Source organism: Mixophyes fleayi, chromosome 5 (genome assembly GCF_038048845.1).
Source record: "Mixophyes fleayi isolate aMixFle1 chromosome 5, aMixFle1.hap1, whole genome shotgun sequence".
Taxonomy (NCBI): domain Eukaryota; kingdom Metazoa; phylum Chordata; class Amphibia; order Anura; family Limnodynastidae; genus Mixophyes; species Mixophyes fleayi.
The window spans coordinates 239064265-239130817 of NC_134406.1; the positions used below are offsets into that span (position 1 = coordinate 239064265).

The 66553-nt window shown below is 42.0% G+C and overlaps 1 protein-coding gene across 1 annotated transcript; it reads right to left on the reverse strand.

Moving 5' to 3' along the window:
- Positions 1 to 10662: 10662 nt before the first annotated feature.
- On the reverse strand, positions 10663 to 55953 carry LOC142159103 (uncharacterized). The gene is made up of 11 exons (XM_075213700.1): positions 55872 to 55953; positions 47759 to 47822; positions 47556 to 47646; positions 44539 to 44616; positions 31060 to 31174; positions 26754 to 26938; positions 25448 to 25602; positions 24160 to 24322; positions 20196 to 20354; positions 18174 to 18341; positions 10663 to 11743 (listed from the first exon to the last, which is right to left on the reverse strand). Exons 1-11 carry the CDS (start codon positions 55951 to 55953, stop codon positions 11561 to 11563), a joined length of 1443 nt encoding a protein of 480 aa, XP_075069801.1. The 3' UTR covers positions 10663 to 11560.
- Between the last annotated feature and the right edge of the window lie 10600 nt (positions 55954 to 66553).

Genomic DNA, 66553 nt, shown 5'->3' on the forward strand with positions numbered 1-66553 from the left:
GGGAGAGTGCAGCAGGGGAAGCAGTATCAGAGGGGGAGATCCACGTTTCTGTAAGGGCCAGGAGACCAAAGGATTGGGAGAGGAAGAGGTCATGATGGGGAATGAGTTTGTTGCAGACAGATCTTGCATTCTAGACAAGGTAAGGTAAGAGGAAGGATGAGAATAAGGTTGGTGGGATTGGATGTGGATATGTGGTGGAGGGGGAAGCGACAGTGGATAGAAGAGATAGGCTTGGTTCTGTAGTATGGAGTAGTGATGTGGGAAGCCATGAGGGGGAGTGGGTGGAGTGTTAAATGGAGAGTAATAAGGTACAGGAGATGTAGTAAGTGATACCTATTTATTTATTTCATTTATTCAATTATTGTATTTGGCTATCAAATTTATCATCTTGCAGTTACATTACTCTATACCTTTTTAATCACATAAAGATTAAACTTTTTGTACACTGCCCACTTCTTATCAGGTTTGAGTATGGATACTATGAGGATTCCGGGGCCCTGGTATAGCAAATTCATGGGGCCCTTCCATGGCTGATGAGGATGGAACTTGTGTGTCGCTGCTTTGTGGTAGCTTCCCTGAAGTGGGTGTAGCCACACTGTGTTGGGGGTGTGACCATGGTGGAGCGTGTCGGCATCTATCTGAGTCACGTGTCTAGCGCATGATAAGTGCTAGGCTGCCCCTTATCCCATGGGGATGTCCAGTGTTTGCCGCAATACCTGTTCTGTTAGATTAGTGTCATTTAAAAAAATGCTTTACTATTTGAATAAAGCATTTTTCAACAAATGGAGGTTTTAAAATACTTTTAAAATAAGTTTGAATCTATTTTATTACATTTAAAATACCATGTTTTCCCAACACACAAACACATAGGGAGACATTGAGAGGTGAATATATAACATTGAAGAAAGAAACAGAAAGCGGAAACAGAGATAGGGGGAGATGATACAGATGTAGACAGACACACGAGGGACATGGGGGGGTGCAGACACAGACCAGACAGACAAACACAGGGTGGAAAAAAAGGGTCAGGGGACATGTGATACTCACCTGAGTAGAGGTGGGGGTGAAAATGGGATATGCGCTGCCTTCTTTATGGCATTCCTGAAATGAGCTGGTGTATGTGGGCCAGGTGGGGACTGGCTGCAGCCAGCGAGTCATCACAGAGGGGGTTCTACAGGCGCCGGAATCTCCAAACAATAGGACCTAAGAGAGGCAGTGACTTCAGGAGGGCACCTTAATGTGGACAGTGAGAGATCGGCACCCCTACTGCTACCCCCAAGAATCCAACATACCTCAACATGCAAAACCCATTTACTTCAGATCTCACAAATCAGTGTGCATAGTTTGAGAAAAATGCAAGGTAGTTGCTACAATCTACAATAAAACATGTAATTAGTTTGTAAAAGGTTGTATCATATGTGGGTTCCTGTTTATAAAGCCAGGAAAAGAGTGTGTCAGCTGTTTTCTATGTTTATATACCATTATTTATAGTTATACTTCTTTAACTCCTTCACCATGGCACAGGGCCATGATTTTTTTTTTTAACAAGTCCTCTGCCAAAAGGATATGGTCAGCAAACTGTAGGATAGATGTCAGAGAAATAAAAAAAAATGTCCTCTCCCGTCTCTGTCTCCAAAGTTCCATCCCTTCTCTAGGAGGAGGGCAGGATGTGGGAGAAAGGTCTGGGAGACCTGTCCGGAATTCAGGAGTCTCCCAGACATTGTGGGAGAGTGGGCAAATATGATCTAAAGACACGTGTAACCAGGGCCGGACTGGGACTAAAAATCAGCCCTGGCATTTAAAGCACACAGGCCCACGTGTTGTGGGCTCCATGCACTATATTGTTGCACACTGATGCTGGCGCAGTACAACATGATGTAGTATGAGTGTGTGTGTGTGGGGGGGGGTATTTATTTCTCCTAATGACCCTCAACATTACATTATTAGCACCCCAATTACATCAATAAACACCATGACAATACATTATTAGTACCCAAATTACAGCAATAAATAACCCCCCACACACACTCATACTACATCAATCACCCCCACATTACAGCAACCGGCATCACCCCCCACATTACAGCATCCAGCATCACCCCCACATTACAGCAACCGGCATCACCCCCCACATTACAGCATCCAGCATCACCCCCCACATTACAGCGTCCAGCATGACCGCCCACATTACAGCATCCAGCATCACCCCCCACATTACAGCAACCGGCATCACCCCCCACATTACAGCAACCGGCATCACCCCCCACATTACAGCGTCCAGCATCACCCCCCACATTATAGCAATACCCTCTCCTACTTATTAGCAATACTAAGCACCAAACACACTACAACATTGCCACCAGCACGCCACCCCATACTACAGCAATACCACCAATTATACAGACGCCACTGTAGGAAACAATGTTTTGCTTTTTTCAAATCTCCCACAAAATAGCAACAACGAACAGAGTACTTACACACACATATAGGTAACAGGTTCCCTATTCCCTTAATTAAATAGTAATGGCAGAATTTTCATGAATCATTCCACATGAAATAAAACTAACATATATCTAAAAAAAAACATAACTATTGAATGATCAGTTAAACCCACACGGCCGCATTAAAAGTATTTCCATCTACAGCAAAATGTCTCAGAAAAATATTTTTGTTTTACTACAGTAATTGGATATGCGTCTTTTCTATTCATTTTAAATAACACAGTATATAAATTAAGGGGGATAGAGGAGGTGGGTGAGAAATAATTGGATGTGATCCATCAGTTTGATTAGATAGGAAACATCTAGATTATTTACCTGGAGGCGTCTAACCCCTTGACTCATAGGCAGGGCTGACAAGAGGAATTTTGGGCCCCGATACAGCAACTTCTTTGGGCTCCCGTCATATTCAACAATGAAAGACTTGCCTTTGGCAGAAGTTCATATGATGCCACACCGTAGTGTGCCCAGTTCATATTATGCCACATCGTAGTGCCCCACGGTCATATTATGCCACATAGTAGTACCCTCAATACATATTCGGTCATGCAGAAGTGCCCACAAATCATATTATGGCATAGTAGTGCCCCCAAATCATTAGTAAAGCTCAGATAAAAACTCATTCACAAATAAAAATTGGTACAGCATATCAGATACTGAGTGTGAGTCTCCCAATAGCAGCTTAATACATCATTTACAATGCAAACAAAAATAGATATATTGACACAATTACAGATAAAATTTATGACAAGCAATGTTTTTTCCTCTTAATGAAAAATCTCTGTACAGATAAATATGCAAAAAACTTTACAGCGCAATAATGAGCAATACATAGTGTTAAACATTATTGGATACGCTGTAGTGTCCCCAGTTCAAGAAAGGATGGTTAAAAACATATTGCACACGAGAAAATATATGAACTTACCTGATTATGGCATCCTGTGTTCTGTTCCTAGAGGGCGCGCTGGGCGAGGAGGGATCAGCAGCTGTCAGCTCACACAGGCAGTCGGGAGCAGGAATAGAGGGCAGTGGTCGAAGCAGAAATTTAGGAGTGGGGGTATAGAAAATGTAGGTGAATGGAGTATGAAGGCTTGTTTTTTTTTGTTTTTTTAACACTTGTCCCCTCTGTGCATTTCCATTCTTCATTACTACTTGTGTTTTATGATGGCTGCATCCCTGACATTCCCATTCTTAAGATGTCTCTCCCTTTACACTTTCTTTTACCTATGCCCCTGCACCATCTTCTCCTTTGTCCCTCTCACTTAACCCCCTGCACCACCTTCTCCGCTGGCTCTCACACATCTTCCTGTACCACCTACTCCCCTGGCTCTCTCACACGTCTTCCTGCACCCTCTACCCCCCGGCTCTCTCACTCCTCTTCCTGCACCCCCTACCACCCTGGCTCTCTCACCCCCTCTCCCAGAACCCCCTTCCCCTTTGGCTCTCTCACCCCCTCTCCCAGAACCCCCTTCCCCTTTGGCTCTCTCACCCCCTCTCCCAGCACCCCCTGGCTCTCACCCCCTTTCCCAGCACCCCCTTTGGCTCTCTCACCTCCTTTCCCAGCACCCCCTTCGGCTCTCTCATCCCCTTTCCCAGCACTCCCTTCCGCTCTCTCACCCCCTCTCCTAGCACCCCCTGGCTCTCACCCCCTTTGGCTCTCTCACCTCCTTTCCCAGCACCCCCTTCGGCTCTCTCACCCCCTCTCCCAGCACCCCCTTCTGCTCTCTCACCCCCTCTCCCAGCACCATCTTCGGCTCTCTCACCCCCTCTCCCAGCACCCCCTGGCTCTCACCCCCTTCGGCTCTCACCTCCTTTCCCAGCACCCCCTTCGGCTCTCTCACCCCCTCTCCCAGCACCCCCTGGCTCTCATCCCCTTTCCCAGCACCCCCTTCGGCTCTCTCACCCCCTCTCCCAGCACCCCCTGGCTCTCACCCACTCTCCTAGCACCCCTTGGCTCTCACCCCCTTTCCCAGCACCCCCTGGCTCTCACCCCCGCGACCCCCCCCCTGAAAATCACGGCACCCCCGCGACCACCCCCTGAAAATCGCGGGCACCCCCTGAAAATCGCGGCACCCCCGCGACCCCCCCCCCCCTCCGAAAATCGCGGCACCCCCGCGACCCCCCCCCCCTCCGAAAATCGCGGGCACCCCCCGAAAATCGGCACCCCCCCCCCTCTTCAGTAAAAAAAAAAAGCAAATTAGAAAAAAAAACAGGAAACTCACCAGTGTAACTGGCTGCACAGCATAACGGTTGAAGGGAGCTGGGGAGCGCGCAGCAGAGGTGGCTGGTTCCTGGAACCACCAGCCACCAAGAAGACAGGGGGAGTTGGGCCGGCCCATATAGCCATCGGCCCTTCTGGCATTTGCCAGAAGTGCCAGATGGCCAGTCCGGCCCTGCGTGTAACCCAAATGAAAAAGAAAGTAAATAGGAGGCATGTAGAAGAGGCATGTTTACCTTGTGCTTGTATGCCCATACTGTACTACAATTGCACGTGAAAGCAAATTTATGAAGTGCAAATGCACTTGCGTAAATCAGAAATCTTGAAATGAGACCTTATTCTGTAGAAAATACTGCCTGGGCCTTCATTCTATATGTCACCAGGAGCAGGAAACAGACAAGGGATGTGTAAGTATGTGCCCATGTACAATGTACAAGGCTTTGTAAACTACATTGTACATGGGCGCATACTTACATTACCCCCTTAACAGCAGCGATAATGGCGTCGCATTTGTCAGTGACGTCATGAAGTGGCGCCGGCTTCTTCCTTCATCGGGATTGGTTCAAGCCGCTTTGCAGAACACTCATCACCGATACTCATCGGGAAGGAGGCGTTCAGAGTCAAGATGTCGGGGTAATTCCTGTCGGGGTACTCAGCATCGATATGCCGTACCCCACCCACAGCAATCCATTCTAATGAGAACTCACACTTGAATTATTAATTTAGAAAGTATTGATTCAAAATGCCCAGGGTAGCAAAAAATTGTAAATGTGGTCTTGGTTAGCAATGCACTCTAAATATATTGAGGAAATGTTACATATGTAAGGATGTAACTCTGACAAGCAGGGCCCTCTTTCCTTGTGCTCTCCTTCTACTATTCCATAACGCTCAATACCTCTTGGCCTGCTTCCTTGGTCCTGTTTTCTTGAGCTCAGGCCTACTTCACGTTGGACATTACCATCACACTCACTGTCCAATAACTAATTGCATTACCATGCTATGTGTGTATTTTTTTTTTCAGTATGTCTGGTCTTTGTATTTTGATTTTCATGTTTTTTATGCAATGGATCATTGCTGTCTGTCTATGTGGCGCTGTGGACCTTTTGTTGCACCTTATAAATAAAAGATAATTCTAAAATAATAATATAAGTAGCACTCTCTGGTTTTTGTGATCTAATGAAACATGAAGGCCTCTGAATTAATATTTTGTTTTTACCACACCACTGCCTTAACTGGAGATTGTTGCCAACTAGTGCAATGAGCCGGCTATAAAACACGTAGCAGATGGTAAATAGCAGGACTGGGTAGTAGCATGTGATTGGTCATTCTTTATGATTAGAATTGTCTTTGTGTTAGAGAAGATCTTGAACTGCAGCCATAGTCATAAAATACAGATTTTAAACTGCACGTCTTTTAATTCCACCGTAAATACGTCAGATAGGTTGCTGACATAACTTACATTCTGCAGCTTCCTGCTGCAAACACTGCTTCTGTAGTGTTTTATGTTCACTTGGCTGATGAATGGTAAGAACAGATTTAGCAGCATGTTGGTAATGAACTCCCAATGGGAATATATTAGGTCGGAACACACATGGGTCATGAGATATGGAATGAGATATATACGGAATACAGAGAGAAACACACTCACTGTCTCAATTAGACAAGCTGTCAGAGAGTGGGATCACATTATGTGTGACCTGCTCTTTGTAAATACATCTACTAAGGCAGAGCCAGTACCAGAGATAGAAGAGGTAGCTAGATGGGCGAAAGAAGGCTTGGGGGAGGGGGGTCCAGTACAGAACTTATTCAGTTTAGAGCTTGCAGAAGAGATGTTTTTTCTGTCTCTGGTATAATGTCGTTACTTGTATTGCTAGATTAATCTGTTGTCATCAGAACACACAACAGGATCAGATGTAGGCCATAGCATTACCATGCAGGGACCATAAATTTGCCCCAATTGTATATGTGAAGGTGTGGAGTAAGGTTGTAAGGTGGCTTTCCGTTGTGTGTCACTGGCATAACATAGTAGTATAACTAGAAAACATCTTCTACAAATTGTTCAAAGTGTATTATATATGCCAGGATTACAACCAAAGTATACATTGGAATGCATATAGGATAATTAAAGGACCTCTAAGTCTAAAATACTTGTACCATAAATAATAAAAAAAAACAGCATTCACAAATATTTATGCAAACGTTTCCATACCTTGACAGACCTTATATTTGACATTGGCATAAGGCCTTAGTAGACCATGCAACGACTATGGCTCAGTCCATATTAACTTTATCTCATAGTGTCAGGATTCCCAATAGAAGACCACGGAGAGAATGTAAATGAAACAAAGTGATTTATTTTAAACACCGGTCACTCAGGTAAAATTGAGATGCAGTAAATAATAAGGCAATTAATACAAGTCCATAGAAACAGTTGAAACAGGATCCCAGGCTATTTGAGAAACAAGAGTACTGGATACCAGGCACAACAGGATGACTTTGTGTGTGGGTTGTCAGGTTAACCAGGTTTTAGCTGGGAAGCTGGAGAACCAGGTTTTCCCAAGTATGACCAGTGACTGCAGATGCAGGGTATCTGGTTTGCCAGGTTAAGCTGGGAAGTTGTAGACTCTGGTTTTCCAAATTAGACAGATGACTGCAGATATAGGATGTCTGGAGGCACTGGATGATCCACGGGAGAATCAGGCAAAAGGAGGGTCAGGCAAGCCAGGGGTCAGAAGCCGAAGGGCCACAATAATACCAGAGAGTAAGCTGGATCAAGGTCAAACTAAGTCGGGGTCTAGGTCACAGAAGTGCAAAATGTAGAAAAAAGCAGTAGTCTGCCAGCCTGCCAGTTGACCCGGAACCAGTGCCCCTAGGAACTACTTCTGCTTCAGTGATGTGAGTTATTCCAGGTGAACTAATCGGCTGAATTCTCATGAATACAACCCACAAACTGTCTCTTTCACCTGTGTGTAGGGTGAAATGATCCATGGGTACAACGGTTATAACTCAATGCAGCACCTACAACTACACTGTATACAGTGATAACACTTAGAGGCCTAACTAGATATGTCAGGAGCCCTCGAGGCTCCATCATAGTCATTTCCACCACAATGTCTGCTCCATCCTCTGTCATTATCCAATAGGGCAGAGTACTAATTGCATTAGTAGCAATCTGGCACATTAGTCTGAGTTATATATACAATCATTTAACCTCATTATTTTCCAAATCATACAGCTACCTGGATAAATTCCATATAAACATTGAGTTTGGTACATTCTGTCCTCTGGGACAGGAAACCCTGTACTACGGGCCCCATAGTCATTGCATGGTCTGCTATGGCTTCATGTATGTCCTTGCTTAGCAGTATGTACTACCACAATGGAAACATAGCTTTGGTCAACATACAACAAGCAGCTCATTAGCTGAACCCAATATACGCCCCATCCCATCCAGCTCTACTATCCACTTCTGCTTTTTGTTTTCATGTGTATCTAGTTCCAAAATCTAAATCTTATTCACCCTATAATGAAAAAGTTACAGAGAGTTACACAATATAATGTAAATGCATGTACATACATGGGATTACTAAACTGACCTAACTGTGTCCTTAATTTATACTAAAAATAATAACAACTAAGCATATTTATGGTGTAGCAAGAATGAGCCGGGAGTGACAGATGTCTGACCTTATACCCAACTACCTCCTCACCAGTCACAGTCCTGAGTTTTACAATCCATTAACAATCAATAATCACTAAGTAGCTAATTACTGAAATCCTCAATCTTTATCTCTGGCGGGACTATAGCCCTTGGATGATTCCGTTCTGTCCATTATACAGGCCAATCGGTTAAGACAGTGATGGACAACAGGTGGTCCGCGGGTCATATCTTCACCCCCTCCCATTTCAGATTGGCAGCTCAGTTGTTGAAAACTTTACAGACATAGAGAATACGTTCTGCGTTGCCAATAGCTGAGAGGCATGCTGCATGTCTGCAACCATTACCATGCAAATATGCAGCATGCAACTGAGCTAATCACAGTGGAGCTTTGTAATCTCTGAATTCCATATGCAGTCTGGCAAAGCTGTTCCCTGACTAGGAGCAATGTCCTCTCTTTGGTCCTTTTTCACTTGCCTGATGTCATAGGTTGAGCACAGTAGATTCACACATGACTTTTGCTGCTGCTGGTCTGTTTGTTTGTTGAACAACTCCTGTTATTTGAAGACAGGGCTATGCCCAGCTTTTCAAGTTTTTATTTATTGTGAATAGAGTGCATCCTCATGTATATTTTGTGTATATATACACATACAGACACACACACACGTTCGTTTTCAGCTGATTATGTATTAATAAATTAATAAATTATAATAATATATAATATAATTATGAATAATTATAAATAAATGTATTAAATTATTTATACATTTAACTTAAAAGAATGCAGATTCATAATAATGAATCAGCATTCTTTTAAGTTAAATTTGGCTTCAGATTTTGGTTTGTTATTTATATTATAACAAAATGTAATCAAAATCATTCAAGAAGAAAGACCATATACTGTTCGATTATTTGACCTTAGGTATTCTAAATTTAAGGTAAACATAAATGTTAAAATTGGTCTAATAACAGGTATATGAAGTACATGTGGTTATAAAGTGGGTAGAGACCCTAGGAGTAGATAGCCGTAAAACGTAAAAAAATATTGATGTAAAGGATGTATGTGAAATAAACACAAATAAACTATTATTTATTTGAAATCACAGTGAGATAAGTCCATGTATGGTCCTGATATGCTGCCACCTGTTTGTAGGAAAAAGTTATAAACAACACAGAAATGATTCTCTCATGGACAAGAAGTGATGAGACAACCCTTCAAACCCATAGCTGGACAATTTCCAGGACCCTGGTAGGTTAATTGGCTGCAATAAAAAAAAAAAAAAAAAAAAAAAAAAAAATTGACCCTAGTCTCTCTCTCTCTCTCTCTGTCTGTCTGTCTGTGTGTGAGTGCGTGTCTATAGTAGGGAATTTAGACTGTAAGCTCCAATGGGGCAGGGACTGATGTGAATGAGTTCTCTGTACAGCGCTGCGGAATTAGTGGCGCTATATAAATAAATGATGATGATGATGATGATGATGATGATGACCCTTAAATACGCTCTCAACCAGGCACAATATCTAAAGTTGGGCACCTTTGTCATTGGTTAAGACAGTGGATTCCAAACTTTTTCAGTTCAAGGCACCCTTAGGGTCTCCAACATTTTTCAAGGTACCCCTAAGCCAAAATAATTACCAAGTAGTCTCCCGCCTTGCTTACCACTGGCCTGGCCGAGGCACCCCTGTGAGATCTCCACAGCACCCCAGGGAGCCGCGGAACACTGTTTGGGAACCACTGGGTTAAGATGTACTTAGTGTCTTGCAATGTTAGATGAGCATTAGTGAAGCGCAGGTCTCACTATTGCAATAGCAGTAATAAAAGGGTTCAAAGTTCACACGTGTGTGTTGCATGTGTGTTACCTGTGGCCATACGGCATATGAACTTGAGAGGAAATCCAGCAGCCGCAAGTAACATTCTTCCCTATGGTGGACTTTCTATCACATTCACATGTTACAGTGCATTAAAGCTCAATGAGCTGAAAATAATATGTTCTATATTCAGTTCACTGATCTACAATGTCCTTTAAGACATGTACGAGGTAAGTTTTCCACGGCTAACACACTGCAGACAAAAGCACAAATTTGAACATACCCTAAGCCTTCCCTAAAGCTGGGTACACACTGCACAGTTTTCATCCAATAATCGGCTAAATCAGCCGACATACGACCTCTCGTTCAAAAGTCGGGTCAGTGTGTGCAGTGACACGATGGTCAAAAGTCTGCCCAAATGGATGATTGTCGCCTCATTTGGTTGGTCGTACCAATTAATATTTTCGTTCCAATCTCGTTTCCGCTGTGCAGTGTGTATAAACTTCCGACCAATCCACAACAGTGAGTATGAAATTACAGTCATTGCTCACGACAACATGGCTGTAAAAAGTCGCTAAAGGGACGTCCGCTCTTCCCTTTATCGTCCTAAACAAGGCTAGTGTGTATGCAGTCCATGGACCATCGATCGCATGTAAAATCGCTCGGCATAAAAAGTTGGTCAAAATTTCTGTAGTGTGTACCCAGCTTTACGTCTCACATGTCTGTCTACGCTTCCATATAATTAGCACTTACAGGCTTGGCTCTCTCCACCGATATGCTAATTAGTAAATACAGGTCACATGGTATATACAAACCATGTTCTGCTATGTGTGTGATTTGTATATCACTCAGATCTGATAATGTAACAATACTACTAAGTTTAATCACGTTAGAGGACACCTGTAGAGCACCACCATGAATATGTGACATCCATTATTAGGGACGTACTAAGTGCAGGATTCAGCTCAGGACTCTGCAAAGTCCTTTGGGTTTTATGTAAGATCCTATCATTAGGGGCCCTCTTACTTCACGTTTATATGCAAATTATAGCTTGGAATCAAAATTGATCAAAATCCTTTGTTACAGGATTTCATTTACAACAGGATCCTAATTAATGAGTTTGCACATCTGTAATTTGTATAAAGTCAGCATTTCCAAAACATGCAACAAAGCTTACTATACAACAATATTGTTTGTTTATAAAATGACACACATATATCTAAGAAAAATTAAATTGCATTGTATGATATATAATTATTAGAAAAACATGACAAATATTTGTGTCTCAAGTTAGCCTAAAATTCCTTCAATCTGGTTCCAGACATTATTTGTCACAGTAGCCTATAAAAGAAAGCATATTTAAGACGAGCGCTGAAAGAACTAATGCAGGGTGGTATCTGGTACAAGTTTATGTACATTGTGTGTGATATCAGACAGCCGCTGCCAGGTTCCCTTCTCAGAAGAGTCGTCCAGATCTCTGCGAAGCTTCAGGCTATCCATATCGTAGCACAAGCTGTCCACATGACCCTGCATGCGCCGGATTTCATCACTTTTCTCTGCAATCTAGGAAGAAAGAAATCATTTGTTTTCTGGCTCACAGAACTACTGGCGTGTTCCAGAGCTGTGTGATGTGGTTAAGGCAGTTTATTAATGAATGCAGAGAGTTTGATGCCTGGGTGGAAAATGGACACAGATGGGTTTTGTGGGATCCAACTTGCGGAAAGAGTCATTTTAACAAATTTAAAACACATGACAGTTATAAATACAGGTTCTGCTACAGTCACTCAATAATGCATCAGATGGAGCCGTATTAGACAGAATCTTGGTACAGTGTGTGTCAGTTCTAACCTATATATATGTGTTCTATATTAGTCTGCCTGGAAATGGGTTTGTTTAGTGCTAATTAGACGCACCCAGGTGTTACTCCCAACCTGTGACATAAAAAGCTCACACAACATAATACGTACCCGTGGAAGTATCACGCACTGGTCTCTTGTGACTTCTAGATCTGCTCTTCTTGTGGGAGATGTAATTTGATCTTTTTAAGTGGTCTGAGCTGCACAGTATCACTGGTATGTATGCAAATCTCAGTATCTGTTCTGTATAACATTTTTATTTTATATCCTTTATGTCACTCTTAGTATTAATTCCTTCTGTGCTTGTCAATCATTACTCTATAATATTAGGCAGTGGTGGAAGTGGGGGTCAGAAGCAGAACTCCTCCCCGCACCAGGGCTGTGGGCCCCGATGCGGGGAGGAGGGAACTGGGGCCCCCGACCCTCTGCATCTGCAATGAAGCAGGCCCCATTATCTCCATGACCCCCGGTTATGTCATCTGCTGCGCCAATGGTAGTTCCGCCACTGGTGGGGGTGTATACAGTGGTACGCCGTACCGCCCCTTCTCCTATTGCCTTCATTGTAAAACTATCACATTCCAATCACTTACATTACCATTTTTCATACCGCCACTTCTACATTTCCACTTCGACCCCTGATATTAGGATTTGTTTATTTATGTCACAAAGGAGCCTATATATCATTCTGTGGTGATAACAATGATTTGGGCAATAACAGAAAAGTATTGTGGTGATAAGAGTCATGGGGAAGCTATCGCCGTGGATCATACGGCTGCTGGGGGTTCCCGCCAGCAATAGCAATGTTTCCACAGATGGTAATCCATTAGCAAGGAGAATACACCCACTTTCCCCAGCAGTGGGGCTTTTTGGGCTTTATTAAATCGGCCCTAAAGCGGCTTTCTGGATACAACTGCACAGCAGAGCCAAGTCATAACAGAGGGCAGAGAAAATAATCAATGCTGCCCAATACATGGCTAAATAACACAGAATGAAACCAGAAGCAAAGTAAGGCGTTCAGTTAGAGGTGCAGTAGGGCATGTAAATACCAAGTATAAGGTAGAAACCCCTTCTAATGGACAATTAATAGTTTTAAAATATTCTATGAGATTTTGTTAGGTTTTCGGTGAGAGTCGCTTTCCTGGGGCCTCTGTCTTTTGCGCTGTGAGACCCTCAGAGTCGTCTGACCCCTTTCATCCAGGAGTTATTAGTTGGCTTCTGACGTTAGCATTGACTTGTTTCTTTATTTGACCTGAGCGCAATAAATTAGCTGATACAAAACACTTCTTATTAATGAGAGTGGGGTAATTGAGAAAAAGAATCAGGGCTACGTTCGGGAACAGATAAATGTCACCCAGATGGAATGGGTCAGGTTGCCATCTATGGACCCCAGATGAGACACGGAGAAGGTCCGATCTGCACAGTAGGCGGCAGTGTGTCTGGGTCCTCCATAATTTTTAAATGAAAAACTGAGACACCCATGTGACCTGAGGTTGTTTCATGTCAGAAATCCAACCTCATACATCCTATTAGGTCCCAAAAAAGGTGAAACAGTTAGTTTGTCCTTGGGTTAATCAGGAATTAATTTATGGGAAAATAAGTTATATCCTTGGGTGGGGAAAAAGGAGACAACTGAAGTCTAAGCAGCCATGTTATAATTCCCATTCAGCCAGTGACGCAATGACCTGTGAAAGGCCCGGCACCAATGCTAACACTTCTGAAACTTTTATGTGTCATTGTGTCACCCAGCTGTAGTGGAGGAGATGGTGGATGAGTAGACCAAACATGCTATCCTAGGTGGATTTCATCTGGGGTACCACAGCAGCACAAAGGAAGTGGGTGCCCAGGGAGGGAGCAGATCATATAAAGACACATATCAATAATGTGATAAGACCACTACTCTTAATTTTACTTCCATCTCTTTCTTACTCGGTACCTTTTTATTCTGTTCTGTTGGATTCTGCAGATTTTAATTAATATTAACTTTGCAGAGCAAAACATTTGGCAGCCCCAACTCATTAAATACACAATAAAAATGCAAAACAAAGCAAAAGGCTCTAGTCATAAACGAGACATGTTTTTCTATGGGATGTGTAAGATGTTTTCAGATTAGATTCAATAAATTGTGGATAACAAATCATAATAGAAGTGTCTAGAAAACTTTTGCTAAGTGTTGTCAATTAGTGTGTTATCATTACATGTGAGAGGGCTCAAAATAAACCATTCACGTTCCTCCCTACTAGTCCCTTATAAGGACATTAGTGCTTTAATCCTCCATGTCCCGTCCATCTGTTCCCAGGATGAGTTCTGGTGGAAATGTAATAATTGTGACCAGACTTCAATCTATATGATGCAATGCATACTATGACAGTAGACCTATCCCTTTAATAAGTACTGCTTGCTATGTACAAAAGGTCATATCAGTGACTTGTTTTACTGCATATAAAGTAATGGTAATGTAAAGCAAATAGATCATAGAATACAGCATTGTATTCATTTTCTGCTTTTACAAATACACTGATTAGTGCTCAGCTGACAATGCATTAGAATTGCAGGGGAATTAGACTGTGGAAAGAGCCACTCTCTATACTCTCTGTGGTTATATTTGCTTAGTCTTAGTTAATTCATTTTTATTTCAGTGACTATCCGGGGCTAGACTGTAACACGAAATCACCAGGTCCTCTAGTGTTAATGTTTTGTTGTTGTTTTACTACATGGTGTCTTGGCTGTATGCAGTAAGCATACTCAGGAACCTCGTTCTCCCAACATATGTCTCCTGAAAATTGGGAAAAGCAGTGCGCACGGTCGCTGTCAAGTTACACTGGGGCATGGGTGTGCCTCGCCCCCCAGGAGCCATGTGTACCTCCCTTCCCTGAAAACACACATAAATTGCCACACACGTACGTGTTACTGGGACATGCTTCTCAACTTTTTGGGAGTGGGGACCAATGTACCAACTGGTGAGACAACCGGCATAACAGTAGAGCTCCGATATGTAGGGCAAGTCGGCCCGGGAGCACACACTCTAGTCTGACAGCCAAACACAGGCCTTGTAGTTTCTTAGACAACCGTGTATATAACTAGATATACATAATACAGTAAAACTAATAATATTAACTTCTAATTTTACTTTCAGAAGGACAATATACCTTGTGTATAAGTGTTGCTATTCTGCATGGTAACCTTTGTAAATAACAGTGGGAGAAGCCCGATTGCTGGAGATGAATATACAAACTAAAATATGATCTGTGGACATCAGAAGAACAGTGAAACTTTTATCAATACAAGGTCTAATTACTACAGAAATATTCAAACTGACCTGAAACATTTTGCCTGTTTTATAAAAATATTTTCAACACTGTAACCTAAAAGGGATGACTCAGACAGAGGCTGAGGAGGGGGGACTGACATCCCAAAGCTGCTGGTAATCATCCTCCCCCATCTGCCTTGTCCACCAGCTGCCCATGAATAAGCTGGATAGGGAACAAGAAATTCAGGTTTACAGAGCGCACTTTTCCTATGGAATATCTGGATATACCCTGAGGCCACACACTGACATCTGTTACCCAAGTATAACTCGTATACTACATATCCCATGTGTCCATATTGATAGCTGCCACAGATCAGGATCTTTGGATCGCCTTGGTTCTAACATTCACTTCTTTCATTTAAATGGGACATTATAAAGTCTCGTTGTAAAGTGGTTTACAAGCAAAACATTATGCAAATAGAACATTTCTTTGTTGACTTCGAGAGAGAAAATAAATATGGCTGCTCCCACGTGTCTTTACAAAGAGTGTAACTATGCAGGGAAGACTGCACAGTATATAACATTTCAAAATAAATAAATGTAAAATCGTACCCCAACCCTCAACCACACAAGCTATGCCCATGATACACCCAACCACACCCCACATTTATGTTGATCCTCCCCTTTCTGGTAGGCCACAACCCTTCTCCCCATGAGGTCATGATTGTTCTGTCAAAAACCTGGGGTGGAGGAGGGCAGCTATGAATGAACACCTTGTAAAATCTATCCTATTTATAAATAGATTATTTATCCCTTTGGGGAATAGGATAGTATGCAGTGTACATTATTTCAACATTATATAACCTTGATCTGAAAAAGACATTTTTCTTAAAGGGGAAGTCCATCTATAGAGATAAACTCCTACGTTTGCTCAAGGGCAGCAGAACAGTGTGGAGTCTGATCCTACGTCCTTCACAGTCACACGAGGATACCACAGTATACAGGCAACAACGGTCAGCTAAGAATTTGCCCTTGTGTGACCCCCATGTTTTACCTGTTATTCTAATTGTCTGATGAAAATATTTATTAATTAAATTTTTAGAGATGAATGTATAGTAACATGATTATAAGCCTAACATTTTTTATGCAGAGCTCACTTTTCCGTAGACTGTTCATCTCTGTGTCAAACACTCTGCTGACCGTTAAACAGATAATTATCTGATTTTGAGACTCGCTTGGATGACCAAACCAGACAAAAGGCGAACATTGGGCGATTGAGACGACCAGTCAGATGACTTTCAGGACACATTCAGATCTGTACGCCCAGAATTTCTGTATTTGTCTGAGAAGCATGTTGGTGTCAGTAGCTGAGGGGGAGTGCTGGCATTGGATTGCTGTTTGGAGGCTATTGGTGCACCTCTTGGTAAGTTAGCTCTTAATTTAAAAACACATATATGTATGGCCCATAAATAGGGACTCTTTATTTAGAGTTAGGACCACCCTATTAGCAGAAGCGCCGTGAAGTGGCAGGTGGCTTTCCATACATTTGCAAATGTGTGCAACTGATACTTCTGCATTTTTATGTACAAATAGAATGAGCAGCTTCTTTGCTGGATATAGTTGTGTGCTGGGGGAATTTTCTTTGTATTTGTTCCCATAATTTCTGTCACAAGATGACTTGTGTTGGCACATACAAGCCAATATTAGTCATCTTCTGACAGAATTTATGGACATGTCCGGTAATGATCTCATCTATTTATGGGCACCTTTAACTTGAACTGTGTGAAAGTTTTCTCACAATACAATAGATTGGAGCATGGCCTAGTGACAGGAGGTTCATTGGAAGTGAGGTGTGAAGTCAATGGAGGGGAGGCCCCTGTCTATGGAACTGAAATTTGTCAGACAGCAGGCAGAGAGGCTGCGGACATAACTCTCTGAATTTGTTCATAGCTTGCATAGAGGAAAACGTCAAGCTATGTGCAACATATACAACATATACAATCAGCTGTATTAGACACAATTAAGCATTTTAGTAGAGCTTAGAATGCCTTTAATCATCAACATTTATTTATATAGCGCCAGCAAATTCTGTAGCACTTTACCATTAATTGTGCACAAATTTCCAGCTCTGTGTATCCACTACTAGGCCCCTTCCTCTAAGTCCCCGATCTGAAAGCTTCTTACTGGTCTGAATCTCTGACCGAGAGGAGGAGATCTCACATTGGAGAGACAGAGCACTGCCCAGTAAGTCATTTACATACGGTTTGGTATGTTTGGGGCATTATCCAGGCAAATTGCAGATGGGCAGGAAAATAAATAATTGTAATTTACAATACCAGACTGGAAAAAATACATATTTTTACCAACACACTCCCTATATTTTCTTTCTCAAAGTTATCTGAACAAAACAAACATAAAATGACTGAAAACAACCCACCCAATATTCTAGGTGAAGTTAATTAAATGGAACAGCATTAATGTTATTCTTTTAATATTTCTAGAATACTTATTAACTACAATTTCTTGTCAAACTTACGTAGTTATATCTACATAATATTATATATCCTTTATTCTGTAAGGTGAATACTCTGTATTTGCATTTTCGTTCGCTTGTAATTTTTGGACAAATGTAATAAAATTAGCTTAATTAGAAAAAAAAACAACGGAACAGTGGGAATGACTGGAAATGACACTTCTATTCATTTAAAGCAAGCTGCTCTTAGTTTCTTTGACAAGGGGAGTGACATAAACAAAATTCCTACTTTGCCATTGACCCCAAATTTGTCCCAGTTGGCCTTTCCTGACAGGTCACCCCAACTAAGCAACACATCCCCCCTGCCCTGGCTGTGCTTAGTGAACGCCAACAGTTTCTCATGCTTCAGCCACATACCTGGGTGTGCAGCTGAGAGATGTGTTCAACCAAATGGTTCTTCTCTCTGTGCAAGAGGGAGTTTTCCTGCTGAACCTTGGAGTGTTTGCTCTGTAAATCTGTCAACTGCTTGTGCAGTGAACTTCCAGTTATCTCCACAGATTTCCTGCCTTGCTGTAGCTGCAGCACCTATTAATCAAAGCATTGCAAACCAGCTCTTAGAAGTTTCACACAGTGTTCCCTAAACAGCTTCAATGTTACAACAAGGCCAACGAACAACAATTGTCTAACACAAAACAAAATATTTTTGAAGACATTTTTCAAGGCATTACTTCATTTAAATGCAGCTGTCACTAACATATAACACATTCGGAAATGTACGAATCCCAAAACCACTGCATTTATCTGTAGTTTAAAATCACAGTTCAAAGATGTCCCAGTCCCCTGCTTTACAAAAGCAAAGACCCACCTTTCCCCAGCCTGACTTGTTGAATCACCAAGCTTTGTAATAATGAGGCAGAAGCTGGAGATGAATAGACCAGAGAGCTATGGCTGCATCATAATGAAAGCCACAACAGTATAAACATGGAAACATTTAATTGCATTTAGGTAAAAGTTCTTAAGTTTATAAAAATCTAAATCTTCCACCCTCAGCCTGGACAGCGATGTAATCCCATACTGACCACTTTAAGCTGCTATCATTGTTTCAGCTGAAATCTTGTGGTTTAAATGGCTGAGATACTATTGGATGGAAGCATAGTACTGTGGCGGGCATCAGGGGCAGGCTGGGCTTGGGTCAAGGGGGCATCTGCCCCCCGGGTCGGTCCCATAGTGGGCTATCTTGGGCTGGGTCAATGGCCCACCTGCATTCTTTTTCCTTAAAAATGTTCCTAATAGTCTGCTGAGTCGAATTTTGCCCCCCGGGCTAAAATCTGCCATCCCTCCCCTGGATTTCATTAAGCTGATTATAGGCCTATATACCGTTGCCATGGGACTGTAGAAAAACAATCAAATAACAAAACAATCAAAATCAGGTTCTGTACAATGATGACCTCCGTGGTGATTTTTACAATAACAATACATCTCCTGAGTGATAGAATTATGACTCTCACCTTGTAAATATGTAGAATTATAACTACTGTGATTGGTACATTGGTGACGTGAACAAGGTTACAATACGGCAGCCACAGGCTCAGCATAATCCTATGGGGATCATATGCCTAATTTAGAGATTTACCTGTCACATCTATAGAAAATACTGATAAACAGTATATGAATCTGTCATGCAGTCTAGTTTGTCGCATTTTCATACTCATTAAAGAAGGGGGTTGAGGAGAGTCAGGGGAGGGCTGGGGGGCAAGACTGGACTCCGCAGCCTATTAGGAACAATTTAAAGGAAAAAATGCAGGTGGCCCAGTGACCCAGCCCAAGGTAGCCCATTATAGGACCGGCCTGGGGAGTCAGATGCCCCCTGCCCCCCAGCCCAGCCTGCCCCTGGGGAGGGGATATTAAGTCCGCACATCCACATTTTTCAAATGTATGGAAAGGTGCATCACCGCTGTGACTGACTTTACAAGAGATCAGACAAGGATGCAGGAGCGCACTCTAGACACTAAAGACTAAGAACCTCAGGTTTTTTTCAGATATTATATCATCAGTCTAATACACAAATGTTGTTATGATTAATGTGTCTTCAGCATCAAACATGTGCTCCGGGATTCTTGTCCTGTATTCTTGTAGCCAATCCAATAAGAGAAACATTTTCATAGTTTCCATCTTTGTTCCTGGAAATGTCCCAATTCTTGCATATTAGATGCAATTCTAACCATTGATACTTACTCATTGCATTTATAAGTGAATAGATTATTGAAGAGTAGAATTTAAATTCAAAAATGTAACAGTCTATTTCAGTAAACATAGCATTATGGATACTGTTGCGGCTCAAGGTCGCTGAGAGAGAACCGCGTGTGACGTGCAGAACTGCAACGTGTTCTTGGAATCTATTTTAGAATGTTGATAATTCTGCACAATGAATAGTTCTACCTGTTCCTGTGCTGAAACAACTTTCTCCTTCTCGTCCTGTACGAGTCTTCTCCAGTGTGATAATGTCACTTCTAGGTGTCTCTCGTTTTCCTTACCCGATGTTAGCTCAGATATTCTTTTTGCTCGGTTCAAACTTTCATTTTCTCTGAGCTGCTGTTCCTGTAGGATAAAATGCGCTTGTTATAATTTATGTAAAAATTCACAATGTCCTTGAAGGTTTGAGAACACAAAACATAAAATACAAAGGGGTGTATTCAATTGTATGCGATGTGCCGCTGAACATCGTGGCTGCGCACATTTGCGGGTACTATGGCACGCCAACATCGCAGATTTCCCCGTGCACCTCTATGGGATGCGAGGAGAAATCTGTGATGTTACATTGCCAAAGAGTGCCCCCACGACCATTCCAGAAGCGTTGCCCTTAGCAACCAATCAGATTCTAGTTATCATTTATCTAGTAAATGCTAGAACCTGATAGCTAGAATCTGATTGGTTTCTATGGGCAACACCTCCAGATTTCCTTTTTTAGAAGTTTTAGTAAGATTCAAAACAGCCGGCCAGCACTCTCCCTGCCTGTCTCTGCCGAACGGTGTGCTGCCCGGCTGCTCTGATTGTGTTTCAAACACTATCAGAGCAGACGGCCAGCACACTCTCCCTGCCTGTCTCTGTATAAGACGCACCCAGTATTAAGACCCCAAATTTTTTGAAAAAAAGGTGCGTCTTATACATGAGGAAATACTGTAATTGGTTGTTGTGCATGTGTAGCATAATATTTTATGCGTTGCTGAACATGAATGTAAAAACACTGGATTGGGGGAGGGGGTTTGCTATGGGTGTATTAGCCTAGGGAGTCCAGAACCCTTAATCGTCCCTGGTGAAATGTCATAGTAATGGATTTGCAGGATGTTATTCCAGTGCGTCCACCTTGTTGGGCCAGGGGGTCAGGATCTGCAGCAGCAATGGTACAATGCAAGCCGAAGGCTCAGCTCACAAGCAGGAGGGATGGTTAGGAACACTCCCGGTCCGGTATCAGTGGTCATATAGCAGGCTCAAGGATGGTTGAGAACAAGCCAGGTCAGTAACAGGTAATCAGATAAGCACATAAAGAGCTGTGTACCTTAGCAAACTGTGCACTGCGCTTACTTCTAAATACAGAGCTGGCCAATGCCAACAGTCCAAAACAGGAAAATCAGCAATAAGCACAAGAACGCCCCTAACCGGAGACCCAGCAACAGAGGCAGGTACTGCTGCTGAGAGAGGCACATTACACAGATATTACCCAATGTTACTGATATTCCAATGCTGCATGTACAGATGCCAACAGGGGGACAGGTATAAAGTACCTGGGCCTGTCAATGGGAATTAGGTGGTGGAGGACGGGGCTCCGACCCCATCAGCGCCGGACTGTGGGCGGGGGAATGACTGTATGGACCAATCACTTTCTAGCCACGCAGTCACTTCCCACTCCCGAATCTGAACTGTCTAACCCTACGCATAGACCTTGGTGGAAAAGCATGGTCTTGCTCCCACTACTGAGCGCACATCCAGGGGCGATCCGTAAGAAGCAGCTATACCTGGGCTCAGGAATCCTCTTGGTGCCCTGGCTCTATGTCACACTGGAATGATACAGAGAGTTAAGAAACATTTTTACTTCTCACTTTAGTTTATTACAGGTATAGAGGTAAACATGAGTAACAGTGAGTACTCTGTCTCAGACTCTTTCCTACTTACTTTTTGAATAAATTAAATTGGGCTTATGTAACTGATGTGGAAGATTTGTTTTACATCAACTAAGTAATGTCTGTGTTGCTAAATTTATACCCTATTTGCTTCATATATGTCATATTTAGCACAGTTCACGGCATTCTAGAAAATATTATGATTACAGATAATCCAAAGTGTTAATAATGTAAGATCTACTGATGAAATAGAAGACACCGTCGGGTCTATTTATTATTTAAAGGAAAATGGGTGATTTCGCTGGAGATAGGGCTCTTCCTGTCTATCTCAGGATGAGGATAGGAGGGTATAGTCACAGGGAGAAAAAAATATTTATTTAAATAAAGTATTTTTTTCTAATAGTAATGACAGCATTATTATTATTATTATTTTTATCACTATTTTTTTAATATTTTGAAACAAGGCTTCCAGTTTGATTGCGCATCTGTGAATGGGCATGCCAGGTCACGCATGTCTATCCAGGACCGGCCGCCTTCGCCAATATTTTATTGGTAACATGAGGCAAAATTCAGCCCTATTGCTCCCCAATAGAAAATAAAATAGACCTGCAGTTCTCATGTGTATTCGTGTAGATTATGAGCATCTATTTTAATTTTCACAAATATTAACTAATTCCTTCTGTGAAAACTGTTCAGTAATCAATTCAAAAGCTGTAGAGCAACACACATGTTCATTAGTGGATTTAGAACTGCATTGTTTAATCTTCTCATTGTCCCTGGCAGGCAGACTAGACTGTAGCCAGCTGTTATGTAAAGTGTCTTGTAGTTGTAGTGGGTGGAATGTGGAGGACAATCTCTGGGGTGGAGTTAATTAGCAATAGTATAGTTTATCTAGTCTGATTAGTGGAAACACCCTAAACAAGCTAAATAATCCATGGGCGTAAGTAAATGAGCCGACACCTGTTCTGTACAGACACAAAAAGATATAACAGTTCACTAATTTCCCAATAAAATATCCCAATTTGTTTACCATGTATGTAGTTTGTGGCAAACCCCATGAGCACACAGTTGCAAAAATAATCTGAATTCCAATTTTTTTTTTGCTTAAGCAAAACTTGCAATTGTTACCATCCAGGTTCTCTGGACTTAAGAAATGATTATTGATTGAAAATAATTATTAAAATGCAAACAATATATTAGAAAGAAATTCAGTAAACCTGACATGATGTGGATCTCAGATTCATGTTCTGCCGAGACAGATTCGTGCATGACGATGTGCTTACATTAGAGATTAGATACACTTTCAAAACTCTTCTGAATAATATTTGACTCATTCTGCATTTAGCAGCAACATTTTGTGTTTCGTCGGTGGTCTTTCCCCAACCACAACAGACTGTCATCATCTGAATTCTATTCATAGACTTTAAACTCTGCGAAATTTACAAATAAAGTGCCTCACTATGCCCAGGTGAAAGAATCCTAAAGATAATTAATAAAAATGTCTGTGTTTACATTGCCTAAGAAAAACTAAGGAAGAGAAGTTATCTTGAGACTTGTAGTTCCACAACAGCTAGAGAGACAGATTGCCTACATTTGTCCTAAGGTGTCATACATGGAATCTCCAATAGAGACAGTCGTGGATGAACTGTACAAATGTGATGGTATCGGATTGTCATTCTTAAGAATTTCACAATAGACAATCAGATTGAATGACTGGATTGTACTGTTTGGCCAGCTTAACACCACAAAAATCTAAACAAAGTTAATAAATGAAGCACGCTGGACCTCATGTATGATGTGCACTGGATATGCAGAGCAAAATGTCTTAGGGGTATATTTCCGAAACTGCGGGTTTGAAAAAGTGGAGATGTTGCCTATAGCAACCAATCAGATTCTAGTTGTCATTTTGTAGAATGTACTAAATAAATGCTAACTAGAATCTGATTGTCTGCTATAGGCAACATCTCCACTTTTTCAAACCCGCAGTTTAGTAAATATACCCTACAATCTCTGCCAACTCAGAGTGAAATATTGTTCTTACACAGCTGTGTAAAACTAGGCTAACCGGTGTGCCTACTACGTGAAACGTTTTGTTCGCAGAACCAGCTGTCTTAAAAAGTAATTTTAGACTTTTCACTCCTCAAACACACGAGTTGATTATTATTTTTTAAACGTTCTTGCTAGCCCGAGATAAGAAAACATCTACATTTATATTTGTGGAAGTTACAGAAGATATTTTATTATTAATCTTGTAGAAACAATATATCGTGAAGGTTTTTACTCACCTGTTCAAGTTGTTTTGTGGCTTCCAACACACGACTCTGCAACTGGCCATTTTCTCTGGTGAGGCGCCCAGAGTCTTCTGTCAATTTGTTCCTCAAATATTTATCCTCATCACCTGCCAACTGTTTTTCTTTCAGTTGTTCTCTTAATTTTTCTGCTTCTTTGCTGAGAATAAAAAAAACGAACAAAAACAAGTGAATCAGATGAAAAGTTAAATGGACAAAATGGGGACCAGTCATTAGAGAGGTCTTTACTTTTCATAGTAAACACAGAAAAATTACAGGATGCTTAGACTGGGGGTAATCTCAAAAATGAGATCCTCAAATAATAAGGTGATATGTAGGGGAGATTTTTTCGTGGGTGACACAGGGTTTGATAGCTGAGTAAATTAAAGCTGAAACTTACATCACATCAGAGGTAATAAAATGTATTACCTTTCCAATATTTATAATAAGTCGCTTTTTGTCTCTAGGTGCAAATATCTTGCAAATAAGCATCTATACACATAAAGAAGCGCATGTGAACTAATGTATCGGTAATCAGGAAAGTAAAATATATTCACACTTGAAATAAAGCCGACATGTGTCTATGCTCAGGAATTAATTGCAACATAAATAAGGGTCAAGCAAGCAATATGCTGGTAGAAAAATAAAAAAAAATAGTTTAATTGAATTTGAGTCTGGGTCAGATGTGCCAAGTTGTGACACATTCACTTTTGCAAGAGTTGCGTTTTTGAGTTCCAACTTCAAAACAGAAATGATCGCTCACATTGCACGCGCAATAGAGAGGACACCTGCGTGTGCACAGACTGATCACAATTATGCACTTATAGATGCTTTATGCACATGGACCACCCCACCCTCATGGTGTAATTGTAATAAGTCTACGAATGCATCATCATCATCAAAAATGTATTATTTTTATAGAAATTATTTGTATTTAAATATAAGAAGAAGGTTTGACCCCCAAAACAACCACAATGCTGGATAATAATACAAACAGAACTGACAGGATCATTTTTGTGGTCAGAAGATGACCGCTATCATCCTGTATGTACTGTCATCTTCTGGCCATACAGAGAAGCCAGAAGAGATCCGGTTACTTGGCCCATTGGCCAAACAGCTGGCCCTCGTCCACTCTGGCCATGTGTGTGTATGCAGAATCAGGAAGTATTTATAACTACGATGCAGTGATTTCTGTATGGTAGTCATTAGTGCTTGTAGCTACTATCGCCGTTGGTGTAATATACCAAAGGACAAGAAGTATTTAGCCTCATTTGCATGTACATACCGAAGCTCTGTGGCAATCCTCTCCTGAACGGATTGCGTGGTGGCCACGTACTGTTCCTCTAGCTGATGTATTGCAGCTTGTAGCGTTAGGCATTCTGACCTCTTCTCTGACAGATGGGCCTCCACAGCTTCATGTTGCTTTACTTGTGCCTGAAGCTGGACATAAAATATTGAAATGCTAAATACAGAGCACAGTGACACATCTAAACCAGGCCACTGCTAGTTTCTTTTAACTGTATTGCAGTGTTCAGTAATAAGAGATTAAAGGGATTAAAACTCCTTTCCTTAATTGTCTGTATCTTAGGGAGACCTACAAGCTGAGCGTAGTTTACTACTATTCCTCTGGACTATGAGCAAACCCTGGCGGTTGTGTCTGCTACCTTTTTGCTTTCTCTTGGCCATAACTATAGGTCTTTCTGGACCTGACCCCGGCCCAATGACGATGATCCACATATTCCCTTGTATTGGGCCACGCTCTCATTTGTACTGAGAGGGGGTTATTACAACTCTGGGGGGATGGGGAAAAGTGAAAAAAGGGCTGGATGGTGAGCTCTGCAAGCAGATTTGCAAACACCATCATAGAAACTAGGTGAAATTCTATACAAGAAAAGTTTTATGCTTAATAAATGCAATAAACAAATACAAAAAGAAAACAAAAAATATGAAGTTAGTCCCTTCAAAGCTTCAAAAGACACAGGGGGCTTATTTACAAATACAAAATTGCAGAGGGCAGCGCAAAATCCTGGAGGCGTTTATGGAGGAGAAGTGTGCACCCGACGATGAGAGGAGTGGGACGAGGTGAGCATGTTTCTTGCAAAGTACAGAATAGTCACACTGGCGCTCCACGAGTAGGCTCACCAGTGCTCCAAAAGGAGGCACACCGGCGCTCCAAGAGGAGGCACACCGGCGCTCCAAGAGGAGGCACACCGGCGCTCCAAGAGGAGGCACACCGGCGCTCCACGAGTAGGCTCACCAGTGCTCCACGAGTAGGCACACCGGCGCTCCAAGAGGAGGCACACCGGCGCTCCAAGAGGAGGCACACCGGCGCTCCAAGATTTGCGGAGCAGTGCAAAATTGAGATTTCAATTTGATATAACAGAGTGGAGAGAGGGAATTTTTAGCAGCTGTGCGTAGAGGCACAAAGCCATTTACACTCAGGACAACAACAGTTCTGAGCTAGTGGAGATTGGGTTTTTGCATTATTTTGTATTACATTTTAGGAGCTGACCCTTCCTATGTGCTGAGGACTGTCCTGCCCTGACCTAGAACAGATCACTGTGCTATTGTAAGGATGCAGAAGTTATTACTTGTTTTTGCAGGAGGAGGAGGTCTCGGTCTTTCCCCTTTATGCTGTGAATGGTACTGTGCAGCTCAGGAAGAATGCTCTTCTGTTCCTCCTCTTTATGTGTGAGATCTTGTGTAGAAACATCTGCCAACTTCTTTAGCTGTATCACGTCCTCCACCAATATCCTCTTCTCGCGCATATTGGCATCTGAGAGTTACAAAGAATACTGCTACTTATTTATCTGACACTTGTACATCTTTATGTGAAACTTATCATGTTGCCAACGCACTGAACCTTTAATCTCTAAGAGTCAAGAAAAAATGCACTTCAAGAGTTCAAGCCTTTACCCTTTCATTACCAACACACATCCAACCACACAACAGTCAGTAGCACTAAAATATCACAATCTTCTATAAAGGTATTTAAAGAAAAAGTCTTCTGAACTGTAAAATGTCCCCAAAACACCCCCTCCTTTCACTAGTAGAGCCATGAGGTTCCTGTACCCATGTCTATTGCCAAATTAAAGAGATCCTGTCACTTCGCCTTAGGAGTATGTTTTACATTAATCATTCAATGTAATTTAAATTAATCAGTTTATAACTTGTCACATTTAAACTAATTAGCTAATCTGCCAGGTATGTCTCTTGACCTACGCATTACCCCACATGCTGTCACAATATCCCTGCCACACCTAGTAAGCCTGAATATAGATGCTCAGACTACTGTACCCACTATCCGCAACAGGGGCAGGCTGCGCTGGGGGGCATATGCCCTCTGGGTCTGACCTATAATGGATTGTTGAGGTCTATTTTTAAATGTGAATGCTATTCATAGATGTTGGGGCTTGTTGCAGGGAATAGGACAATTTATTATATATTATAAGTGATGTGGAGTCTGCGCTATACCTACTATCAACCAAGCTTGTGTAAATCTATTAGGTCTATTGAAAAATAGGAAGATACAAAGAATAATCCTGTTAGGAACACTGGTGTCTCAGTTCTAAATTGGAGAGTTGCGGAAAAGTTGTTTGTTGGCTCACCAGCCTCTATTTATTAAATATGAATACTATTTAATGTCCAGACTGATTGGGTGGGGGGATATTTTATTAAATGGTGGGTACTTTGATTTAACGTCAGAGCTGGTTGGGGAGATGGAGGCCTACAGTGTTCACTTGCTCAGCTTTCCAAGAGAACTAATCCCTTGAGAATTATTCCCCATTCATACTGCCTAAAAAACCCGGGTTTTTTCCAGGGCAGTATGAATGGAGTTGGTGAAAAATCCCAGGTCTGCAGACCCGGGACTTTTGGTGGGATAATTCCCGCGTCAGCCCTGGTTAGCCTGCAGTATGAATGATGAGACCCGGGTTAAAAAACCTTGGTCTCACAAAAAGCAGCTGACTGGGTGTCTGGGACGCTGGCCCTGAGAAAAACTATCCTCCTGTGCATATACAGACGCAGAGTATTCTCCCTCTGTGCCAGAAATTGCTCCTCTCTCCTCCTGAAATGACACTGTGCAGCTGCATTAAGCTCTCATTTACTGTATAAAACAGAAAATAAACGCAATAAAACAGTAACTCTGGGCTACCCAATAGTGACTCGTCGGCCATGATTAAAGCAATGCTGTGAACAGTCACCACCCACTTTGACCTCATCTTTGTGTGCAAAAAAACTATTACCCTTTAAATTACCTCAGAACTTTCCAGCCAATGAAAGCTCCTCTTCTGATGACTCACACTTATTGCCAGGGTAGACCCGTGTTCAGTATGAATGGGGTCCACCCAGGAAATTCCCGGGTCCAAGGTACAGTGTGAATGGGGTCTCTGAGCTGGGGACACTCTGTGCCTCTGCAAAAACTCGGCTTGAAAAACCCAGGAAATTTCAGGGCAGCAGTATGAAAGCGGTATTATATAGTATTTACAGGGGTGCAGCCTAATGTTTTCTGGAAAGGAAATTAAAATGATATTTAACAGACGGAGAGGGTATTTTTATCTGGGCATTGCCTGGTTTGCAGGTGAAAACAGAGCATTTGTATGGTGTTGGGATGGAGAGGGAGGGAGTTGGAGGGCAGTCTAGTGCTAGGCACACCCTTCCGTAATTAGGTCATTGATCCTTTGACGGTGGCACACACTGACCACTCGGTGGACTAAAAGTTTACATTTAGCTGCGGATAAGCAGCCACTTATATCCCAGATATGCACAATATCCCCATTAAGGTTACTGCGCCATGCAACATACCTCACAGTTTCCTAATCTATGGCTGCTTAAAGTGAATCCTCTGTGGAGACATACAGGGTTGCTAGCTGTTAATAAACTCTTATTACCCTGCTTCTAACAGTGCTGATTTAGGGGAGACCTAGCAGCAGTCTTTTCTTACTCACCAGTATCTTCCCTCACCAGCTCCCCGCATTTGGAGAGACCATGCAGGAGGCAGTCAGAGTTTTCTTACTACTCATTTGCAGAGCAGCCTAGCAGTTAAGTGTGATGGTGGGATATAAATGTAATGTGGGAGGGTTATTAAAGTAAAACAGTGGGGCTATAAATGTAATGTGTGCTGGTAGAGGCTATTAATGTAATGTGGGAATTGGTAGCAGCTATTAATGTGTGGGTGTTGATGTAATGTAGTGGGGATATTAATGAGGCTATTTATGATAGCTGCAGGTGAGGGCTATTACTTGAATATGGGGTCTATTTTCATTGACTGAGGGGGCTATTAGTATATCATATGGGGCTAATAATACAATGTGAAATCTCTGTATTAAATGTGGTAGGAGGATAATTTAAAAATAGAAATGAGTGGGGGGGGGGCAGAGGTCTCTTTTTTAAGTGTGGGTGTTATTAAATGTCTGTTTGGGGCGCTAGAGCGTTTACTAGTTGCTTAGCTTTCCTGGAGATGAATAGTACCTACACTTGTGCTATGCAGTGTTCATTCCCACATGGAGCAGGTGGGAGCTTCTGTGAAGACCAAAACTGTCCTCCAGAGATTGCAGCTGTTGGGGGAGAATGGTGGGAGACCATACGTGACAAGGGGAAAATGGTGGGGGGACCATACGTGACAAGGGGAGAATGGTGGGGGACAATACGTGACAAGGAAAGAATGGTGGGGGGACCATACGTGACAAGGGGAGAATGGTGGGGGACCATACGTGACAAGGGGAGAATGGTGGGGGACCATACGTGACAAGGGGAGAATGGTGGGAGACCATACGTGACAAGGAGAGAATGGTGGGGGACAATACGTGACAAGGGGAGAATGGTGGGGGACCATACCTGACTAGGGGAGAATGGTGGGGGACCATACCTGACGAGGGGAGAATGGTGGGAGACCATACGTGACAAGGAGAGAATGGTGGGGGACAATACGTGACAAGGGGAGAATGGTGGGGGACCATACCTGACTAGGGGAGAATGGTGGGGGACCATACCTGACGAGGGGAGAATGGTGGGAGACCATACGTGACAAGGAGAGAATGGTGGGGGACCATACCTGACGAGGGGAGAATGGTGGGAGACCATACGTGACAAGGAGAGAATGGTGGGGGACAATACGTGACAAGGGGAGAATGGTGGGAGACCATACGTGACAAGAGGAGAATGGTGGGGACCATATGTGACAAGGGGAGAATGGTGGGGACCATACGTGACAAGAGGAGAATGGTGGGGACCATACGTGACAAGAGGAGAATGGTGGGGACCATATGTGACAAGGGAAGAATACGTGACCAAGGAAGAATAGGGAGGACATATGCCACATATTATGTGGATGACGTGGATAGCGATGGTATGTACCAGAAGACTGGTGAAAAAACTTTGAGAACCATTATACTACGCTGGACACACAACCACTGTTGATTGATACGTTTTTCTACAACTTCAGATTTTTTATACTGTGTGTTCTTCCTCTTCTGTATCTATTGTGCAGTATATTTTATTTCCTCATTCAAGTTAATAAGAACAAACATAAAACACAAATACATACAAAGTGTATATTGCTTTATATACTAATGTGTTGTTTTTACATTGTGTCTTGTTTTCTCTGCTCCAACACGTGTATCCAGGATGAATGAGCATACTGAACTAGCCCTTAGTTCATCATCAGAAAGCTGAAAACACAGAGTGAATCCCTGCAGTGATCTACCCTGATCACATTACATTTAGCTTCATGTCTGTGAACATCACAGATCAGAACAATGGCTGAGACAGGGCAGGTGGTTCTTGTGTCCCCCCAGACATTGGCTCTTTTGTTTCCTTTATGCTCAGGGCACACCCGCCATTTAAGAAAGAGACAGAGGAGGATCAACAAAGAAAACCCCATCTGCATAATGAGAATACCTGAGATGTCCTGCAGGTGCCTGTGCAGAGCCTCCACCTCGCCGCTCCCAGCACTGATACTGGTCTCCTTCATAGTCAGCTCCACCTGCACGATGTTTATCTGAGACTGCAGGTTCTGGAAGGTAGATACAGCAGACAAAGTATTTACTGCATCTATACTGGTGGACCGCAAATCCCACCATGATTCTGTACACCGACAGCATGACATGCACAGACAAGCTAAAGCTATAGGAATGTGCACAACTATGCAAAGCAATGATAGATTGTAAGCTTGCGGGCAGGGCCTTCTTACCTCTCTGTCTGTCTATTACCCAGTATTGTTTAATTACTGTGTTTGTTCCCAATTGTAAAGCGCTACAGAATTTGCTGCCGCTATATAAATAAATAATGAAAGCAATGTGTGCAGTCATTCCGGGGGACAGGCTGTGTGTTCAGTCATTTGGGGGATTGGGTGGAGTGGGAGGGTGCAAGACTTTGCCTGCAGTGACTGGAGGGAATGTGCAGTGGACGGGTATGGGGAGGGAGTGTTAGGTATAGATGATAGGGTATAAAAGGGGGATTTTATTTGTGCAAGGAATGTAAGGGACAGGCTTGTACGTGCAATGACTGGAAGACACGGGCGGTGTATTTAGCAATTTGGGCTGGAGTTCAGTCTGTGTGTGAAATGATTGTAGAGGGCAGGCTGGGTGCCCAGTGACATGGGAGAATGGGGGCAGTCTGTGGACCTTGTTTATGACACGTACTTAGTACGCAGAGCAAAGCGCTTACATTGTATACCCGTGTACTTAGATGGTCTTCCCTGCGCACACCAATTGGGCATGTGTGCAATCCGTTCTCAGGAGACGCAAACTAATTGTGCATAGAGGGGGAAAACTCTGGAGAGGTGTCATTTATTTAATACATTCTACAAAATGACAGCTAGTATCTGGTAGGTTGCTATAGGCAACATCTCCACTTTTTCAAACCCACAGTTTAGTAAATATACCCCTCTGTGTGCAATGAATGAAGGGGACATGCTATGCATTTGCCGTGGAGTGACTGCTGTGCAAGGTCGTTTTAGAAACACAGTGAACCTGCACACAGAGATTGTAAATAAACAGACTTTATACAATGTTTAAAAGTCCCCCACTCACCTTAATACAAGAAGCGTGAGTTAGTGCAATTTTAGAAGACTACAATTCAAGTGAATAAAATATAATTAAATATGTGCTGCCTCAACTTTATTATACGATACAAGGATGGTGTAGTGAAAACCAACACAAGACACATAGAAGAGTACAAGGCCCATTTAGTAGCTGCACTTCTCAGGAGGTGGGATACTGAATGACAAAACGCATGCACAGAACTGTGTGACAGGAACAATGCTCCATTCATTGTCACACATGTGGATAGACAGACAATGCCACAAGTAACAGCATCTAGGAGAATGCAATATTTACTATGGAAATCCTGGAGACCTATAAAACAGCCCACCTCTTATAACAAGCCATGTATGGTAGGCTGCACTTGTGTAACTAGTGTTCCATGTTGGGGGTTGTTAGACTCACACTCCTAGAAGAAGCTCTCAGTGTTTATACAACTATGTTTAAGTTACACGACTGAAATACAGGCAGATCTGTCTACAATGTTATCTAGTACAAATGAACAGAGCCAAGTAATGTATACTGAAGACAGCATTATAATCCTGTACCATACTGCCGTACAACATACTATTAGTCACAGTGTTTTGACATGTTTCACTCAGTGAGTGTGTGGCGTAATGTAGGCACATTATGTAAACAGTGATAAACTAATAATTAAGTTGGAGGTAAAATGAACCAGATCAGGCTATACTCAGAGAATGACATGTTTACTGAAGGAAACATGTGCTTTACATATAACAATAAAGTTGACCTTAAAAAGTTAGTTAACGTCTTCAGACATCTTTAATTTATTTTTTGTACATACCCTACCACAACTTTTACCACATATATTGGAGGATTTTTCCTGTGTTTTTTTAAGGGAAACAACATCATGCTTCATATGTATAATCAGCCAGCACAGTTTATCTTCATTCCCCTAGTATAGGACACAATGCTGCACAATACAATTATATTCAATGCAGATATCTCAACAGAGTTGTGTCGCTTCCTGTCACATGATATTAATAAATGCCCAAAAAACCCACATACAGCCACAATATAGCAATAGCTGCAATAAGTGATGTACAAGACAATAAATTCATAACCATCATATGGGTGATCACAGCACTACAGTTCCCTTAACATCATTGGTATATAGGGCATGGACCATTGATGATTAGAGCAAAATAAATAAGACATCAATGTCATGAGATATACATTTACCATCATGTTCCCATCACTTTCTCCCGACAGAATCCTTGGGGACAGAGCAGGTAGGGGAGTGAATTACATTTTTAAATTGATAAGTGTACTTCCAAATATTTCAAATAGCCAGAAAGACAAAAGTTGTTTCATGCACTACTTGGTAGACCTTTAAATAACTTTAAATAACAATAAAGCAGAGCAAGCTAAGCCATTATATTACATTAATATATCAACGGCTGTATATAACTAATCTGTATAATATACATGAAGTAATGAGTCGTTATACTGAACTAAAGATATCCAGTATGCTCCTTCATTTCCCTGTGATAGGTTGTCATGTTAGGAGGGAGGGTCTTATCTAACACACCAACCAGAGAATGATTGACAGCTGGGCAGACTTGTACTGTGTTGATTGGCTGAGCTCTAAAGACTACATTCTAAGTTTTTTTTATCTGCATCATTTGCCATTGGACACTGTCCAAGGATGTAGGAGGGGCTTCAGCTATCTGTAGTGGAGTAATGTTAATACTTTATAACAGAGATGCAGTGGAATGTCAGGTTAACTATGGACAATGTATTTTACCTTTAGGTTCATATCTAACAATGTCAGTTGTGGGTTTATTTGGCCTTTAATCGACAGCCTGTGGCAGAGTTTGTATGTAGAACTCTAGACAACAAAATGCAAACATGGAAAATCTGGGTCCAAATTAAATACTGTTCCTCTTAAAGTCAAACAGTTACCAGTAATGGGTAAGATATATCACAGTAACTTTTTTTTTTAAACAAACCATCACAATGATTGCAGCATGCTAGAATGGGAAAGGCATATATAAAACTGCTATGCACTTTACTTTTTTAGGCTCCAATCTGATAGCCACTCCTTTCTTCTAAACGTCTCTAAGTTTGGTCCGATGTTTAGACAAAAACGTATATGTTCATTTCCTAAATTTATAGTAGAATAACCTATGCTTGTGTGATGTTTGTAAGCTGTACTTTATAATAGATACAATGAGCACAGGTGCATATCTATCTATCTATCTATCTATCTATCTATCTATTATTACATGACAAGAGCATCTTTTATTTATCAAACATCCCATCTGAAATGTTGGGATATAAGCAGACCACTCACTAACGGATTCTGTAGTAAAGAAATGATTCTCTTTTTCCATTATAAAGGTTTATAGGTGCTTGAGAAATATTTCCAAGATACATATATGTTTCATAGTCCTACATACACACAACACACTTATTGGTGCAATAATGTCAGTTATTTTGGCATTTCCTGGAAAGATATAGAGACAGTAAGAATGTGATGACAGTTTTCTTATAAAGCTTTTGTGTAAGTACCATGGATAGCAGCATAGTCAATAGCTTTTCCCTTATGGCACTGAAATAATTAGACAACTGCATTGAAGTACAGACATTCCTACAGCTGTATCACATCAGTGAAATATTTGTGGCTTAGAAACACACTGTAATATCAAATTTTACAGCTGAAAAACAACAATCACTATTCCATTCAGCATTGGTAGAAAAGTAAAAGTAAAGGCTTTAATAATAATTCTTGCTACTCTCACTGAACATTCAATAGCCGATATGTATTGTGAGAGACAATAAGAAATAATTGTGGCCACAAACTGAAAGTTAAATAGCCAAATAATGGTTTTAAAATTTCATCATAGACGTTTCTTGTCCTCTGAAACATATATTATAATGTAAATTGGGACAACAATATAAAACATTAGGATTATTTAATGCACCTATCCCTTAGACAGAGTGGAGGCATCCACTCTTTGGGGAGAAATAATTATTCAGACATTTGCTAGGGACCAGTGACATTGCTTAGACATTGCCTGACTAATAGCAATGATGCTTAACTTAAATATATATTGACATTTATTTATATAACACCAGCATACTCCAAGACTAGGGGCTAGATTTACTAAACTGCGGGTTTTAAAAAGTGGAGATGTTGCCTATAGCAACCAGATTCTAACTGTCATTTATTTAGTACATTCTACAAAATGACAGCTAGAATCTGATTGGCTGCTATAGACAACATCTCCACTTCTTCAAACCCCCAGTTTAGTATATATACCCCTTGGTATTAACAGACACAAAGTTCATAAGCCTGCAGTCTATGGGACAATAGGAGTTTGCATTATATGTTCGCAAAGTTGTCTCTTTTCTGTGGAATTTTTCATGTGATATCAGCATTGACAACAGAATCACATAGGAAAGTATCTCACCGTGGATTTAGTCTGCAATTGATAGAGCATGATTAATACAAATATCAAACCATTGCTTTTTTTGTATAGAAGCCATTGAAAAGATCTTTATTTATGTACTTAATGTAACAAAATAAGCAAAACATATATTTGAAAATAACTATTTCTCTAAAGGATTATACTGTTAAGAGTTGTTACTGTACTTTATGATCAAATAAAAGTTTTATGCGTTCTGATGTGACCTTTTACAGATGGCAGAATACGCACGTGTGTATATTGTTCTGTGTGTCAATGTACAGTAAGTATTGTTTAGGCAGAGCGTATTTCAACCCAGATTCAAATCTTAATGTTGAGATACACTTGGATTTTAATAAGGCAAGAACTACACAGTTACACACTCTTTTGAAACATGCAACTTATGTGGTAGTTGCCTTTGGACATTAATTACTCCCACTATTTTTATCTAGATTAAATCACTCATTTATGCCCCTGTTTCAATGTGCCTCCTGTGAATTGTGAGTTATCTGCCTCTCAAACAATTGCCCACAATAAGGACATGGATGAAGGGCTTTTATTTCCTTCCAAAGTGTCTGTTGATGGCAGAGCCGTAACTAGGGTGGTGCGGGCGGTGCCGTCGCCCAGGGCGCAAGCCCCAAAGGGGCGCAGCAGCCGCCCGCTACCTAGCTCTTTTGTCAGTGAAAAGAAAAGCCCTTGACTTCCGCAGTGGAACGCATGTGCGTTCCACAGACAGGAAGTTCGGCATTTTTGAACGCAAATGCCGAACTTCCTGTCTGTGGAACGCACATGCGTTCCACTGCAGAAGTTAAAGGCACATCGCCGTATAGGACGGTAAATAACATTGTTTTTTGTTCTCTGTCAATTTCACGCTGTCTTCCTTTTGTAAAGGTCCGACTGTAAAGGCTCATTTTTTGGGTGTTTGGTCTTTTTAACAGTACAATTGTGCGCTTCTAACAAATGTACTCCATACTTTTATTCATCGTTGTCCGGCTGAATGGCAAGCATCGCGTGCAGTTCTTCCGCAGTGTAGCCAAGTAAGCTATGGAGATACGTAGCGCTTTCCTGAAGTGTTGTGAATAATGTTGTTATCATAATAGTATCTCAGTCCACGAAGTTCACTTTAGGCTTATTTTTCCTTTTTCCCCACCTCCGTGCAAGCTGAAAATGAATTCATAGTCAGTCTCAGTCTCAGTCTCTCTCTCTCAGTCTCTCTCTCTCTGTCTCAGTCTCTCTCTCTCAGTCTCAGTCTCTCAGTCTCAGTCTCTCAGTCTCAGTCTCTCAGTCTCAGTCTCTCTCTCTCAGTCTCTCTCTCTCAGTCTCTCTCTCTCTCAGTCTCTCTTTCTCAGTCTCTCTTTCTCAGTCTCTCTCTCTCAGTCTCAGTCTCTCTCTTTCAGTCTCTCTCTCTCAGTCTCAGTCTTAGTCTCTCAGTCTCAGTCTCTCAGTCTCTCTCTCTCAGTCTCAGTCTCTCTCTTTCAGTCTCTCTCTCTCTCAGTCTCAGTCTTAGTCTCTCAGTCTCAGTCTCTCTCTCAGTCTCAGTCTCTCTCTCTCCTGTTTTTAATAAAAAAAAAATAATTTAATCTTAATTATATTCTTTATAGGGGCCCTTGAAAATAAGCTCTAAAAATAAGCTCTAACAAGCTTTGTTTGTTATCCTATAGTAATGCTCCCTGCCCCATTGGGGCTTGCAGTCCAAATTCCCTAACAGACAGACACATTCTTATTTGAGTATTAAGTGCATGAGATATTAGAATACCTTTCGCTATATATTTTTTGCATACTTTAAATGGTCATTAGGGCAGAGAGCCGGTTGCTAACTTATTTCAACCCCACAACTGTGTGTATGTATATGTATATATATAAATATATATATATATATATATATATATATATATATATATATATATTTGCAAATATGTGTAACAGAATTCTTTCAGTAAAGTGCTAGCCACACCCACACATTAGGCTGACCACACCCACTTGTCAAATGCCACTCCCACATAGATGGGGGGCGCCTGTGCCCTGTCTCGCCCAGGGCACTAAAATGTCTAGTTACGGCACTGGTTGATGGCATTTTTTCCTTTGTTCCAAAGCCAAGTATTTGGAACACCTTTCTCTCCAATCATACAGCCATAGGGCACTACACCTACCCTACATGACCTGATCTCTGGATATGATCAGTATTATGATTATTATTATAACTATGATTATTGTTTATTTATAGAGTGTCACCATACTGCACAGAGCTTATTGCATCATTCACATCACTCTGCGTTCTCTGCCATACAAACACACCTTCTCCATTTCTTTCTTAGCAGCCAATTAAGCTACCAATTAGTTTTCGGGTGGGGGGTAGGAAACATAAGGAGACCCAGACCCCTGGTTGGACTTGAACCCGTAGCCCCAGCATTCAGTGACAGCAATGCTAACCACTATGCTGCTCAGAGGTGGAACTAGCGAACTGGGAGGTGGCAAGCAGGGAATTGGGGCCCCTGACCTTCTGTGTCTGCCATGCACCGGGCCCCATTATCTCGATCGGTTCCGGTGCATTGCACCTCCCACACCAATAGTAGTTCCACAACTGATGCTGACCCCATGATAATACAATCTGCAATAGTTTAGTGAATATTTGCATTTTAATGCCAAGTTAAACATAGCAAAACAGAACAAAACAACCAGACCTCTGGCACACAAAAGGTTAAATGCCGTCATAGATAATTGAGAGAGACCACATACCCCTTATATGGCAGAAGAATAACAGTCCAGTCCAGTAAGTGCAGAATGTTTTATCTGCTCATAGCTCTATGGCAGGAGAGAGCCATTTGCTCCATCTATGCAGCTCAAGAGGATTCCATCACATGAGTGCTGTATACACAGAGGAATTAAACCCTCCATTAGCCAGACATTACAAGAAAATGGTTAGTAGTGCGGGACAAGTTTCAGGATGGAGAGAAAAATCCAGAAACTGAGGCTTAGAAAGTATATAGCCCACTGAAAAGAGAAGTGGGAATGATTTATACCATAGACAAGACCCTGTGACCTCCGGGAGAAGATAAAGATGAAAGTAACATGTTCTTTCTCACACTGACAACATTTATTTATTGTGTTGCCGTCCTACTCTCCATTCATGGCTTTGGTGTAGAAGCTTCTTCTCTATACTCAAATGTGTTACTTACAGTTTATTTGTCATTAACTATAACTTCATGGTGTCTTGCTCAGGGCTATAAGATATGTCATACATATATGAGAAATTGCTGAAACAATAAATACAATTTCTTGAAGAAGGTTTTCAGAAAGTGATACACCGTTTATAATGTTATTCCTTAATGAAGTGTTTCTATGTAGGGCTGTGTTTACCGTACAAGCAAAAGCAGCACAGTTCAGGGAGCGCCATCAGAATGATTTATGTTCATTTATTTGCTTTAATTACTCACATTAAAAATTCTCTTTTGGGTGCAACTGCATAACTTAAGCGTAAATGCAGATTATTATTACTTACCTGAGATCCGGTGTTCCCATGGGTCCCCAGATCGATAGTGATCAGCCCATGGCTGCCATGGTCAGGCCATGGCCTGCTAGCTAGAGGGAGTGTGAGCCATCCAAAGGAGCTGGGTACTAGTGTGTGCACCAGTGGAACTAGCTACAAATAGCAGGGGAGCTGTGCCCTACTGGGCACACAAGGGGTTGTAGTGCACTACTGGCCAAGGCAGGGAAGTTGTGCACTACTGGCCAAGGCAGGGAAGTTGTGCACTACTGGCCAAGGCAGTGATGCTGTGCACTACTGGGCACAGAAGGGGAACTGCGCCTTGCTGGGCACAGAAGGGAAACTGTATACTGAGAAAGGCAAAAAATCTGTGTACAAATGGGCACACTACAACTGTGACAGGACTATTAATGGGCATCTTACTATTGTTTGGTAGATTATTATATATTTTCCATTAGAATTAGCTCTATAGTCTATATTATTAATCAGATAGGACTCTACAATGAATATTGAAGACCAAATTGTACCTGTATTGTATACTGGACACCTGCCTTAAGGTTTGAAAAGCTCCTCTTCTTAATGTAGTCTCCAATTACTTTTTAGGCTACTTAATGTAGTAGAAATGTAGCAAGTTGTTAAATTTATACCACAATTACCTGTGTCTTATTTATTATATGCAGACCCAGGGCCTATGGCAGCAGTACTGCCAGGCTTTTCACATACACATCAGTGTTTCAATTGTATTAAAAAGAGGGCTAACAGAATAACAGCAGGACTATGTGTTCAGAAATATTCCATTGATGGAAGATACAGGTTTACAAGTCGTGGGCAGAAGAATATACAGGATACAGTCAGTCAACTAACAGCTGAGTACATTAGTGGTGCTGAAAGAGGGATATCAGAAATCACAATTCACGATATGCTGTCAGCAATGGGCTATGGTAGCCTCCTGTGAGGGTAACTGGATGGATGCCTCAGCCAACTGCGCTTTCAGCAATATGTCAGAGCACTTAAGTTCCAAAATTTCCTGCGGCCTTTTACAGAGCAACTGGAGGTCCGTCAGTATGTCCCTAACCTCGGGGGTCTTGGAAATGTACTCCTGCTGTTCGGTTACTAGAGGATGGGTGGTTTAATATTAAGTATTTACTTTAGGAAGTCATTTATTGTCTTCTGATCACATGCTCTAACCTTAGGGTAGGGTCCAGAGAGCCTATCTGGGTCTTGCTAGACCCTGGGGGTCTCCTTCTTTTATGAAAACCACAATGATGACTTCACCTTGCAGAGGGGAAGGGGAGGAAGGGAAGCGATCATTATGCTGCATATACTGAATGCTGCCGTGTATGAGTGAGCTGACAGCTGGGAACCATAACAAGATACACAGGAATCACTGGCTGTCAGTGTATTACATCAGGACGTAGCTGTATGCCCTAGTCCATTAAGGAGTTAAAGAGAAACACAGTGGATTCTATCTCTGCAACCATTGCATAAGCTGTAAAACTACCAACCACACAAACACAAAACAGCAAAATTCACAACAAACACCATCAAAGAATCATTTGAGATAAAAAAAATAGAATCAATTGCGACACAAAATGCTTTAGGTAATTGCTTGACTGCCCTTGCGGACTACAGAATATTGGTAGAACTATTCGCAAACTATAAACTCTGAACATATCAGAAACACATCAGTTTCGGAATAAAAATGCAACCCAACTGCAATCCCTTGTCTCCACTCTTTAGGTATTCAGGTAATCAAAAATAACTAGCGAGGTGGTGACAACATTAAAAACATTAAAAGAAGAATGTATATACTAAAAACATTAGTACCAGGGTGACTAAATATCAGCTTCGAACACACGTCTTTTTTAGGTTAAAATTTTAGACATCAACTGCCATTGGCTGCACATCCCCACCTTCAGACCTATCCTCACCATACACAATTATACTAAATAATGTTCCATTGGTCGTAGATCAAACATGGTTTCTCCCTAACACCTTTTTTAGTTGTGTTTCTTTGTTTAATCACCTATTACCTCAAAAAACCCTATAAATATTTATTTTACTATTCTTATTCTCATTTTCATGTTTTTATACTAGTCTACACAAGTTGCATATATTACATTCGTAATTTAAATAACATTATTCATATTATCACTTGTACTCAGCTTTATACAAGGACAGATGGACATTAATGGTATATAAAAGCTCGGGGAGGGCCCTCTTCTCTTGAGTCAAGTAGGAGCTAAGGGAGGGGGAGGACTTGGACAGCCATAGAGATAAAAGAATAGGTCTAATCCCACCTCGTTTATTCCCCCTACAAAAGATGGTAAACATGTTTATTAAGAAGGTTGCACAGGAGAAGAGGACGGGAAAAAGGAGAGGGACAGGCCAGCGAGGGTCACAATCAGAATGGAATACTCCAGGAACAAACAGCAGGCCAGGGCTAGAAATATTAGGACTTGCTAACCTGTTTTGTTGTAGAAGTGTCACAGTTTAGGGGAAAAAGTACTGCAGCCAGCAGCACAACAGGTGGTTAAGGGGACACCACCCCTCACATTAAGACTGAAGTAAACAATACCACCGGGGCAAGCGCAGGATTTGTAGAGGGGGTTTCCACACCAAGCCGCCAGTGGGTATGATCAGCATGCATGGGGGCGTGGCTATAATATTAGACAGTGCTTGGCTGCTCTCCAACTCTTCCTATCCCCATAATACACCTGGGCAATGCTGCATGCACTACTATTAGGTGCATGCATCTCTCCCTTTTCAAGCAGAGCCATGTGAAGCGGGGGCAGGGTCCAGCCACCTCAATTATACAGTGCCCCAGGCTTGGAGGGGGGTTTACAGGCACTAGCAACCCCCCCCCCCCCCATCGGTTTGCCTATGACCACCCTTGTGAGGGGTCCTGTTGAAGCCAGGGAAGGGACAGGTGGGATCTTCAAGACCAACGCGCTAGAGGCCGAAGGGCGCTCTCAATGTTTATGGTTATGGTTATGGCTGGGGCTGTTCTTTAAAACGATTTCAAAATTCTAATGCAAATTTAATAAAAGCTGTGACCCTTTTCTCACCACAAACAAGTCTATTTATTTCTGCTTAATTCCGATTACTTGTGTTAATCCTGGTGTAAATGATTATAACTCAAACAGGATTGGGGGGCATCACCCATTAGGCGGTTGATGTTATTTTATACCACAAACTAAGCATCCATTAGTAGATCCAGGTCTGGACCTACACCGATAAAATGTTTGTTCTTACTATTGTATTAAATGTGTAGCAATATACAATTCGTTTGATTACGTTTTATTGCTTTTAAAACACTTGGCTGTTGCTTAGAATCACCCTGACACAGACCCATTACGCTTGCTAATGCATACTGATCAAATATGAACCTCTTCCCAATTGATCAATTTAGTAACATCACCAGACTGCCTCTATATGTATCACTAGTGCATACTAATCCCCCAAGGAAGCCAAACTACTGACTATGGATACATAACAATCACGTTTTATTGTCAGAAGCCTTTTGCCACTCACTCAGTTATCTGCAGCTGCATCAGTAAGATCACAGTGGAAGCCACAGAGAGCATCTGGAGACGTAGTCCGTGTTCCTCAACTTCACCCCCACTCAATCTCCACAGCCCAGGCGTCCGTAATGCTATTTTATTCATGCAAATCCTGAATCCTTAAGCTATTACTGAGTTTATTTAAATTGTTGAAACACATTATGCATTGATACTTATAATTTACATTTTGCTTTATTCTGGCGAGCACCACTAAACAAACTCTAAGGATCCATTTTCACCACTCATTTGGGCTGCTGGGACCAGTGGTTCACCTACAATGTCACTGGACAGCAGAAATACAGAGAGGACAGCTAGATCCCTGTACGTTGGTGTCATCTTGACACATCATTTATCACTTATCACATGAACTGATTATCATTATCATCCCTAGCATTCATTTTCTCATTACATGTTATGTCACTTTTGCATTATTTAAAAACATTGAGCAGACATTATTTTCCCTTGTGTATACAAGACTTCATTACATCAATATATTGTGTACAAATAGGGTAATCAGATTTTCTCATTTACTGCTAACACTGTGAAGCCGCACCTCTACACTATCTCTACGCTATCCTGGTGTAGAAGTCATCAGTCCTGCCCCATTAGAACTCACAGTCTAAATTCCCCAACACACACACACACACCCACACATTAGGGTCAATTTAATAGCATCAGTGTATCCGCTCTCTGCAGTTCACCACCTCTCAGTTAGTATCCTGTGTTACCTGTTCCACGATCAAGACCTGCGTTATTGTTGCTGGAACCTCATACCTCATAATCAGTCCTGTTTTCAGCTATTTGCTTTCACCTGAACCTCTGCATTTGTCATCCAGCAGTCCTGCTTCACTCCATGGTTCCATCTCACCCTGCTCTAATCCCCCTTAGAGGACTGCAACCTGCGGCTAGAGAGCAGCTAAGTCCATAGTCCCTTGCGGAGATCCTGGGTAAAATCCTCTCTACCGTTAGACTCCGCACCTCTCTGGGGGTACGTCTATCTAGAGTGGGGCTTGGAGGTCTACTCCAAATTTAAGGTCCGTGACAGAGGCAGCCTTTTCTCTTTTCTTTCTGAAAGTGTTGCCTATAGCAACCAATCAGATTCTAGCTGTCATTTTGTAGAATTTACTAAGTAAATGATAACTAGGTTGCTATAGGCAACATCTCCATTTTTTTCAAACCCGCAGTTTAGTAAATATACCCCTTATAGTAGTATACAGCACACAGAACGCAATGATCATAACACATTACATGTTACATGAAAAACAGAAGAATACAAAGATCAGTCATACTGGACAACCAAATTACATACAGATAACTTGGCAATGCAGATCAAGTTATAACTGGACAGTGAGTAAGAGTGATGTCCAACGTGCAGTAGGCCTGGGCTCAACAGGACAAGGTTAGGGAAGCATGCCTAGAGGTACAGAGGGTGATGGAATAGTAGAACACAAGGAAAGAGGGCCCTGCTCCTGAGAGCTTACATCCTTACATTTCTCTAATTCTTATTACTCGTTTAAATTAACGTAACTAACAGATATACTTTCTTTATATATTTGTGTCAATGTTTTATATTCACACTCTGGACACCCATATATGTGATGGACAGAAGTGAGCCTCATGTCTGCCTATATGCCACTTCTCCATGTCCTAATTGTTTAAACAAAACACAGATGATTTAACACTAAATTTGATATACTTCATTAGTTTTCTATTGTTTCCAGTTGTTGATGTTGCAATTTATTTGTTTAATATGAAAACGAAGTCTTCAGGTAAGGTATTTTGTGTGTGCAATCATGTTCCACAAGTAAACTTAAACAAGTTTTCAATAAAAAAAAAAGGCAAACAAAGAGAATACCTACTTTTATTTCTGTAATCATCTGTTCAGCTTCTGCAGTCAGTCGTGGCTGGTTGCTGGTAGCTTTTGTTGCCTGTTTCCTTGTGCAATCTTGTTAAGTAATATGTTTTTATTTTTTGTATTTCAATCCAAACACATTTCTCCAGTGTGAATACCCATGTTAGAATAAAAACATTCAATATTATAAAGCCTTTAATATAAAGACAGATGAGTTATATGCAATATGTTAGCGCTCTTTCTTACTCACAAATGCACAAATCCATAAGTGCATAATAATCTTTTCCCATGTGTGTGAAACTAGGGCTACGCTAATTTTTTTTCATGCAACAAGTTACACCCGTGTTTTCTCACGTATGATTTATCATTTCTAAAAAACTTTGGCCCACATCCTACATATATTTATGACAATTTGCTTTTCCCAATAGAGTCAATAACGGTTGTTTACAAATAGCAAAATGTACGTAATTGTTCCCCTTGTGCAGAACAAGGAGCATGCACCCCTTTATTATTTGCTTTTGGAATTGACCACATAAAAGGGTGCTGTGTGACTTGTGGCAGGTATGTGGCAGGCATGTGGTTTTTAAAAAGTCACTACAAAGTCCACCGAACTATCACTTTAGGGCCACCCCTTTATTCATTTCAATTGGTATAATTTTCTCCTAAAATATTGGTTGGTTTAGCCTCATTTATATTTAAAGAAATCATGAGAATGAGGGAACATTGGGATTGTTTTTATACATGAGTCACTGTTGTGTTTTTATACATGGGTCACTGTTGTGTTTTTATACATGGGTCACTGTTGTGTTTTTATACATGGGTCACTGTTGGGTGTAGTACATGGGTCACTGTTGCGTGTAGTACATGGGTCACTGTTGCGTGTAGTACATGGGTCACTGTTGCGTTTAGAACATGGGTCACTGTTGGGTGTAGTACATGGGTCACTGTTGCGTTTAGAACATGGGTCACTGTTGGGTGTAGTACATGGGTCACTGTTGCGTGTAGTACATGGGTCACTGTTGCGTGTAGTACATGGGTCACTGTTGCGTGTAGTACATGGGTCACTGTTGCGTGTAGTACATGGGTCACTGTTGCGTGTAGTACATGGGTCACTGCTGCGTTTAGTACATGGGTCACTGCTGCGTGCAGTACATGGGTCACTGCTGCGTGCAGTACATGGGTCACTGCTGCGTTTAGTACATGGGTCACTGCTGCGTTTAGTACATGGATCACTGTTGCGTGCAGTACATGGGTCACTGTTGCGTGTAGTACATGGGTCACTGCTGCGTGCAGTACATGGGTCACTGCTGCGTGCAGTACATGGGTCACTACTGTGTTTAGTACATGGGTCACTACTGTGTTTAGTACATGGGTCACTACTGTGTTTAGTACATGTGTCACTGTTGTGTTTAGTTCATGTGTCACTGCTGTGTTTAGTACATGGGTCACTGTAGTCTTTATTACATCACTGTTGTGTTTATTACATGGGTCACTGTTGCCTTTACTACATGTTTAACTTGTAATGAATGATTTATTTACAGTGAGTGACTTTCCTGTATAAAATGCACCAGGAAGGTATAGGCAGAGGCTCAGCTTCAGGAACATGTAAAAATCCAGCCTTTTTGTGGGCATAAAAATGTGCTCCCTCACTAAACTGCAACATCCCCACTAAGTGCTCCTCCTCTACCTCTTACTACTCATGTAATAATAATAATCTTGTCCCACACAAAATAAAACAAATCACATCCATGTGACTAGCCCACACTCAGCAAGGAACTGCCCAGCTCTTCAATGTCGGCTTTTCACGTGTAAAATCTATGACATTTGCACAAGAGGATGCACAATTGTCACTTTCATAAATGACCCCTAAGTGGCGCAATTTGTCATAACTCAAGTGCAACTAGTGAATCAATGGTGTAGCTAGCTACATACTTCTCTATTCGTTACACAGTACGCAACTTTTCTACAACAATTTTTTTACTGTCACCAAATCGCTAGTACAGCTTAACTCTTACAGCATTATTTTGTATAATTATTGATATAATTTCCTCTATCGGTCTGCTATAGCTATAGCTATTTAAAAAGCAACAATTTCACCCAAGAATTATTTTTTTTTAGAACACCTTACCCCTCCCCGCCCCCATGCCTGAATAGAGGGGATCGATGGTGAAATAGGTCCTGTAATGTCAGGCTGATTCCTCACCACTTTAGTACACCAATGTAATTACAAACCCACTAACAATATTACATCCAGAGTTATACACATTTTAAACTGTAACTAAAGGTAATGTGAATGATGAATGGAAGAATTAGCCTTTACCGTTCAAATATTTTCTAATAAAGTCTACGTGTTGTATAATGTACATTTTACCAGTATTCATAGTAAAAAACACAGTGGTATCAAGTGATGAACCTGACCCTTAGCACACAGACTGTGTGGTCATTTATTATGAAGACCTCCATCGTAGCATCATGTAAACATTTGTATTTCCACTTATTGCAGCGATAAAAAATCCCTTACCGCCACAATTTCTAAAAACAAAATCACGGTGCAGCTGGTGTGATGTGGCCTCTGTGTTTTACCATTAGGAAATGGCTCTATGGGTGCAATGTATGTTCATGTGAAGTCAGTAGCACAAGCGCCACCTAGTGTTAATGAGAAGAGAGAAACACAAATAAAATCTGCTTCATCATCATTAATGCTAAAAGGGTCATAAATACACAAAATGTAAATAAATGAATAAAATAAACTGGCAGTTACACAATTTTTTTGCATCCAAAGGGGGCACCTTAATCCCCTGGTTTTATGTGTTTAAAATAAAATGATTATTTAGACACACATTTTTATGACGTTGTCCCGATTATCTATAGCTTTTCATATTACAAAACAGTCTGAAAACCCTAAAAGCTGCAGGTGATCTATTATCATATGGAAATGTTGACATTTGCAATTAAATACACATTAACACCCTGTTTAATAATAAACATACATTATATATGTGCACCAGACTGTTAGAAAGGATATAAGAATGATATCTCCAGTTGCAGGAGATACACTTGTTTCTGAAGATTCTTTATGTACTCTGTTTCGATGAATAAAAATGATTCCATGTTTCTGGGAAAAAAATATAATCAAAATGGTCAAACATGGTGAAACATGGTTATTATAGAGCTGAACAGAAAACCAAAATAAGAAACAGAACGATCCCAGTTCAGTACATACTAACCTAGAGCTTGTACTTTCCATAATAGCCTTCAGACTTTTTGAAGTAAGGGATTTTTTTAGCATTTCTAAAGAGAAAAAAACCCCAATATTATTATATTAAAACTAGTGGTTATATATGAAACATGAAGGTAAAATTCACTGTTCTTTTTAAATTATCCATTGTACATGCCACTACAGCTCTGAAAAGTTTAATTAGCATTATCTCCCTTTCACTCATTTCAGACAGGTGGAATAATATCCCAAATCTTCAGATCACTAGAGGTAACTTCCAAAAGTTCAAAAATAAAGACACCCAATGCATTTTTATACAATAATGCACCTATATGTATGCCTAGATCAGTGATGCAAAATCTGCGGCCCATAAGGCCATCTTGGACAACTACATGGAGACCAGGGACATTAATACTACATCTCTTCTTTATGGGTCTCCCTTTCCCAACTTCAGTCCATTTCAACCCCCCTGCCACCCTGTCCAAATTCCCTCCTGTCACTGACTCGGAGGTCCTCTCACTCCTCCCAACCTGTTTCCTTGACACCGCTCCCTCCTGCCTCCGCTACTCCCTCTCCTCTGACGCTTGCAATCACCGAACCCAACTGTTCAAACTGTCCCTCTCTACCAGCATCTTCCCTTCTGCCTTTAAACACACGCTCATCACTTATGAAGAACCATCTCTCAACCCTGCATCTCTCCAGCTACCCCCATTCCTTTCCAAACTTCTCAAATGACTTGCCTACAACCGCTTAACACACTTTCTCACCATTCACTTTCTCCTTGAGTCCTTACAATTGGGCTTCCACCCTCTCCACTCCACTGAGTGCTCTCACAAAGGGGACAAATGATCTACTCTTGGCTAAGTTGAAGGGCCACTTCTCTCTACTCTTAATCCTTAAACTCTCTGCCGCTTTCGACACAGCTGACTATCCTCTTCTCCTTGACACCCTTCACTGCCTTGGTCTTCGTGGCAAGTTCTTTCCTGGTTTATCTCCTACCTTTCTGATCGTTCCTTCGGTGTCTCTTGGATGGCGAGATACTTCCTCAAGCGCAACATATTCAAAACTGAGCTAACCATCTTTCCACCGCCCAGGATCACATCCCCTCCTTCTGTCTTCCTTAATGTTGATGGTGTCACCCTCTCCTCTGTTCCCCCATTTGCACTGCCTGGGGGTCATAGACTAATCTTCCTCTGCCGCCGTCCCTCTTCTGCTGTGCCTCTCTGTAAAGCTCTCCATTGGCTCCACATTGTCTCCAGAATACAATTCAAGTTGCTTACCCTCGACCTATAAAGCTTTCTTTAATGAATTCCTATCCTACATCTCCGACCTTGTCAAGAAATACTCTTCTACTTGCCCAGTCCATTCTGCCAGTAACCTATGCCTCTCCTTTTCTCTTATCATCACCGCACACTCCTGCCTACAGGACTTGCCCATGCCCATGCTATTTCCCTCTATTGGAACTCCCTGCCCTAACTGACCAAAGTCAAGGGCTCCTTCAAAACTCACCCTTTCATGCTTATTTACCCCACCCCACCCTAAGACAACCCCACCTACCCCTTCCACTTGCTTTCCTCTTTCCCTATTGTCTATGTTTGCTTCCCCACCCCTCTTGAATGTTACCTCTCACAAGCTTGGACCTCTCTATCTCCTCATTCTGTTTGTAAGGTTTGTTCTAGTTGGGTCTTCTAATGTATTGACTTTTTCTATTGTCTGTTCTTGTATTGATATTAACTGATTCCATTGCTTCTTTTGCCCCTTACATATTTGTATATTGTTTTGTTTATATTTTGTTGACTCTACTGCGGTGCAGATTCTGTGGTGCCTTATAAATAAAATATGATGATGATGATAATTATGATACTACTGCAGTGTTTTTGACCCATTGTATCAGCTCCGGGCCTCTGTGTGGCTGGGGGATGGGAACTGGGAAAATCAGACACAGTGCGACTCAAACATTCATCATGAGGTCAAGCTGACAGCGTTTCAGAATTAATGAGTGTCAGTCTGATTGTCAGCCAGACCGTCCCTTTACTACTGGTGTGCGTTAGAATATATTATTATGGAGGGAGGGGTGGTATTTTGCTACAGGGGTGAAATGTGTTACTATAGAGGTTATGGGAGAATGTATTACTATAGGGTTTATGTAGGGGGATGTCTTACTACAGAAGTGATGGGGGGAGTGTTATCTACAGTGTGATCGGGGGATGTATTACTACAGAGGTGAAGGGTGAAAATGTGTTACGGTGAGAGGTGTGGCTCCCTTGCTATGTGACATGGTCACACCCACTACATGGGAGGGCCAATCCCCCACTGACACAAGCAAGATTTACTGCGGCTACTTCAAATTAATACCCTCCCAAGTAATCAGCCTAGCCGACCCTCAGATCAGAAAGAGGATGTGCCCCCCCTTGGCCTAGATCCATATCCACAATCTGCTTTTGGGTTTGCAACTGGAAAATAGGGATATCCACTTTTCTGGGATTGTGGGTGCACATGACTATGCCAATGGTGGAAAAAGAAAAACGTTATGTCAAAGTCCTGCCTACCACCACTTGATCACCACCTTCATTTATTTTAATCTTTTCTCTGTTCAAATTTGACTAATGTCTTAAAGTAACAAACACAGAGGAGAAAAATCCCCCAGCACACTGATATAGCCAGCAAAGGAGCTGCCATTTCTACTTGTACATAAAAATGCAAAAGTCTCGGTTACACACATTTGCAAATGTATGTTAAGCCACCCGCTACTCCACGGCGCTTTTGCTAATAGGGTGGTCCTAGCTCTAAACAGTGAAAGTCTCTTATATTTGGGCCATACATATCTTTTTTTTTTAAATTGAGAACTAACTTACCAAGAGGCACCCGAGAAGCCTCCAAATGGCAATACATAGCCGGGGGATTTTTCTCTGTGTTTGTTCCTTTCAGGATAACCCCTTTCAAGCATTTGCTATGAGCCTGTCCTAAAAGTGCTACTGCTCATGCGTGAACTCCATAGCAACCTGTTTCCCGGGTGGTCTAGGAGGAAGTGTGGCAGGACGTCTGTCCTAAAAGCGCTACTGCGCATGCGTGAACTGCGCAAACAGGAATTTCGTGGGTGGTGATTGGGCTCAACGGAGGGGCGTGGCTTATTTGTCCCTCTTTCTAAACTCTAAATGTTGGGAGGTATAGATGAGCAACTCAATGCAACCTGCTGTAAACAGGTGAGAGAAAGCAGAATTAATATAGTGTATGTAGAAAAAAATGCTGATGTGCTCAATACTTATTTCACCCGCTGTGTGTGTGTGTTATATATATATTATATATATTACGTGATAAGGTTTTGCACTGTGGCATTTGTTTTATACACTATGTAGAACTGGCGACACGTGCACTCTGGATACTTTCCCTGCAGGCAGAGAACAGTATCTCCCAGGATGCAGTGGGGGGGGGGGGGGGGGGGTAGGAGCTTGTGAAGTAGCAGTTGAAAAATGGCAGTTGGAATTCTGAGGGGGACTCAGCAGGCGCGGCTGGCACGTTTCTTGTCCGGACTCGTAGGAGGTGCGCACCGAAGATATTTTCTACATTGCTCCATCCTGTGAGCTGCAGTGACGGCGAGAAGGTAAAACCTCTATCACTCTCTGACCCATTGACAGGTTATGCTGGGAGCAAGATCGGATATTAGTATCCACGGAGGCTTGTTCACTTTAACCTGACTTTAGCCACTCAGTCGGTAAGAGGATCCACCTGACGGGTGATTACTATTGAATGCCCCTGCTACAGAGATATCAGCCTGCTTGTGGTCTTTGTTGTGTTAGCCGTACTGACGCCAAAAAGGAGCTACTCTTTCTCCTTATTTAAAGTGGATAACCGTTTGACTTTGTAAACACACTCATAGAAGTGGATATAAACGATCTAAAAGTCAATTTAAATTTGTCTACTTATTTCATCAATCCGGATAGCTATATCTATGTACAATCTTCTCTGATGTCGACATTATTGGAATCGTACATTCTCTATCAGCTTATGGAGATCTTAGTACATATGTGCAACTCATGTGATTTTTATATGTTTTAAAGGTTTTTTATGTTATTTGCAGGAAGGCGTATCTCCTTAATGCATGGTAGTTACTGTTATGTGTTTACCTATGCCTAGCTAGATAGTTTCCATGCATGTATTCCATTCTTATACACGCATTATTATTATCAATTTTATGTATACCCTTCGTTAGCCTATACTGTTTCTAGGCATATCTACATATGTTTGTGTTTTAAACTATATTAAACACTTGTATTCAGTATTTCTGCGCAACTCCATGTTTTTCCTTGTTACCAATTGAGGATGCCACTTTTCAATTAGAAGAGGATGAGGTGGAGATTTATGTAGGCGACGAGGGCGCTAATGAGGATGTTGATGAGGATGAGGTTGTTTGTGTAAATCCTGCACCAGTGGCAGCAGTTCTGGCACGTTACAAGAAGAAGCCCATTGTCATGCCTGGGCATAAAACAAAAAAAGCCACTTCTTATGTGTGGAATTATTTCTACCCAAATCCTGACAACAGTTGTATAGCCATTTGTAGTGTATGTCAAGCCACAGTCAGTCGAGGGAGGGACCTTAACCATCTTGGAACCTCATCCATGTTACGCCATTTGACGACAGTTGATGGCAAGGTTTTGGGAAAAGCTGAAAGTTATGGCAAAAAAATAACAAGCACTCCCTCATCAGCTAGGACCCTTCTCTCATCTACATCCCGACGGCTGTAATCTACACCCACAGCACCATCCTCATCAATATCCTCAGTAGCGATGGAAGTTAGCCCTGCATCCAACTTGGTAAGGTTCAATGACTCCTGCACTATAATTGATTCCCCTGAAAAATGTTTAAGCGTTAGTCCCACTGCTGCTGCCGTTACTGCTGCTGGGGGTGAATCTTTCTCCCATAAGAAGGACAAGAAAAAGAGCACTACTACATTACAACAATTAACTGTGAAACAATCTTTTGCTAGAGGAAGCAAATATGACAGCAGTCACCCAGTCGCCAAGCGGATCACAGACGCCATGGCACAGGGGGCAGACCACAACAGTTTGACATCTGGGCTGGCTTGAAAGATTTTACCAAAAAATGTGTGACCTTGCCCATAACTCCATCCAGTCCTACTATTAACATGCAAAGGATGGTGGAGGATTATTTTCAAGAGGTAATTGATATGGAAATGTCAGACAGTCCCTTTCCATACTGGGAAGAAAAACAAGCCATTTGGATACCCATATACAAACTTGCTTTGCAATACCTAAGCTGCCCACCCTCCATTGTGTACTCTGAAAGAGTATTCAGCACAGCCGGGAACCTTGTCAGTGATCAACGTAGGAGGATGCTACCGAAATATGTGGAAAAGATGATGTTCATCAAAATGAACTACATCTTCCACGAGGAAGGCCTTTACCATCAAAGACATCCAAGCACTGACAGTTCTCTAATGGCGGATTCCAGCGGAGATGAATTAATAGTCTGTGATGATGATGTACACACTGATGAGGCTGAGGATGATGCTGAAGATGATGACGACAACATCTTTTTTAAAACTTTCACTGTAAGTGTAGGTTGTAATCTACCCCCAAACAGAAAAGGGACTTGGGGCATTTCTATTTAACGTACAGTCTTTATAGGCTGCTGTTTTGTCAATTTCACTATAAGTGTAGGGTGTCATACACAGACAGACACCAAACTGCCTTTGGCCATTTCTATTTTATTGTACAGTCTTTGCAGGCTGTTTTTTTTTCTATTTAACTACAAGTGTAGGGTGTCATATACAGATATACACCAAACTGTCTTTGGCCATTTCTATTTTATTGTACAGTCTATGTAGGGTGTTTTTTTTTCTATTTAACTACAAGTGGAGGGTGTCCACTACTTGCCAGTAGTCAGCTGCTGGGGAAGGAGAAGCTGCAGCTAGGGTGAGTCTGCCTCTAAACCTTGTAACCACTGGAAGAGTAAGTATCAAGGAGGGAGAGTCTTTAGAGGTCAAACCTTTCGAGGTGTCCACACGCAGTTCTGATTTGACCCAGGAGTCTGCATTTGCTACTATTTTTACTCACTGGCCTAGTGAGGAGAGTCACTGGGGATCCATCTAGGCCTTTGAGCCTAACTTCAAATGCCCACCAGATCTTCAGAAAGAGCCAGTGTCCACAGCAAGTGTGAGTAACCTGAATACTGATTCGCAGCATAAAGGAAGCTGAGCGCTACAACAGTGCGCCTCCTGAGCTAGAGATTTGGCCTTGATCTGCTTAACCCAGCCAGGATTACTACTCTTCTCATCCTCATATATTCATAATACTTATTATTATTGGAACCATTATATAACAATTATTGTTGTTGAAACTATTTCCCCCATCATCTTCTTCTTCAAGGGAGAGATACATTATTCTTATAACCCCAGTTTAGAGTGGGTCTAAGTGTAGCTCATTGTTTTATACTACACTCACCATAGTAGTAATGCTACCTGCTGCTACCTCATCTTTTTGTGACAGTATAAGTATGGACTCATGCCAATCGTTTAATGTCAAACTGTTTCTCTATATTTCCTTTTCTGTGCGTATTTACAAGCTATTGGCCAGTTTAGGGTGTCTGCTTGTAGGTCTAGATGTGAATATTGCCTATGTTAGACCCCCCCTTAAATCAGCTGCCTGGGTGGCACTGTCACCCTCCTTCACCTCCCACATTCCGTCCCTCTCCCAGTCTTGCCGCTATCATCACCGTAACATATCCGGGGTCATGCACTTTCTTAACCTGGATGCATCTAAAACTCTCATCCACTCACTTGTTATCTCTTGCATTGATTTCTGTAACCTTCTTCTCACTGGCCTTTCTTTCTCCCATCTCTGCCCACACCCCTCTCTGCCAATCGCTACACTGGCTCCCTGTCTCCCTCAGGATTCAATTCAAACTCCTTACTCTCACCTACAAAGCCCTTAACCTCTCCTCTCCCAAGTACATATTGAACCTCATTTCTATACACACTCCCTTCGGCTCACTCCATTCTTCCAATGACTGCAGTCTCACCCCTCACTGATTACCTCTTCCCACTCTTGCCTTCAGGATTTCTTCTGTGATCCTACCAACCTCTCGAATGCACTTCCACGCCAATTAGAATATCCATCAGTCTCCAAGCCTTCAAACATGTCCTTAAAACTAATTTTTTCGTTCCCCTTAACCCTCCCTTCTCTGCATCCCCCACCTCTGCTCCTGTACTGAGTTCCATCCTCTTTCTGTCTGTAAGAATGTAAGCGCATGTGAACAGGGCCCTTTCTCACAGTGTTTTCCTTATGTAATTATGTAATTTTGTGGGTTTTAAATGTGTAAATTTGTTGTTTGCATTTATTTACTTTTGTACGTGTGTATTTTTGTCCTTTTATTGTTATATCCCCCTATATACACAGCTGCGGAACCCTTGTGGCATCTTATAAATAAAAAATAATAATTACATACAATGACAAGAAACATTAGATAAAGATGGCCCTGTCCAAATGGGCTTACAATCTAAGAGGTGTAGGAATCAATTGATACAAAAGGTAGCAGAATAACGATAGTCGGTAAGGAAAGTGTTTACGGCTAATGTAAGGCAGAAGCATTATCAGCCACCAATATTAAAGCAGTCATTGGAGACTGACACTTTTGTGCAGTGTGGTTATGTTCAAATGAGGAGAGAAAGTGGAAGGTGGAGATATGAAAGATGAATTAGTCATTGTATAGAAATCAGCTGCTGGCAATCAATATACTGTACATGATTCATTCACTGTATGGCTGCGTAAAAAATATGAATATCCAAGTTGGTAACACCATGAAAATATGCCTCTGCATGACACAGAATCACAACACACTTGAAATTAATTTCTTTAGGGGGTCTGGGTTTAATGTTCTGAAAAGGCTGCCCCCAGCAAATATTAATACTGATTTTGAATGATTACACAAATGTATGAGATGTTACAATAAAATTTTCTGTCATGTGTCTGCTTACCTGCATTGCAGAATGTTCACACAAACGTGCATACATTTCCAGGTACTAAAGTAACAGCTTTGTACTTTATTAATATTAAGAACTTGAAGTCGCCCTGGTGTATTGCTGGCTGAGCAGCATCCTAACTTACCAGTCATTATGCTTGTCTGTACCCGCAGCCAGGTGTCAGAACTGTCTGTCAGCTGATAGAACGTAGACCCAGCCGTCACCATAGCAACAGTATACAAACGTATTTTAATATATAACGTCAGAGTGTGGGGGAAGAGCCTACACTGAGGGCGGCTGTTATAGTTATGGACAAACAAGGTCTGTGTCTTCTGTGAGAAAGTAACCCCAGAGAGTGATGCTATTGTTACATCCAGCAGTGTAAATAGTGGGCTTCATTATATTGCATTCACCCAAGTTAGCTGATTGTTTACTGTATTCCCTGTATTCCCTTAGCACGATGACGCATGCTTCTGAAGTGCTCAGCCTGTTCAACAGAGCTAGAACTAAAGGAGAAATAATAATTCGAACCTGTCTTCATCTTAGGTGCCATTTTCTTGGAGTTTACTTCAAATACGTTGTTCTTTTGCTGATCATGTGCAAATTGCATCCGATCTGCGCTGGTGACATATTCTATTTTATTGCATGTTGTAGACTAGTCTAGAGTAATTGTTCTTTACTCTGGTGGTGTTTGTTTTATGTGTACTGGTGCAGTGCAAGTTTTGAAATTAAAAACCACCAATGAAACTTCTATTATTTTCTCAACAGCAGACATTCATTCCAATTAAGGGTCTTGTGTCTTGTCATGGTATGACCCTGCATGTCTTCAGCTGGGTACATTCCTATGCAAATTTACTTCAGATGCATTTTCTGTAACAATTTCACAAACGACTGTTGAGCATACTTTCCAACTCCCAGACATTTTCCGGGAGAGGGGGCGTGACTGAAGGGCGGGATGAGGCCCAATTGCGTCATTTTGGCCCCGCCCCCTCAAAAAATCGGGCCGAAATTACGCGATTTGCCTCGTCCCGCCCCCTCCCGCCCTTCAAAATGGCGTCATTCACAGAGAATCGCGATTCTCGTTTTTTTTTGTACATGATCGTAGGAGAGTACACACTCTTGCAATATCTGATCAAACAGTCGTTAATTGTGTGATCTGCACGATTACTGACATGATATAATACAAACGTGTGTACCCAGCTTTAGTCATAGCTGTTAACATTTTGTAACATTTGCCAGGAACACTTTGGTGTAGAGCAGAGGATCTAAGCACTTTCCGCATAATGTGTACTGCAATCCCAAAATTATTATTATGTTTACTGAACATTGCCACATACCTATAAACGATGCACATAGGGAAAGATCGCGTGCCCACATTGTGTAACTAGTCATTTTTGAACCCCATATGTACTTTCCAATCTCCAGGATCTTGGAATGGGACAAAACCATGCCTCATGGGGGTGTTATTTTGGGATCTGATTGCATGTGGTGAGGTCTGATGGCATGTGGGGAGGTCTGATAGGTATGTAAGGGACATATTGTGAGATCTGATAGCATTGTGGGTTGGCTGATTGGCATGTAATTGTGAGAACTTGTATCTACGGGGGACACATCGGAAGATGTATGAATGCAATACAAAGAGGATGTCCCACCGGAATACACTGCAGTGTTTGAAACTGTAGTCAAAATGCTAAGGGTATAACTGAGTACGTGTAAGTGTGGGGTTTGGTAATGTGCAACGGAGAACACAGAGTTTGTAGGCAAACTATAAGGGAAACTGAGGTGTTTGCACTAGTGCGGATGTGTTGCCACTATTTGATAAGTGATTCTCTGCATGTGTCATCAGTACTGGAGGTTAGCGGTAACACCTGAGAGAGGTGTTATGTCATCTCTAGCCTGAGGCTGAGCCCAGCTGGGTTCTGTTAAGGATTCAAATTGGGAAGGCCAGCAATCAGTGAACAGTGGAGTGTTGGAGGCAGGCCAGCGATGTCTAAGATTGCTGGTACTGACAGTAAGGGGCATGTCGAGATGTTTGATGTCATGTGGGGGGTCTGATAGGCATGTAAGGTGCATTGTGGAGGTTTGATGGGCATGTGGAGAAGTCTGATGAGCATTTACGGGGCATGAAGGGAGGTCTGAAGGGCATATGGAAAGGCGTGATGGCATATGCAATGGATGATAGGTATGTAAGGTGTTTGTGGGTAGATTTGATGGAATGTGGAAAGCTATCTTTAAAGGGATCAGATGTGCAATTTTGTTTTAAACGCTGCGTACACATTACAGAAAATTTCTCCTTGTGCGACATCTTTAATGATTTTACCAATGACAAAAAAAAAAAAGTCCTGATCAGCAGCCGATTCATCTGTACACACTATACACGTTTTACATGATCTACATTCAGATCTGTGCTCTTCATCTGTTATAACCATCGGCTGAAACGATTGTGACTCTGCACACTCCATGGAGATCTATGGACCCTGCCAGTCGTGAGTGTATACACACTGCAGAATCGGCACAAAATTTTCATCCATCATTGAACAACATTTTTAGTGCGGTTTAAAAATCAAATGAAACGATATGATGTGCTTTGGAACGATAATTGTTCATTGTTGCAGTGTTCACACTAATGCGATATCAGGCTGAACGGTCCTTTGTCTTTTGATTGGCCCAATAGTTGGCTGAAAACACTGTAGTGTGTACCCAGCCTTAGATGAATGGTATGCTTACCCTCTAAATAATTGTTTGTTTAAGAATTGTATTACTATATTTGTAGTGCATGATTAGAGAGGGTTAATTCAAGAAAGTGATCAAATGGTTCTGTGACCTTTTTTAACCAGCAGACAGAGGCTGTATCAGCCTTGGTAGGCTGTGTTAGCCAGTGCCTATGCATGTAGCCCAGGGGGGCATCTTCTACCTGGTCCAGTCCCATAGTAGGCTACCTTGGGCTGTGTCACAGGGCCACCTGTATTTTTGTTCATTTAAAATATGCTGCTAAGTCTTCCAGCCCTCCCCTGATGTAGCCAGTGTGTGTTTATTCTAACAGTGGATTTGTTACAAGTGTTTAGACAAATTTATATAACATAGTAGAGTTGGACAAGAGGAGAACAGGAGGGGAACATTCTATCTGGAACCACAGCTACATGAGGACAACATTCAACAATCATCTGTGAGTCCCGTTATCCTCCACCCCAAGCACCTGCCTTGTGCTCTACTTGGACACTCCCTGCTCAACTGTTTCTAACCTTGATTCTTACAGCTATAGTTTTATTATGATTTGTCGGTTTTATTTATGTGGTAGCTTTTATTCCCATCTTCAAACCACACTTGCTGCTCCGCTTACTCTCACTCTAACTCGCTCCCAGCTCCACTTTTCCCAGTGAGCATACTCAGCCTCCTCAGTGTACCTTCCATTTTGTCCTATGTTATATAGGCCCTCTCCACTCCTGCCAAATGTCCCTGTCAAATCTAACTGTGTTTTACTCACCCATTCCTCATCTTTACTGTCCTAACTGCTCTTCATTCCCTTGCTGATCCCATTATCTCTTTTCTTCCACTTTTCTCTCCTGCTATGCCTGCGGTCTCTCCCTTAACTCACTTTTTCCTTTATCACCTTTACCTCACCTCACTTATAACCTCTCATTATCCTTCTTTCTGTCATACATTCAATTGTCTACTTCACGCTTATCTCTAGCATTATACTGATTTACTCCTTTGTCTCTTCTGTCCTCTCTCCCTATCCCTCTATTTTATTTCCTATCCTCCTCCCTACCCCTCTCCTCTCTTCTTTTCTCTGCTCTTCTGCCCCTGATTTGATTCACTGTCCCCTCCCCCAACTTTCCCTCTCTACTCACATTACCCCCTCAAACCCTTTCCTTTTAGTCCCTTTTGCTGCTCTTTTCTCTTCTTCCATTTGTTCCTACCTTCCCCCTCCTACTCCACCCCCCCCACAGAAACCTATTCCCTCGCATCACTCTTCCCTTCTCCTGCATCTACCTCTCCCATCCATACCCCCCAAATCAGCACCATCTCCAGTCCTCTCCCACATGAAGCTCCCCTTCCCCCTGGCCCCAGCCCGCTGATGAGTCTCCTAGTCCTGTTTCTCGTCCAATTCCAACCCTCTCTCCTTCACTCAAAATTATACATACCCCTGCAGTCCAGCAACACCAACAACCTCATCCACATCTCTTGTCTTCCCTCTCTGTCTACCCTGCGGTCTCTGGAATGCCAATATCTATCCTGCTGCTCTCTCTTTCGGGGGCTTGTCCTTCTCCCACGCACCCAGACCTGGTGACTGGCAGCATTTCCCTCTGCTGCTCTTTCCCCTGAACCTTTCCTCTCTTTCTCCTCCTTTGACGTACACTACATCCGCCTTTTCCACCCGGCCCTCCTCCGTGATGCTGTTATCTAAGATCCTCCTGGTCCCGTCTCTCAATTCCTTGATCACTTTGCCACCTGGCTCCCTCACTTTCTCTCCCCTGACCTTCCCTCCCTCATTTTGGGGGACTATAATATCCCCACAGATAATTCCTCAGACCCTGCTGCTTCCAAACTTCTCTCCCTCTCCTCCTCGCTTGGTCTCACTCAATGGCCACTCCCTTGTTCTGACCTTCTCAGACTATGGTACTGTCTCTGACCTCAACAATTCACATTTCCCTCTCTTTGACCATCATTTACTCTCTTTTAGCATCTCTTCACCTCTCTCACCTTCCCTAGCCCCTAAAATTATCTCACCAGGCGTAACCTTGACACCATTCATCCTACCATGTTCTCCTCCCCCTGATCTCACTCCTCACCCCATCAACACTCTTTCTTGCCCTAATGAGGCCGTCTCCTTCTATGATCACACTCTTACCGCTGTACTTGATTCTGTCGCCCCGGCAATCAACATCAAGCTTTGTCAGTCCCTGCCTCAACCGTGGCACTCCAAACTTACCTGATATCTTCAAAATTGCTCCCGTAGTGCAGAACGGCTCTGGAGAAAGTCATGCACTCATGCAGACTGCCTTCACTTTAATTTCATACTCTCCTTTTACAGTTCTGCCCTATCACTCACTAAACAATCCTTCTTTAAGTATCTCATTTCTTCCCAATCCTCCAACTCCGTCGCCTTTTTGCCAGCTTCAACATCCTCCACTTCCCCCCCTCCCTCAGCGCTCTCTGCTATCGATTTTGCTACCCACTTTACCTCCAAAATTGAGTCAATACATCATGACATCTTCTCCCATCAGTCCCCCCTCCCACCCTCCTCTGTGGATGCTATCTCCATACCCTCCTGCCCACTTCCTAACCCACCCTCCTTCTCTTCCTTCTCTTTGATATCTGCAGATGAAGTCTGCGCCCTTCTCTGCTCCTCAACACCCCCCACCACCTTCGACCCCATCCCCTCCCACCTCCTCTGCTCCCTCTCTCTTGAGGCCTGCTCCCACCTTGCCCAACTCCTCAACCTAGCTCTCTCATCTGAAATCTTCACCTTCTCCTTTAAACATGCTCTTGTCTCCCCTATATTCAAAAAAACATCCCTTGACCCTGCCTCTCTCTCTAATTATCGCCCTATATCCGTCCTTCCTTTTGCCTCCAAAATTCTCGAATGGGTAGTCTAGAACCATCTCATCTTCTTTCTGTCTTAGACACTCCAATTCAGTTTTCGCTCCCTCCACTCCACAAAACTGCCCTCACTAAGGTCACTAATGACCTTCTCCTCGCTAAATCTAAAGGACACTACTCCCTTTACATCCTTCTCAACCTCTCTGTAGCCTTTGACACTGTTGACCACTCCCTCCGCTTGCAAACTTTCAAATCTATGGGCCTCTGCATCAATGTCCTCTCCTGGTTTTCCTGTTATCTCACCAACCGCTCCTTTCCAGTCTTTAGACATGACTCCACATCCATACTCTTCCCTTTCCTGTCGGAGATTCCCAAAGTTCTGTTCTTGGCCCTCTGCTCTTCTCCCTCTACATCTCCTCCCAGGCTCCTCATACGCTCCCTTGGCCTCCAGTACCACCTCTATGCTGATGATACCAAAACCTATCTTTCATTCCCTGACCTCTCCCCTTCCCTCTTGTGTCTCCTGCTGTCTCTTGGCCATCTTATCTTGGAAGTATTGAGTTTAAGAAAGCGCTGGGACATCCAAGACTGTACTATTCCTCTTCCCCCCTGCCAGGGCTCCCTCATCTACCCCCTCTCTCTTTCTGTCATTAATAACACCCCCCATTTTTGTCCTCAAGTCCTCCCTCTTCTTCAAACCTCACATTCTGTTCCTCTCAAAATCCTGCTACTTCCACCTCCGGAATATATTCAAGATACAGCCCTTTCTCACCACGGAAGCTACCAAAACTCTTACTCACTCTCTTGTAATCTCTCGCCTTGACTTGTAACCTCCTTCTCTCCAGCTTACCTGACTCTCACCTTGCCCCTTTTAAGTTTATCCTCAGTGCTGCTGCCCACCTAATTTTTCTCTCCCGCCGCTCTATCTGCTGTCCCCCTCCACCAGTCCCTACATTGGCTCCCCATGGCCTACAGAATTAAATTTAAACTCCTCACCCTCACCTTCATAAGTTCTCAATCAATCCTCCTCTCCCTACATCTCCAACTTCATCTCTACCTACACTATTCCATCTCCCTCTGTGCCTCTTGGCCTGTTTCCCTAGCCCTGTTTTCATACGTTCAGACCTACTTCAAACTGGTCACTACCATATCACTCACTGTCCCATAAATTATTTGATCTGCAACGTCTTATCTGTATATTTGTTTATTCAAAATGTTTTGTCTCTGCAGACCTTTTGTGGCACCTTATAGATAAAAGATAATAATAATGTAGGGTGGCTGATTGGCATGTAAGCGGCATGTGGGGGATATCTAATGGCATGTGGGGATATTTGATTGCATGAAAGGGGCACGTGAAGAGGACGGAGGGGCATGTTCACTGTTTATGCCTTTTTTATCTCCACTTCAACAGTTCTCTCCACAGTAATTGTGGATGCAGTAGCAGCGTGAGCTTCTTTGAGGAGTCAGACTATAAGTAGTCTTTTGAACCCTCCTCCGCTGGACACAGTAGGGAGGTAAGAGCTTTTCAGTGGAGAGATGTTCACAATAACCATCAAATCAGCACATTTTGCCAATGTCCAATATTTTATTTTTCACTTAGCAAGATATTTTAAATTGTGTTATATTTTCAATGTATTTGTGTACAGTATGTATGCTTGTGTTTATACACACAGCTCTAATTATTGAATAAGAATACTTTTTTCGTGTTTTGAAATTAGTTACATTTTAGCATTCATGTTTATTTTGATTCTAGTTACAGAATATTTATTATTGTACATTTTATTTATTTTTCTCCATAATTGTGTTAGGGCTTCTCTCTAGCAGGGCTAGAATCTTGGAGAGAAATAATTTATAGATCCTCTCCTACTTCTGAAGGACAGGTTTGTCAGAAAGAGCGTCCTACCTGGCTGAATTATGATACAACATTTACCAAGCAATGATTTAATAGCAACTTGTTGTCACACTGGAATATAAATGAATGCATGATGTATCCGTTTAGAGGTGTGATTGTTAAGATAACAAAATACATTTTTGCACAATTTCGTGGATATCATTTTAACTCGTGTATAAACGCGAAAATATTCAGAAAAAAATAGATTTTTCAAACGATCCAGTGAGATTTACACAAAAATAATATAGATTGCCCAGCACAAGAATTAAGTAATGAAATTATATTACAGGTTTTTGCATGACATATTGGCAACTAAATTCAGTCATGATATATTATTGATTCCTTCCTCTGATATTGAATCCAGTAAAAGGCTGATTGAAGCAAAAAAATGAAATATTAAACATTTGACTCCAGAATAGATATGCATGATTTTAGTCCATTTTTTCTTAAAGAACAATGATGTACAAAAGACAATGGGCCTAATGCAGAGTTGGCCAGAAAATGGGCGTAATTTACAGTAAAAAAAATACAGACCTAAAAATAGTGTATTTATGCCCATGTACATCTAAGATCTGTGCAGTTCAGCATCAGTGCTTATGTGCCTGGGTTACACGTTGCAGACACTTACATCTCACTGTCTCCATGCTTTTATCCATTTATATGTGCAACAAACGCATTCGCTATTAGGCATCAATAAAACTTAAAAAATCTCGCTAATACAGCAGAAACAACTTCCCGCTTCATTTACAAAACAAAAACATGCTGATCACAAGTGGTTCACTAGTGACTAGACCAACATCATCATCATCGTCATCTGTACTTGCATCACCCACAAATAATATGGCTTTATGAGTCTTTTTCTCAGTCTGCTTCCATTTACAATTACGCAAACTCACCCTTACTGTACACCCATGTCCAATCTATCCAAGCTTGCACATTTAACCCCTAAAAAACCACTCCACATAGTTCAGCCTTTTCCTTTAAATTACGCTTGTGTCCATTAACATCAGAGTGCTGGCTCTTGGCGTATTACCCAAAGCCAAAGATCCCAGGGGCGCACGGAGGATTGTCGGGGGGGAGGGGGGTTTCCCCCCGCCGACCCAAAAAAAAAAAAAACAGAGAGAGAGCGCTGCCCTATACAGCAGCCGCGGCGCTGTCTAAGAAGCGTCCGCGGCGGTGCTGTATACAATACAGCACCGCCGCGGACGCTTCTTTGACAGCGCCGCGGCTGCTGTATAGGACAGTGGCCACTTAGTTAGCACAGGGGGGGGGGGGGGGTTTCTAGAGACTCAGAATCCCCCCTGCATGCGCCACTGGATCCGGCCTATAAAATGCAGGCTCCTCAGGCATCATTGATTCCTATGACAGCAACTGTTCTTCACTGATCAGTTTTCCGCGTCTTAAACGCCAAAGCAATGCAAACGCTTTATGAATATTTTATGCATACTGGGGCCTGATTCAATAAGCAAAAAAAGGAGCAAATTTGCAACTTGGCAAAACCATCTTACATTGGAGGGGAGGTAAATTTAAAATGTGGGGACAGATTTATAGTTGGGTAGGGCATGTTGATCAGCTTTAAATTTCAGTGTAAAAATAAAGTTAACAAGTATTTATATGCTACATGGAAAAACAGCCAGTATTTACCTTACGAGCAAATAATAAACTAATATGCACCCCTTGCATTGCAGCATGGTTTGTCAATTTGTCTCCTTTTTTTTTTTTTTCTTGCATTGCTTTTATTAATGAATTAGCCCACTGGTGTTTAATTAGCTGTGAACGATCAAGGGCAGTTATCAAAGTGATCAATGATTCTGGAACTAGAGGATTCTGTGTTGAACAAACATCTACTCATGAATACATTACAGCGGCTTTGTAAATTCACTATGGAGGTAGCCATTTTTGTAGTCAATCAGTATTTGAAATCATTGAGTGGGGTGGTCCTAAAGTGGTAGTAGATTTAATAAGTAGCCTTTTAGATGATGTGTTCACTCCAACATGCGCATTTCTAGTCGGACCTGCAATTTAAAAAAACTAGGCATATATTGATTTTTGGGGGGCAGTCCCAAACACTGCAATGTCGCTATGCACCTATTAATGTGCATTTCACAAATAGAAAAGCTCTGCACATCTGCGTGTTAATCACATTATCACATTTTTAGGGCTTTGTCTGCAAAACATTTATCGTCCACAAGAGGGCAATGGTGTTTGTAACTGTAGACTTTAAAACACTGAATTGTATAATAGGTGCTAAATATTTGACTTCCCTGTAGTTGAATTTTGCCAGTTTAAATGTTGTGTTTAGTTTTTGAGCATTACCTTCAGGGTACAGCTATACAAGGGATCTTTAGTCTCTACGATTTAAGCACAATGGGGGATCATTTACAGTTCGACATATGGCAGTTTTTTTGTGCATGATACACATCTCCATAGCACGTAGAGTTGGGCTGGGCCGGGGGGCATCGGTCCCCTGGGCCGCTCAGTCTGACCCCTGTTCGGGCCGCATTGCGTGTCATGTGATGCGGCCGCCTGTGCGCCCCCCCCCCGGGCTGAACTGTGCCAGCCCGCGCCTGATAGCACGCATATGTTTGTATGTTTTGTATATTGTTGAGTTCACAATCTTCCATCTGGACAGGCGGTTAAGTGCAGGTCTAGTACAGGAAGGGTGTGTTCACATAATAGTGACAATATTAGATGTATTTGCAGATGCGCCTTGTAGGAGTCGTATCTCATCATCATCAGCTATTTATATGGTGGCACTAATTCCGCAGCGCTGTAAAGAGAACTCACTCACATCAGTCCCTGCTCCATTGGAGCTTACAGTCTAAATTCCCTAACATGCACACACAGACACAGACTAGGGTCAATTTGATAGCAGCCAACCTACTAGCATACTTGCCAACTCTCCCGGAATGTCCGGGAGACTCTGGAAATTCGGGTTGGTCTCACGGACTCCCGGGAGAGCTGACAAATCTCCCGCATCTTACTACTGTCTTCCCAAAATGACGCGATTCGCGGTGAATTGCGTCATTTTAGCCAATCACATCATTTTGGCCCCGCCCCCCACAACGGAAATGCCGTTTTGTCACGGGGGCGGGGCCAAAATGATGTGATTGGCCACCTCCTGCCCTCCAGTCACGCCCATCTCCCAGAAAGATCTTCGCAAAAGTAGGTAAGTATGCCTACCAGTATGTTTTTGGAGTGTGGGAGGAAACTGGAGGAAACCCAAACTGTCAAGATAATACTCTCCCTTGTGTATATAACACTTCATTACATTATTATATTGTGCACTAATAGGGTAATGTGACTTTTACTGTCAGGCCACATCTGGCATAAATGTGGCGCCCCATTTATGTAAATTATTTAAAGCAACAGTACTAGTAAGCGTCTCCTCA

Bases quoted from the DNA above. Each gene is read 5' to 3' on its own strand.
- LOC142159103 (XM_075213700.1), bottom strand. From the start codon at position 55,953: ATGGTGACGGCTGGGTCTACGTTCTATCAGCTGACAGACAGTTCTGAC. The intron at 47,823-55,871 runs GTAAGTTAGGAT...TTTTCTCTTTAG, and splicing joins ACAGACAAGCATAATGACTG to AAATGCTAAAAAAATCCCTT. The intron at 18,342-20,195 runs GTAGAACTATTC...TTTGATTAATAG, and splicing joins TTGTTTCAGCACAGGAACAG to GTGCTGCAGCTACAGCAAGG.